Raw genomic sequence first — 72089 nt, 5'->3', positions numbered from 1 at the left:
CATTGTCCTTAAGCCATTGAAGGTGAAGTGAAATTAAAAATATGTAAATAAAGCGCACATTTTGAATTCAAATTTTCACTGCCAAATGCATAATTTGGGGGGTTTCCGGGTGTCCTGGCAGTCTGTAGTGACGTAGCCTATATATGGGTCAATGACAGTCAATGAGTTCATGGGTTAAGTGTTCAATAACGTTTCTGAGGAACACAACTATCTTTCCCTCTGTTGTTGTTTTTTCGCATCCAGGAATGTGATATAGTGAACTGTACAAGCATCTGTCTTTTTAATGCCTTTCCCAACTCCCTCATATGCACTCAGTGCCACTCACCCACCCACCACACACACGTACTCCAGACTAATGGAGTTTAGAGTTTCGTAGGCTAAGCTAGCTACAGGGGGCCTCCTAGTCCTCGGGGCACGGGGGCCACAGTAAAGGGCTGCCGGGGTACAGGCAGAGGAAGCCCCCTGTTTGTTTTGCCTGGCCTGCTCCGAGGCTGTTCCCTCCTCTGGGACTGGCCCACGTCTCAACATATTTATGCATGGAAGTCAACTTTCCCCGCGCTTTTCAGTAATGTTGTGTTGCCTCAGTTCAGGTCCAGCAAAAGACAAAGAGGGCGGTCAGGTATTTGGTCGTTTTACTACCGACACACTGCTGTAGGTTGTCCGTTTAGTTATCCAGTGGAAGGATTTGACGGATACATTTGTAAACCTATGCCATGTCAAATACTTCCTTTAGGCTGACTACTAAGCTCAAAAGAGTTATCACCTACTAGCAACTTAAACATTTTTAAATTAGATTGCTTATCACTACAACCACTTGTCATACCTGACCTGGTCTGAAAAGAACACAGTACCTCTGAATAAAGAAACAAGCACTCCTCTCTAAAGGTTTTCCCAACTGGACGTCCTTTTTACAGCATGTCTTTGTAGGAGGCAAGCATCTAGTCTGCATGTTTGTCTTTCTGTTTTCACATTTTATATTTACTGAAATAAATGTTATAATTGAAGTGAATGGCGGTCGGATCAGGCTAAAAGCCAACCATATTGTTGGCTAAAGCAAACAATCTGGAATCATTCAGATACGTTATGGATGACCGACATCTTGGACTGGCCATGCATAAAGTCAAGCCTGTCTGATAGCGGCATATTACTAAGTTGGGCTACAACTATCCATTACTTTTTGGATCAATCAAATAATCGAGAAGCTTGCTTTTTATGTAATATACTGTATACTGTGTACACACACACACACACACACACACACACACACACACGATTAACCTTTTATTTTATACTTTGTCGCTCAATTGTATTATATCATTGTGAGCTTGAACACCTGCTATTTTTTAACCATTTTATTTTATTCTGTTCATCTTTTTACCTAGAATTACATGTCCAAAATAGGGATAGACTATTAATCAATTATTTGTATTAAATTAACGATCAACATGGGCTTTTTTTTTTTCAATCGATTAAATCGATTTCCTCGATTAACTGCTGCACCGCTATAAGTCAGACAAAGTGACTTAGTGAAGGGACAGCTGTTTATCTCTGAGCTCTAAAGTTTCCAAACAGACCATAGTCTGGAACCGAGAACTGAAAGAGGCCCAGACTGCACTGAATCATGTTTACAATCAAGTCAAGAGAGATCTGGACTCGACTGGTAAATGGGCTGCATGGATACAGGGTCTGACCTATCTGCCCTAAGCGTGTGCGCGTGTGTGTGTGCGTGTGTGCGTGTGCGTGTGTGTGTGCGTGTGCGTGCGTGTGTGTGCGGAGGAGATAAAGAGGGGATGGGGTGGAGCGGGGCACTGACCCCATGGTCTCTAAACCAAGGGGAGAGGGTTTAGGGTCTGCAGGATTTGGGTTGATCAGGGGATTTAGGAAGGACAGGTCAAGGACCTAATGCGCTGGATCACTGGCTAATAATAAGGATGCGGTCATGACCCGACAGATGAGGGTCTATCCTGCGAGAGAGAAGTGGTAGTGGAGGTGTCTTATAAAGGACTCTAGGCCTTATCAACTAAACACACATTCAGTCCCCTGGCTTAACGGGGTGTTCAAAATCCAATGAAGCATTTCATATTCGAAATAAGGTTTTTGTTTTGCAATGTCCATGTGATAGACCATGTGATACACAACATACTGTACCACTGGGGCTTTTGTTCACACATTCAGCTGTATTAGAGTTTCAGTCATCACCATGCCTACATCTCTGCTTCGATTCCACGCGGTTTATACAGACATTTCCCCCGAAAAACAAATTCCAGCCCGTTCCCAAGGAGCCATCGTAAAGCATTCCGTGGAGAGAGAATAATCACTGCGCGCTCCACGCGCAGCACACAGCAGCTCCACAACGTCATATTTCACATACCTCGAGACGCTATATGCTCGACATGTGGTAGCTATGTCAGTTAGCACATACTCAAACATAAACAAATAGATAAATTCATTTTGTCATGACTGGGAAGGGGGGGGGGGATTCATCGCTCCACTTACTTTTATTATCACTCGTGGACTCCTTTGGCTGTCTGAAGCACCATGTCCCTCCGTAAAAATACACGCCAGTGCATTTTTCCCCCTCAACTTGCTGTAGGGCGTCACTTGACAGAGCTAGAATAAACACCAGGAAAAGAGAGAAGCGTTAAAATACACAAAGATATACAGCGAGTCGGCGGTATTTAGTCTGTATATGAACCTCCTAATAATCAACACTGCCAGTCTCAGTGTCAGAATACTAATAATTACAGCAGAGTAACAAGTTAGCACCAGCAGCAATCCAAAATTTGTGACAAAGTCCAAATCATGGTTGGTTTAGTTCACCCAACCTCTAAAGAAAATGTATAGAGATAGGAGACCCTGGAACTGCACCTGAGAGAGTTAAATCTAAGGAAATATACCACCATTTGGAAAGCATCACCTCACCGACCCCTTACAAAAGGCACGTAGAACATTTTGGGGGGAAAAACGTTTTTAATGGATTAAAAGGATTTACTCTTGGCTGGACAAAATGCTGTTTTCTTTTAGGGCGATCATTCCGGTCAAGTGGTGCAGGGGTTAGGTTCCTGCCCACCACCACGGAGACAGGGGTTTGATTCCTCCATGGAACCTCTTAATTTGCTTGGAGCTCCTATGAATAGAACTGGAGCATGTTCGCAGGAAGGACGCCCAGGGGGTTGGTGTTTTCTGTCGGTTGATTGGGACGCCTGTTCAGTGGGGAGTGAACAGGCTCTATCTATCTATCTATCTATCTATCTATCTATCTATCTATCTATAAATTCACCAAGTGTCTGTGTGTACGATGTCTGGAATCCACAGAACTCCTGTGTCAAATTTGACACACACGTTCCACACCCCCACAGGGAGTGCAGTGCCCGGTGTCGAGTCTGTTAGACCCACGGTCGTCCAGAACTGACACAATTTTTTTGTCATGCCTAACAAAGAACTCAATATATGGGCATACAGTACAAGGCGACAAAGTTGACATCACAAGGCCTCTGCCCGGGGCCAGACTCCATATTTAGACATGCCTAACAAAAACTCCATATATGGGCAATTTGGGCATATAAAGGGACTACACAGCTGACCTCACTTCTGAGCTGGCCTGTTCTGACATCATAGTGACGTCTGCATAGACTCCATATTTGGCCATGCCTGACAAAGAACTCCATATATGGGCATAAAAGGGACACAGACATAATATCTGGGTGGGGCATTCATTTATAACTTGCATCGTTCCTTGTATCGTTCCAACGGGCACCGATCTAGTATAATAAATGCGCCACGTCTCTGTATGTCTGTAATCCACGTAACTCGAGAACTGTTCGCCCCACCGACTTCAAATTTGACATACGCGTTCCACACCACCACAATGATGCATGACCTCGCCCTTTATTAGCCAATTGATCACACCTGATCTAGTCTGTGCCATCATGAACTAGGTGTTGTTTTAGAGACTATAGCCTGTAACTTCCTAAATTGTGGTTGGTGGTTTTGCGAATGGGGACGTGTAAGAGAGACAGGGGCTTCTCTGCTTTCAGGCCAGTAATCCCTGGGATCTACTACTCACAATGAAGACACATCAGAGACCCAAGGCCTCATATACCGCTCAAGGTGTGCATCCCTGCTAGGTGGAAGCCTGGCCATCTGCCAAGAGGAATCCATTATTATCATGCACGCAACCTTGTCCCACACAGTACTCTTCTTCTTCCTAGTCTTGTCTACTGAATAGCTGCACATTATACTCTGAACTTAAAATACACTGCCAGTAAAGTAGCAATTAACTAGTGGCTCGTTGCCAACGACATCCAGTTATATTGTCATAAATATGTTGACAAATGTCTCTTTTAAACTAACCTGTTTGACAAGACAACCCACTTTTCAGGCCCCATGTATGGAGTATTGCCAACTCAATCAAGTTGCCTCCTTTCAAAGACATAGCCTACTATGATGCTTCATTGTTAAAACCATGATTATAATGACACACAAAAAACAGTTGTGTCCTTTGCACGGGTTGAGTTGCTACAGTACATGTATAATAGTAGCACTGTTGTACAAAGATTCTGTTGAGTCCCTGTTTGGTTGATTTTTGAGTGGTGCAACCACTCCAAGGAACAGCAATGTCCGTGTGTCCGCCTATGTGACGTTACCAGTATGCCCTATTAGTACCAGTAGGGGCGCTGCCAGAAACAGAGAGAGATAGTGCTGCACTGTTGCCTGCTAATGGGGTTGCACCACTCAGTTCACACGGGTGTGATTTTTCTTTTTAGACTGGTCCTTCAGCTTAATTTAGACACATCTAATCTTGGTTCTAGAGATAGAGCACCATTTGACATAATGTAGTACCTCCTAAAAGTTAGCATGGGGTAAATACAGAAGACAGGACAGTTTTCACATATGAGTAAGACGCGCAAACACGGGAAGCGAACGCAGATCGTAAATTGCAATAACAATTCACCATGACTCAGCCATAACTATATAAGGAGTCCCCAAAGCAGCTATACGTCCAAATATGGAGTGTGTTGCATCAATGACAAACAAATCACTCAGCTCCATATATGGGCACAAAGGGGGGACACACACACGGACACACAGACAGACATGATCTGCTAGGTCTCATAGTAAGTGCTTACTGCGTTCGCAACCAGTAAGACGCGCAAACGCAGGAAGCGAACGCAGCTGAGACCCTGCAGATCATGTCTGTCTGTCTGTCTGTCTGTGTGTCTGTCCCGCTGTTACTGTATATGTGGACCTGGCCCCTTTTGTGCCCATATATGGAGCTGAGTGATTGCTGATGCAACACACTCCATATTTGGACGTATAGCGGGACAGACACACACACAGACAGACACACAGACAGACAGACATGATCTGCTAGGTCTCATAGTAAGTGCTCACTGCATTCGCAATTATGTGGAAATGTACAGTGACAAAAATATATATATAAATATAAGAATAAATAATAAATTAACGACGTGACTAGACAATTAGTCAGAGGATATTAATAAAATCTGGGAATAAATTTCTTACCACCCTAGGGAAATTTGACAGCTGCTGAAAGTTGGGGTACCATACAACCATTATAAGGCAAACTGTTCTAAATTCCATCCCGCGTTTGCGCGTCTTACTGGTTTAAGTAGCATGTGACATGTCAAACTAGGGTGTTTCCATGATTCTGAATCCATTCAAAGCATTAGTTTTGCACGAAAAACACTCCTTGGGCTAAAAATGGCCTTTACAAACACATTGGTGAAAACAATTCTTGGTATTGGTAAGAAATGTATTCCCAGATTTGACATTATACTAATAATATTCCATGACTAAATGCAATGGATCACGCGAACTTTCCACTCATCCACTGGCAGATTTCCTCACCTCTGAATTCCACGGTTTAAAATCCGGAACACATACAGCTACTATCCATGTTGTTTCGAAGTGTGAGGTTTCTTAACAGTCCACAGCACACCTCTGACTGAGGGAGACAAAACCGGTACCATTTATGAGCATAATTAGTGAGGAACTGTGAGAGGAGTAAGGACCATTGATATGAAGAACAGTGGAAAATGGGTGAAGCCGTCCTTGGCTTTAAGCAAGGGTGGCATATAAGAATAGCTCTGGTGACTGGTCCATGGCATAAGAATAACATGCACTATCTTGTCTACCTATTGGTTTTATACCTGTGTATATACTGTATGTTGTGTGTATTGTTTTGTACTCAACCTATTGGTTTTATACCTGTGTTTATATGTTGTTTGTATGTCTGGCCTCGTGGGGAAAGATGGTGGGTGGGTGGGGATGACTGGGAAAGGAGTTGTGGGAGAAAATGTAAAAGAAACAAAGAGTCATATTCTCTATCTGTGAAAATTGCATAATGTCATACTCTTTGAATAAAATTTACTTAAAAAAAAGGTCTCATAGTAAGTGCTCACTGTATATGTGGACCTGGCCCCTTTTGTGCCCATATATGGAGCTGAGTGATTGCTGATGCAACACACTCCATATTTGGACGTATAGCGGGACAGACACACACACAGACACACAGACATGATCTGCTAGGTCTCATAGTAAGTGCTCACTGCGTTCGCAATTATGTGGAAATGTACAGTGACAAAAAAAAAATATATATATATAAGAATAAATAATAAATTAACGACGTGACTAGACAATTAGTCAGAGGATATTAATAAAATCTGGGAATAAATTTCTTACCACCCTAGGGAAATTTGACAGCTGCTGAAAGTTGGGGTACCATACAACCATTATAAGGCAAACTGTTCTAAATTCTAGTGATGCACCGAATATTCGGCCGCAGAAAATATTCGGCAGAAAATGGCTAAAAAAGCATTTTCGGCCTATTCGGTTTCGGCCTGAATAGGCAGAAAATATATCACCGAATAGTGTATGCAATTAATGCATTCAAATGAGCTGAATACATGTTTTATGGACCCATAACAGTGATTATTATTGAAGTTAAGTTTTGCCATAACCATAAATCAGGTAGCTTTAATGACAGCAATGGTAGGCAAAAAATATATAATATTAAATATATTCGGATATTCGGTATTCGGTTTTCGGCCAACTGTTTCTTATATTCGGTATTCGGTTTCGGCCAAGAATTTCCCTTTCGGTGCATCCCTACTAAATTCCATCCCGCGTTTGCGCGTCTTACTGGTTTAAGTAGCATGTGACATGTAAAACTAGGGTGTTTCCGTGATTCTGAATCCATTCCAAGCATTAGTTTTGCACGAAAAACACTCCTGTCCTTGGGCTAAAAATGGCCTTTACAAACACATTGGTGAAAACAATTCTTGGTATTGGTAAGAAATGTATTCCCAGATTTGACATTATACTAATAATATTCCATGACTAAATGCAATGGATCACGCGAACTTTCCACTCATCCACTGGCAGATTTCCTCACCTCTGAATTCCACGGTTTAAAATCCGGAACACATACAGCTACTATCCATGTTGTTTCGAAGTGTGAGGTTTCTTAACAGTCCACAGCACACCTCTGACTGAGGGAGACAAAACTGGTACCATTTATGAGCATAATTAGTGAGGAACTGTGAGAGGAGTAAGGACCATTGATATGAAGAACAGTGGAAAATGGGTGAAGCCATCCTTGGCTTTAAGCAAGGGTGGCATATAAGAATAGCTCTGGTGACTGGTCCATGGCATAAGAATAACATGCACTATCTTGTCTACCTATTGGTTTTATACCTGTGTATATACTGTATGTTGTGTGTATTGTTTTGTACTCAACCTATTGGTTTTATACCTGTGTTTATATGTTGTTTGTATGTCTGGCCTCGTGGGGAAAGATGGTGGGTGGGTGGGGATGACTGGGAAAGGAGTTGTGGGAGAAAATGTAAAAAAAACAGGGTCATATTCTCTATCTGTGAAAATTGCATAATGTCATACTCTTTGAATAAAATGTACTTGAAAAAGAAAATAATAATAATAACATGCACTCTTGAAACTAAGTCAGACCAGTCACTTAATTAAAAGGTTTGGTTCATACAAGTGTGTGCTTGAGGTGTAATGCATGCAGATGTAAACATACACTTACACATGGCAATGATGGCAGTCGAATTTATCTTCTCCCCAACAGCAGACCTCTTCTCAAGTTCCTTTTTGTTTGTTTGTTTTGTTTGTTTTGTTTTGTTACGTCGGGGACCGACGGACGCACACGCACGCACACACACTCGACCGTTGCGTCAAAGTCAAACCATGTATCTGTAGTAGTAGGTAGACATCATCATGTTAGCTCGCTGTCATGATACACTTTACAGTTTTACAGCGCTGCGGTCTTAAAATGCGTGCAAAGGAAGACGGGCGCTATTTCACACTCACAAAACGACCTCTTCAGTCATAATAATAATGCGCCACGCCACAGTTCCTAATTTCTTGACTGACCCGCTGTGATTGGCCAGTCGCCCAGGAAGTTTGGAACTAGAGAGCCAATCTGAGCCAACTGCGTGTCTGCGTCACAGGTCAGGTGGAGATGTACGGTTGTTGATGGTGGTTGATTTGTGTATGTTTTCTCATGCCAATAAAGCTCATTTGAATAGAATTGTTCGTGTGGTCCAAAAAGCACATTGGGTGCATTTAAGTTTCTTGCAACGTTCCAATTTGCATCATTCCAGAGTATAGGGCCGGGCACAGAATCCTTTTCAGATGGGGGGTCTGCGGCCAAATACATTTGAGGGTAGGCCTACTTGACGTGAAAAGGTTTGAGAACCACTGATGTAGGCCTACAGTATATGATCCTCTTCATGTCGTGTGTGAGTGGATGAGTGGTTGGAAAGAACGTAAGCCTCTTGGGGCAGGGCAGACATTGTTCTGCCATCTGTCTCTAGGGGCCCGGGCCCTCGACTGACAGAGAGGGGCCTGTTAGTGCCCTCGGCTCCACAGCTAGGCTGATGAGTGTCACCACGTCATCCACAGCGCTGCACAGAAAGGGGACCAATACCTGCTGGGGACAGCTCATCTGTGTGTGTGTGTGTGTGTGTGTGTGTGTGTGTGTGTGTGTGTGTGCGTGCGTGCGTGTTCACCTGCACATGCATGTATGTGTGTATGCAAGTGGACATGCACGTTTGTGTGTGAACAGAGACTAGAGTGTGTAAGTGCGCATTTGTATGTAAGATGATACCTGAAGCTTCAATGAGATCTACTCTCTAGTCCCCACACACACACACACACACGCACATGCACACACACGCAACATCAATCACAAATAAGACTTTTTTTCCAGAACCTCCCGAGTCCCATCCTGTATGAACTGTTTTGTTTGTGCTAACAGCTAACATGTCGGAATTCACTGCGAGGTTCCTCTTTTTGGAACATAACAAAACTACTTTTGCTATTTACAGACAGTGACATTTAGCTTGAAGAGGCCTGTGGCCGGTCCGATAAACATTCCCAACATTATTATTTTTTCTTTTAGGGCAGATTTATATCTAAATGTTAACACAATGTGCTGGGGTAAATGTTTGAATGGGTAAATGGGGGTGGAGAAGGTAGATGAGGACAGGGAACTATGAAGCCATCTCTTAATCCAGTGGAAGGAAATGAATTGGCTAAATATTTAGATTGCATCTTATTCCAGCGGATGTCTATCACCACCAGAGAGAATAAAGATGTGTCTGGTAACATGGAAATGTATCAAAAAATTGCCATCTCTTGGTGTTTGTGTTCTAAAATGATTGAATTGGGTTTGTTGTTTTTGGAATGTCTATTTGTTTGTAGCTAAGGGTTCATAAACAGCCTTCAAGGATTGTTGATATTACATGGATAACTACTCTTTACTCAAGGGAGTTGACCAGCAAGTGAGGCTCCATGTTGAATGCGCCTTCAGAGCACACTTAATTTGTATACACATGCTGATGATATACACTGGGACGAATCATACGTACCCTAGCAAATCATAGACCAAACATTAATTGCAACTATTTAGGCTCACGTTTACATGCCTAGACGGACGCATACCCAGGTTCAGGCCTTCAAGAGCAGTGAACAGGCCGGGGAGAGGAGGAGCAAGGGAAAAAAAGGTTATAAAAACGTCCTGTTAATGCCCTAGGAGTTGTGCATCTATTGCTGAGTGCAGGTGTTAACTGGTCCCATGTGTGTTTACACTTCATATATTGTTTCACACGGCCTCAGCCACAGTTGTGCAAAAGGCCTCGCACCCGCTGTAGATGTGTGGGAGCTTTGTTGTCTGAGCAGAGGGGTGATAGGTGGGGGACGGACGGACGGAGCAGTGCATCTCTGATTAAAATAACAGGTGTTAACCACTTATTATGCCTATAGTACATTGTACAACAAATAGCTAAAATAGTCAATCTACCAGCTTGCTATTTTCACTATTTTTGTAAATTTTTCATTTTTAAGTTTTATGAAAATTGATTAATAAATAATAATAATAATAATGATGAGTCCGACAGTCATTAGTCCGTCACCCTACCCAAACACTAACCTAACCCTAACCACACGCAGACGCAACGCATGTCGTGGACCCCAATGATAAACCAAAGGTTAAAAGTTGTTAGCCATGTGCGTTTTTAAATTGCAAAAATGCTTGCTTGCCTAAGAATATGACACATTTGTGCCCGCTCTGGAATGCTGCACGGCGGCAGAGGGGACGTTGCAACACATTGGCACGGAAGGGAGTCAGACTCGCATGGCCACGTGGGGAGATTCGCCTGGCAAACGAGAGGAGGGTCAGTTTGAAGTCACTTCAAAAGAAATTGGGGCTCTTTTGGTGGAGGCCAATCTGACTCCCTCATTAAATTTGCATGTCAATGCCACAAGCTGCTTGGCCACCACGTCTAGTACTTCACAAAAACGGCCAGTGCTAATGATCCTGTTGCTACTGTTGTGGAACCGCACTGTGACTGCTGGCTCCTCCTCAGGCCAGAGGAGGCCTGCTTTGTGTGGATAACTACTTGGAACAGTGGAGCTCATAAGGGGTCATTCAGGTCGCTGCCATTTTTTATCCATAATGGGGTCTATGGGGTCTTCAATGTTTTTTCAGGCCAATAATCCCTTAGCTGAAAGAGAGATGAGGGATGCTATAGGGTTCAAGTGGTTAATGTTTGTTTTTTTAAGAAAGAAAAAAAGTTCCTATCACACAAATATTTGTCACTCTGAGGACCCCCTGTTGAAGAACCTAATGCATAATTTATTTATGCTCAGTCAGTCACATGGCAGAAAATATCAGAAAGCTGACAACGTGCTGGGTGTATGTGTGCGTGCGTGTGTAAATGCACTCCCCTGAGCACTCATCATAAACATCTGAGCAGCCATCAGCTGGGTGAAGCTGAAACATAATTTACCCCGTGGGTAACGGTCCTTCCATTCCCTTTGTACAATGTACATCATAGCCCTATCCCCACTGTCATCATGTGTTTGGTATCAGCAGGTGAGCCAATGGAGCAGAGCGGGCCTAAAGAAAACAGCAGGCACATTAGGAGGGCCAGGCAGAGGACCTTGTTATTATTACAAGGGTAATAGTCCTGAGGGAGGCCCAGAGCGAGGGCTCAGCCTAGCTAATGCAAGCTGCCATAAGTGGTTAGCTGCTAATAGTGTTTTCCTGTCCTCCTAATGGAAAGAAACAAGGGTCAACTTCAGCATAGTAGGGAGACAAACTCTCAGCAATGTTGTCCTCTCTGCTTCAAACACCAGACCAAGCAACCATGCAGTTGCCATGAAGGGTAAACTTGTCCTTGAATTAACTCTCGGAGTGACACTGAACACTGAACAGTTACACTGAGGATTTTACTATGTACAGCAGCCCATAGTGAAAACAATATTATTTTGTTTCTGCAGTCTTTCGCCAGTAATTATTTTTCCTCTTTGTGGCTTTGAAATATGTGTCTTGAGTGTGTATAGGCCATGCTATTGGTTTTCATATTTTAAGGTATGACCTACATATGACATGACATCACTCAAGACAACAAATGTAAACTCATTAACACTTAAACCATATGAAATGGTGGAAGACAGTATTGGAATGTGTTACATTTTGTGTTAAAATGTTTTTAGCTAAATGTCCTGCATTGGGTTGCGTTTGAGCTTGTAGATCAGCTATTTTTGGCAAAGAGATTTGGCATAAAGGGAAAAAAGGAGGGTACTGAGCCCAGGAGGTGCATAAAAAGCCTAAAAAACAAAGAGACTACCAAATCACAAATTGGTACATAAATTATAAGGACTGCATATGCTAAACCAGTGGATGGGCAATGTTGGGCAAGTCAAAATCTCATGGCACAACTGTATTCATATCCATGGAAAATAGCATATAACACATATCAGTCTTATCACTCTGTAAATGTTTACTAATGGCAAAAATATATATATTTTGTAGTGTATATCATTTACCGTGTTGTGGAATGAGTGCTCACAGAGTACTGGAGACGTCAATTTAAAAAAAATTAATAACTTTTTGTATACAGACTGTTTGTCACAAAATCCCATGGTACACCTGGACATCTCTCACGGCATAAGATTGTGTAACTTGTAACTCGGGAAAGCATCTGCCATTTTAGATTTTATATATATCGTGGAGTGGAATAGATGCATCTAACTGGCCCACTTTTAACATCTACATTTTAAAGTTATATGAGTAGTAAAATGTGGCATCACAGCTCACCTGGCAGTAGAGGCCCCCTCTTTACCAACACACTCCTGGATATAGGAGGGAAGTGTGCTTGCTGTTACATCCAGAGAGGCTGACTGGGGGTGGGGCTTACTGGCATTAGAGTGGGTATCTATAAAATAAATAGCACTACTACTTCCAGAATAAATCCAGAGGGGGAGGAGGGAGAGTTGTTTGAAGCTGAAAATCTGACCTCTGGAGAGGGCTCAAGAATGACTGAGTCAGATGTACAGCATTACTGTAAAACAAGGCCTTTACTGTCAGCTCTGCAGCCGCACACGCGCACTCGCACATGCACACACACACACAAACAAACAAGTGTGCCAATCCCACACTCCTGCCTGGCTTTGAAACTCCACGCTACCAAAGCAGCATGGTTCTGTTACTCATTAGAAGCTCTCTCTCTCTCTCTCACACACACACACACACACACACACACACACACACACACACTAGCACACCTCTAGCTGCGTGACATGAATGTGGGAATTTTCATACACGGCTAAAATAGCTGTTTGGCTACGTGCCGAACGCTTCTCTCTGTGTGTGTGTGTGTGTGTTTGAGAGAGAGAGAGAGGGAGAGAGAAAACACCATCGGGTCTCATTTCTCAAGAGTCCTGTGGTTCATTGCAAAAGAAAAGGAGTAGGCCCTGAACTAAATAAAAAGTCACCTTTAATGGATGTTTTGTTTCATTCACACTCACAATCAAGCTTATAGTCTGATCACAAAGAGAGATGTTGGACATTCACCCAAAGCAAGACACACACTGGTCAGTTCAGACAAAAATATAATATATATATATATTTAAAATCTTTACAATAAGCTTGAATCACGGAACGTACACAGAGGAGTGTGCACACTCTACAGTCAAAACACTGAAATCTTAATTTTTTCTAGTTTTTTTAAAAACTCCTCAGACAAGTCCTTTTTGTACCCTGGTGTCAGTGTAAAATTCTTCTTCTATTAAGCAAAGACAACTTGGATGTTCATTTCTCTTTTGCTTTCTGTATCTTTACAAATGTGCAAATAAGACAGATTTAGAATCCTTCAACGGTCAGTGTTTAATGTCCAGGATCCTCAAGAGCAACGAACAGAACTGTCTCTCTTTCTGTCCGTCTGTCTCTCCACAGCCCTCTCAAGTTGAAACTCAGCTCCTCATTGGCTCGCCTTTCATTTTCAAGTAAAGTGCTCCTTTATAGCAATAACCACACAGTGTGAGAGTCAGTCTAGTCTTTTTTTCCGCCATTGAAAAAAAGACAACAACATGTGCCCGCTGGCACAATGGACGAAAAAAAATGTGGAAATGTCTCTTTTTTTCCATTTAAGTAATGAAAGAAAGGGAGACCAAATGAGTGAGGTGTTTTTTTTTCTGGCCAGAACAGGGAGTGGAGAGGAGAGTCACATATAGTCCCAGCAGGAAGTCATACGAACTCCAGCTTGCCGTGGCCACTGTACATCCCCCAGTGGACAAGAGACATGATCTTGTCATTGCCCAGGTCTGCCTGCCGCATCTTGTCGCAGGTCAGACAGCAGTTCTCGTGGCCCGTGACGGGCACCATGCACTCCAGGTCCAGCTTGGCTACGTGGCCCTTCTTGGCGTGGTGGCCGTGGAAGCTGTAATGGAGCCGAGACAGCATCTGCTGCCTCTGGTCCTGCAGCCTCTTGTTCTCGCTGCGGAGCATGCGCAGGGCCAGCATGATGAGAAGCACCAAGATGAGGCCGCCGGCAATGGGCACGGCGATCACCGCCGCGCGGAACCATACCTCCTTGGCCGAGGCTAGCTCCTGGACCCGAGTCACCAGGTTCCTGTTGCTGCTCTCTGGCTGGTACCGACTATGATCTAGAGAGAGAGAACGAAAGAGAGAGGGCAGAAAAGAATGAGTCACCTTATCCCGGCTGAGAGCCAGAAATTAATTTCAGCTAATAAACTATAGGCCACACTGGACAGAAATCCCCACAGGAGAGTTCCCCTTCCTTAGTCTATGCACCTTTTCATAACTCAACGAGCCTGTATTTATGCCCAACATGCAGTCTTGTCAAGGAATATTCATTCTACAAGGCACATTCCTAACCCGGTGGGGAAATTACATGGTGCACATGCTGTAAAATAAAATATCTGATCTATGTCCAAGTGCTTAAAAGTATAAGAAAAAAAGGAGGAGGGGTGCGTGTCTATAAAGACTAACGGTGTCTGAAAAACCTTAAAGCTCACACTAAAGAGGCAAATGTTTAAGGTTTACTGAGACATCCTAAAAACTATAAGAATAGTTGCCGTTTCAACAAGGGTTGGGATCGGGAACCGGATGAATCAGAGGAACCGGATCCAACATTGAGGAAACGGAAGTCTCCACAACATTTAGAACCATTTTACCGCAGTTCCGATACTATTATTGGTTCGAGTGTCATTAGATCGACAAGACAACCTACATCAAACCCTAACCGCAAGCACGGGAGCAGTGTCCGTTGGGTGTGTCTAATCTGCGTGTGCCTCCCATTTACTACACTGTCAGTGGTTCTCAAACCTTTTCATTTCAAGGACTACTATAACTCTGAGAGTGTACAAATGTTACGGGATCCATTCGGAATCCCACCCTCCACCCTCAAGTAACCCAGAGGGTCCCTGGACCTCACTTTGAGAACCACTACAATAATATGTATATGCAATACCGTATGTTATGATTGAATTTGTCTTTATCAAAAAATAAAAGAAATAATACAAAATAAATAATAATAATACATATTCTTCAATATACAGTATAGGCACTGTTAAAGGGAACCGGCAAAGAAGAATCAGAACCAGATTCCTGAATCGTCAAAATCCTAATGGATCCCAATCCTAATGTTTCAACAGATGCTGGTGCACCAGCACCAGAGTCTTGGGTGAATTAACTTCTCTCTTACCTGTTGAGTCTCTAGTGTGTGCCAGGTCGTGCAGTCCTCTGTAGTTGCACATGTCGTCGTGACAGCACTCTAGTGTTGTGACCCCGGCGACGAGGAAGTCTGTGCTCTTGGAGGAGCCGCTGCACATGTCCGCAGCGTTGGCTATGGGGTCTAAACACCCATGTGTAAGTGGAGAGTTGGCGTTGTGGGGGTCCAGGACCTTGGTGAAGCAGTGGTTTAGCTCCGATTTGCACATGTATCCTGTTGCTACGCAGTGCGGCGCATCACAGTAACACCGTATCTCTCCTGGAAAGGCATCGGGAGAGAAGTGAGACTGTTAATATTGCATCTTTGCCCCAAGGCATAAAATTGTAAGTATCACTAGTACACACAAGAAAGTCACCAAATTGAGTTAAGACATAGGCTCTTACTGTTATAGCATCGGCATGCAGTGCAAGTTGAAGCAATAAACATTTCTAACTTTTGGTTTTATCAGTAGACTACTACAGCATTTTTATTTTTCATGTTAAGTCCACATTAGTAACTATAATATTAACAGCATAGGCCTTCATTTCAGAAGCAACCGTCAGAATTCTAGCCGACTAGCCTAGTAAAAGACCAGGTATAGCTGAGAGACTTCAACAAACAACGTTATTCTAACATAGATTCTGCAATTGAGCGCCTTTCGTGCAAAATTGCCCTTTTTTCTGTATTATAAAACAGGAACCGTGTAGCTTATAATTAGTGGTTTGTTTGCCAAAGTAAATTTCTTTCAACCCAAATGGAAACTCGTAAAGGGGGGCGAGAGCTCCAGAAGAGAGCGCAGAAGTCTCCTTTTTCAGTTTGCACGCAAGCTTACTTGTGGTCAGGACCGCTTGGGGGGCGGGGTGGACCCATGGGCTCATCTAAAAAGCCTCCAGCAACCTTATCATTAAGACTCTTCCACGGGGCCACTTATTTGTGTGTATGTAGGGTAGGATATATATATATATAATAAACTATAAGTATAATGTATTTGCTTTATTTCAAAGCTATTACAGTATAGGCTATGGATTACTAGGCCAGCCCAGACGTTAGTATTGTTTGGAGTTTAAGTTAAAAGTATAGCCTAGTTGTAGTGTTTTAAATTAAGACGAATTGATTGTTAGCTTCTTAATTGTTTCTGGCCAAATTAAGTTTTAAATCAGCCCTATATTTGAAGCGTTTGTTTGTGGATGAAACTTTAGGGGGTTCACCGTGGTCGCTTAATTGTTTGTGAGTGATTAGAGCAAAGACACCGTATACGACGTTACGTTATTACGGGTATATTTCATTGGACTAGAAAGCACAAACAGTAGGCAAAGGACGACCACAAAAAAGTTAAAAGGATGCGCGCTGGAGCGTACAATGAAAACAACTAACGTTACTCTCCGCTGCACGTTACATCCGATCTATAACTGGGGCTCAGTGTTCTTTATGGCTTTGTGATATGACACTGAACTTGACCAGGAACGTTTATTACACTGGCACTGCGTCTAGTTGTTCTCCGGTAGCCAACAATGCACCCGTCGGATAGGAGAGCCATGCCATGGCCCCTTTACGTTTGAAAGTTCAAGCCCGTTCCAAATATGCCGTTTTAACTGGATTCGAAGACGCAAACAATTAGCCCACTAAACTTAAATCTGTGCTCGCCAATACGACGTTGTGCTCATACCTTTAGTAAGAAGAACAGCCATGGCACAGAGTTCCAATTGAAGCCAAATGGAAATGAAACTGGAATGGCGATCCATTTACAGCAAATTACGCTCGGCTCCTCTTATCCAGTAGCAGATCCCGGTGGCCAGAGCTCGATAAAACAAAACGTTACATGAAGCTATCAAAGAAACGGATGCATTCCCGAGCCGACTGTAGTGGACTCACAATCCCTTGGAAGAAACGCAACAAAAAATATATATCACTCCAAAAAAAATCTTCCTTTGGGTCTATAAATTGGTGCGCATTTCTCTAAAAGCCGTCCGGCATTCTCGAGAACGGGAAACAGAACGCCTTTTCCACGCAAAAATGGAAAAATATATTCCCAGTAGAGAGCAACACTGGATCAGGGTTGTCACCGCCGGTCCTCCTGTGTTCCTTCGGACAGCAGGCGACACGGGTTCATCAGTTTAGTATTCCTATAACAGAGTTAAATGTAAAGAAAGGTTGTCAACTCCGGACTCAGGCTCTTCAGAGTTGGAATAGAGGTTCTTTTAGTTGAAGAAATAGCTATGGCCCGAAGCTCTACGTAACACAGCTCCACCCCCGAGCTCCCATTGGCTGGGCCGGCCCCTCATTCATTGTCTACATTTCCATAATACCATATTCCATATGTCATTCGATTGGGTCAGGCGCCAGTCACTCCATCTGTCCATCAGGTTAAACACATTTGTTTTTTGTTTTAGAGGGGGGGGGGGGGGGGGGAGCATACAAAACAAGACAAAGACACACAACCAAGCTCTGTTAACTTTTTGCGTTGTTAAATTATATTGTAATTTGTATATGCATTGTCTTGTTAATATTGAAACAAAACTGAACAGGAAATGGCATAATATAACTTTGCTAGTCATAATATACGTCTTAACATTTGCGTGAACATCTAAATGTACCTAAAGTATAATTTAATTTGGCAGGCAGTCAGTTTGACGCCGTGTGTGTGTGTGTGTGTGTGTGTGAGTGAGCAGCAGAAGCAGATACACACAGAAGACAGAACACTTCCCCAGGCTGTTGCAGGGAGCCTGCTCTCTGCCTACTACTGGGCGGAGCGGACACTAGGCGGTTAGGGAAATTAGCAATCCAAAAAGACACACGGCGCCACTGAGACGACACACAGACACTGACACTCAATTGCCCTCTAAACAATTCCATGCAAAACACAGGCTTGCGATCGATATCAGCCCAGTGAATGAATGCACGTTAGTATAAAAGTGCACATTGCTTGGTAGCATTGGTTAATACAACGTATAGCCTACAAATGAATAGGCTATAACCATAAGGTATTTACCACCATTCATTAGAGGATATGAAATACCCGCATAATCAGCATAGTTTAATATCTACAGTTGACTTAAAAATGCCTTCATTATGTTTTTAATGAATTGAAAATTGTGGGCCTATTTGTAAACAAGTGTAATGCTTTATGGTGTCATCCACTCACAGTTAACAGTTTTTGTATTGAGTTGTAGGCCTACTTGTACCTGAAATGTACTGTAATTCTGCAAACTGTCAATAAATACCTACTTCAATCAATCATGTCCCTGACGCCGGCCTGACCATAACCTTGGTGAGGTCTCATATTAGAAAATAATTAAAGCATAAATTGCGAGTTATTTAATTTTATTAACATACAGTAGAGTAGATAGGGGCCAGATTGCAAATTTGCTGACATCAATTAAATCAAGCAAAATTGGTGAAATTGCACGCCTTATGTGATGTCTAATATAGACCTATAGGGGGAATGGGGGATCATCTAAATGAGATAAAAGCAACTGTGTCATAGAAGAAGCGTTGTCGAAAGTAGGCCTAAAGTCAAAATCCGCTCCAGGGGACATGCAGAAATAACTACCGACGCCAATTACCGTAATTATCAGTCAGTAATTCCTGAGAGGCGCCAGCTGACCTGTTGCTGCATCATCTGCTTTCTGAAATGTAGGCCCAAATGAGACACTGAAAGACGCCGCCAAAACCGAAGCCCAAAAAAGGAATTTAGCCTACCTGTAGGAGGCTGTTGTGTTCATAAAGACCTTGAACGGCCCTTATAGCTACGGCCGAGTTCAATGACAGCCTGACAGGTGAATACATTGAGAATGACTACATTTTATAGCGTAACATCAGCTATAAGTACAATGTTGTCAATGTATTTGGTGGTACAATTGTGGTACAATATATAATAATGATTCACTTTTGATGATGCAAAGGTGTGATAGAGGTAGAGGGCAGACATAATATTATAGAGCTCAACTTCATGGGAACAACAGCGCTCAAAACATGATTACCCTGTTTTTGTTGCTGGTGTGTCCAGCCAGTTTAAAGTGAAGCACCCCCCTCTCTTGTGCGATTAAACACTGCCACCTACTGGTTACAATTGGTAAAACAGGTATTTGGAATCCAGTTAAATAATATCGCAAAATATGTTGTTTTCCCCTGGTGTTTCATGTTTGTGTTCAGTCAGTCAGCGCAATATATTCTATAAACACACAGAACTTAAATATGCAGTAGAAATACAGTTCTATTATATTTTAAGAGGGACATTACTGCCAAAGATTAAATCCATTAAATAATTATCAGCTAGCTGCTCCCTTTCTGGCTAGAAGTATAACGGGTCTAAGCAACCTTGATACAGGTAAATTCTATTTAACATTGTATCCCTTGTCCCCACTAATGGGGGTAGGTATGTATAGACATATTGAATCCTGAGAAATTCAGGCGTCATCACAAACAGAGCCAACAGTAAGCAAGCATGTACAGCATGTAAGAGTAATGGGATTACAACTAAAATGAAAAGAGAGAGTGTTTTCGTTATGTGTTTGCATCATGCTGAGAGATCAAGCATTTCACACTGGTTGTGGCTCCCTTCACACACTACGAACTGTAGCCTAATGTGTGAAGAGACCCAGTGTTGACACTCTAGGTGTGACATTGTAGAGATCAGTAGGGGTTGAAAGAAAAAGAGAGAGCAAATCCATGATTCTCTGCATCCAACATCAAACACCAAATACATGAAGAGAAGAATTAGATACCCATGAGCATTTACATTTTACAGTCACCAAAAGAAGGTGACCCAGACATGCTCCGTAATAACAAAGTCTTCACCCACACCCAGAGAGATGCCCCTGAACCAATTGGCCCTAAACAGGAAGGAACAGAATACCTGAGCAGCACTGTGACTGACCCCAAAATAAGGAAAGCCTCGGTGTGCAGTAATCATGATCAATGAAGGCCACCACAGGCAGACCCGACTCCTACAGAGAAGACATGGGTGCACACAAAACGTGGTGGAAAAAATGTACTAACACATTCTAACCACATGCCCACTGTACCAAGACTAAATACACCAGAGACATACTTCCCACAGATACAATCTCCCAAAGAGTTTGATAACAAAAAACAAACTGCTGAGTGATGTACAGCAATTTGTCAAACACAGCTGTTGTCCAGTGGAATACAACCACTAACTCAACTACACATCACATGTTTAGTCATAAGAAAAAGTGGGAGAAATTTATCTCCCACCTTGTATTAAAGACTACTAATCAATATGTATGTTGTATGTGGTACATACTACATACAGGTGTAGAACTACTGCACATAGTGTGTCCTATGCTGGGTGTTGTGGAAGGGAAGGGTGACTTCACGGACACATGATGAACCCATGTGAATGGCACATGGTGGTTTCAGTCATGTATGGGAGTGGGTATGTAGTCTTCCTGTGAGATACCAACCATGGTGAAACACTCGTGCACATAATTATGCATGCATGCAATCACATACTGCCACTAAATCTGACAAGGTCTACTGGTGAAACAGGACTTGCGTGTTTACTTAAAAAGCGGTCACTGGCTGTTTATCAGCCTGTTGTCTCAGTCACTGGCTGCTATATAACTACAGTATATCACTTAATTCACTTTAGAAAATAGTATGGCTACCGTAGAAACTAGTCTACATTACAGCAGGGGTCTTTAGTTAAATGTAATTAGGGCATACTTTATCAGCTGAAGCTCTATAATTCAACATTATGTAAATGTCTCAACAAATGACACCTTTTATTTAAATTAATGTTACTTTTTACCTGAAGTGATGTAATTAAGCATCCAAGACTTATCCATGAGTGGGAAAGGGTTGGCAACTGGAAAGATGCAAAGAGTTATGCAAACAAAGTAAATTAAATAGCCCCAAATTACGGTACAGTAGTGCGTCCATGGGACCCCCAGAAAGGTCCACTATCAATAATCTGAGTTTTGGGATGCAAAATGCACCCTATTGGCATCACTGAGGAGGCAGTCAATAGTCAAAAGGGGCAGTATCTATGTGTTCGAGATGGGGGGTTGGGTGAATGGTATATGGCTGCTGTAGTTTGGCCTACCCGCCCTGGTAGGACAAAAGAGCTGGAATCCAGAGTAGATCATTCGAGTCACTGTTAAGTGGCTTGTGGTTGTGGTTAGCTTGCCGCCCATCATCACGAGAATCATACTCATCACACATGGGTCTGTTGAAAAACCTGGAATGTATATAACAAAGTCCAAATTAATCTCTTGCTAAATAAAATGCAAAATGATAATCAACTTAACAAAACAGCTTAGTTTATCTACTAGCATTACATTTTAAATACATCATTTACATTTCAAACAAAAGTAAACATTTAAATCAGAATAAACATTTCAAACAAACAACATTTCCACCTCATGTTCACTCACCAATTCAGCAATCTAATTTCAGTCAGTTATCAATTTCAAAGCAATGGGTGTAAAAGCCACTAAATCCAATGTATCCAAGTTGGCAAATTCTTAATGTTTGGTACAAGCAGCTCCTGTGTTGTCAACACCATTCACCTCACTAACACCTGCAGTCTGACAAAAGTTATTCTAACGTTATATGGACCAGAGCTAACAGAAACCCTATTGACACCCCTAAACTAACGGAGGATGACTTCATGTCCCAAGCTAAGGTTATGGAAAGCATAAACAGCATTGACACATAAACCTGGGTTACACATGGAGCAGAGCTCAGCAGACAGACTTCCTTTCACGCCTCTCGTGTCTTTCATGCGAGCTGTCCAGGTGGAGCCTCACAGGACACTGGCTGGCTCCATTCTCTTGATGAGCTGTCATCTGTCATGTCACTTTAAATTTCCAGCTCAATATTACTAATTTTGTGGAAAAAAATAATCTTAATGTTGTATATTATGTATGTTGTATAATGTATATGATGTATTTGAATGCAACAAGTTTTAAACATAACATTTTAAAACAGACGGTGGCTTTATAGAGATATTTGGCTAGTGTCAGCTTCACTTGCTTGTGTGTGTGTGCGCGTGTACGTGAGAGTAATTTGAATTTAATGGGGTAATTTGAGGAGACACCGCTCAAGTCTGTCCATCCCACTCCCTTCCCTAAAACACCTGGGGCACAAGGCAACTGCTTGCCAATGACCATGATAGGTGGAGGAACATTATCGATGCCTTATGCCCCATAGGGGCGAAGAGTACAAAATACTGGACAGTACTGCACTCCCCACTTTCCACCAAACTGAAAACTCTGTTCTTCAGACTAGTTACTCAATTGTTATTTGAACCATCAATTGACTAGGGATGTTTTCAATACCTTATGATTAACGGATATTAATGGATATTAATCCAACTGGACACAGGTATTTCAATCAAGTAAGGAGCAAGCAAAATGAGAAAACATGGTAGTCAAAAGCCCATGAAAGCACAACATGGCGTACTTTATTTATTTTGTCAATATACTTCAGGAAACAATATACAAAGCAATGACGTGGTCACCATTCTTCCTGATGTGTGGTGCAGTTCTACTCAGTACAAGTATGGTGGCCGCTACAGCTTAGGACACTGCTCTTCAATAGTGGGGAACAAACATAACGGATACAGCGTGCTAGGACAAAATAAAATAAGATAACCCTCTGCATGACATGCTTGACAAGAACCTTTCAATAAACTATGTGGTATATTCATGTAAATTATATGATTTAAGACTTCCAACAAGGCACTAGTGTATAAACCAAATCTAACTTATAGTACTCCAATAAAATAATACCCAGTGCTCGCTTTAGTTTAGCATGTTTATTACAATACATACATTTCACATTTGACCTTGTGACCTCTCCATTGCCCTGCTTCGTCTCAGGTTTGCATGATTAGTGATCAGCATTGTCCTTCCACCTTTCAGCAGTGCCCAATACTGCTGCATGGTTGCCGTTGGCAGCAATACCACTCCGTTCCAACTGGATGCGAATAACAAAAATAGTGATATTCATGATTACAACCTATTTGGACATAGTCATCACTGCAACTTTTAATAAAAACAATTTCTTTCCTCTTCATCATTCTCTTCATTAACTCCACTGACTACAGTTGAACCATTTCTTTCCTCTTCATTCTCTTCATAAACTCCGCTGACTACAGCAAATTGTAAAAAGGAATGAACTCGTGACTGGCATGATGTGCCACATCACCTTTTAAAAGTACAGTTCTCCACCATAAACAAACCCAATGACACAGGAAAAAATATTCTTGAAACAAAATGACTAGGAGAGGTTTAAAGTGACTGCAGTTGATGTCATTCCCTCAGGAGGAGATGTGTCAGTTGGGCTGCCAAGCGGGCAGAGCCAAGACCAGGGTAGGGGCTATAGCAGTGGGAATGGTCCAAAGCGGCACGCCATCACATAAGTCTTTCTTTTTCTCTTTAATCAAACACTCACTCCACCACACCACCAGGCACTGTTATTCTCAGTTGGGAAATGCAGGGCAACTGGAAACTGCAAACAGATCATTGAACCTTTGTGAACAGTCATGATGACCCTTACAGTTCAAGTAAATAGTAGACTCTGGACTAATCAGTTTGCAATAATTCCAATAAAGAACTAAATTAGAGGCCAGTGTTCCAAACTTTACGCTGTGCTCCTTTTGCATGTTGTTAAGGGCTTAAAATATCTTGCTCCATGCAGGTCACATGACATGCTCAAGGCAACGGTTCAAGGGCCCATCAACAAAAATGAAGCTTTAAGTCTGCAGACAAGTTAACATGACGGAAAGGCTAGCTAATGAATATAGCTGGCCTCTGTGTTGATTAGTTTGGATGTCAAAAGCTTTGATAGGCATGGCTTTCCATGGCTTCAATCTACAAAACATATTTACAACATAGATAACATCTACAAGAAATCTACATTTCTCCCACCGGGTTTCTTTTTTTTCTTTTTTACAAACCAGCGTTTGTAAATCAACCCCCACCTGCTCCCCTACCATATCAACAACTCTTCCACGTCTCCCCCTTATGCGCGCCCAGCCCAACGGTCCAAAGCCAACCCAACTGTAGCTCCTATGTGTTAAGACTGGGGGCAACAAGAACTGAACAAGGGTTCTCCCTCCGGCTTCCAACTACGGTTATGTGCAATGGGGTGTTTCCCAGCTCTCACTTGGACTCTCAACCAGAAGTTCTCAGACCATGAAAGAATTCTGATTCTTCAGTTTTTCAAGTTCTTTGATTTGCTGTCTCAAGAATAGTATCCTGTGGGAAAGAGTGGGGGTGAGAGAGGGCAAGAGTTAGTTGATGCATTCATACTAAGCAAGATTAACCACTTAAATATACTTTTACTCCAGGAGTCTATACAAGGCCCCCTACTTTTTCCGCTCTGTACCAAATCTTTCCCAAAAATACCCAATCTACAAGATGAAAATGCATCGCAACTGCAACACGCTGTCAGCTTGTAGATTAACATTTATGTCAGCAAGTATGTGGTCCTCTCCCATGATTTCTCACCTCTGCTCACGCAATGTTGCTTGGATTTCACAGACTCTGACCAAGGATCGTAGATTCTTTAGCTCGGTGCAATTGTCAGACATGCAGATGCTCCCCATGGTGTGGGCCTCCTCACGTAGTCTTGATGCCTTGAGGAGGATCGGTTTGAACAAAAAGTGTTCCAATTATGACAAATATCACACTATTTGACCAATGACCTAGAATCATCATACTGTGACTGCCGTAGCTCCTCACTGCCTGCACCAAATCACCCCCACTTTTCACACATAATTGACCATAATAATATGGAGGTCTTAACGAAGCCCCTTTTCCCCATTTAACAAATTACAAATTAATAATTACTTTATTAGTGAATTAAAACGCCGACTTAAACGCGCAACCTCGCACCCTCGCACACCTCCGCCCCTTAGCGACACCTGCAACACAGGCCACCGTTCTCACTGTTACCCCACGGGCATGCTTCCTCTAGCTACCGCCGCAACACAACAAACAGTGGCCTATACAATTTGGCGGCCACAACAAACAGTGGCCTATACAATTTGGCGGCGCACACACACAACGCCGCAACACAACAGTGGCATACAGTACACAGCACAACACACTTTCTTTCACCCGACGAATTTCGCAACGCACGCGTGTGTGGGTCACACACTGACGGAGCCGTGGGTCACACACACTGACGGAGCCACGGCTTCACACGTTGCCTGGTAAACAATTCCTTCCAGGCAGCTACTTTTGCACACACTTTTTGTGTGTGTCTCGCTACTTTCGCAACGTGTGTGTGTGTGTGTGTGTGTGCAATTGTAAATCATAGTTTAGGGGTCCTGCAAGGGGGAGTTCCCCCATGTCCCCAGCTAAATGATAGTTTAGAACCAAATGGAACCACACCAAATGAACACCTTTACACTCTCAGAGTTCAATTAACATTTAGCATTTATACTTTCATGTTATAGTACTGTTTTTATTCATTACAAAAAACACAAAAATATTATATATTATACAAGTTAAAATGACTGGTAATTAATATTTCTGGGGGGCAATATCTCACAACGGTTAAGGACTAGTATATATCAATTTGTGAAAATATATATTGCCGCTCATTTTGTTTTCTTCTTCCAAAAGTAGCAGGGAAAAAAATGTACAAGCTCAATGCATTAAGCAGTCAGCTTGTAGATATGCTATTTTGTGAATATTTTGGAAAGTACACCAAGTAACCAGTAGACGAAAACACTTCTACAACATGCAAAATATTATAACCAAAATCGCAGATAATATCTACTATCTAGTCACAATATCAATAAACATAACATGGCCATCTTTCCCATCCCTAGTTCCAATATTACAAAGTATAGAAATAACAGCAAATGGCAGTACGTACGTACCTGTTTCTCCGCATGGTCGGCAGGCCAGCCCTGGACATGTTTGATAAGATCCTCTCTGAAATAAGAGGCGAGGGTGGGAGTGAAGGAGCAGGACGGCCGAGACGCTGCGGCACTAGAGGGAGCGGAGTTGGGGGCGTGGCTACTGCCGGGGGCGACGTGGTTGGAACCGGGGGAGGGACTCCTGTGACTTCTGGAGAGAAAACACAGACGTAGTGGGTGGTCGTTAAAATTGACATTTTCAAGCTTTACTTCATTTGCTTATTTACGGGACCAGTGCACGTTCTATTGAACATTCAATACATGTACAAGAATTCAATCAGTTGAACATGATCTCATATTAACATGTCCGTCCTCAATTGATTACTGTAGATGAGGCTGGGACACACTCTTTTGTGAGCAAGAGTTTTCAGATGTGCACCTGAACGTCCAGACTTGTGCGTGTCAATGCACGCTGCAGTGAATGTTGTATCAACAACTTCCAATTGGCTTGTTCAAATCTAATAAACGTAATTAATCTGAAGAGTATTTAACACTTACAGCGCTAGCATTTATTGACAAATGATAATTCACGCCAGCATTTTTCCAGCTCTTATTTTGAAAAGCCACATTTCCAGACTTTCGGAACTGATCATGAACCAAGGACTATTTAAATAGGACAGGAAGCTAAAACCGTACGGTGGTCTCCATGTTGCTCCCTGGAAGGAATGAAACATGCAATAATAATAAAACTTTATTTGTATAGCACCTTTCATGACATGAAATGCAGCTCAAAGTGCTTTACAGAAAAATGGAGAATAAAAGAAAAGCAAGGCAACAACATTAAAAACAAGCAGTAATGCAATACAGTGAGGACATGAACAACAAAAATAAAAAATAAAAGATCAATTAAAAGCAATGTTGTAGAAGTGGGTCTTGAGCTGAGCTTTAAAAATGTCTACAGAGGCTGCCTGACGAAGGTACAGTGGGAGCTTGTTCCATGCCGACGGCAATTGAGACCAAGGAAGCTGAACGCGGAAGTGTTGGCTGCATATAGCCCATTGCGCATGTTTTTTTTCCTTCCAGAGAGCAACATTGAGTCCACCATACGGTCTTTGCTTCCTAACCTTATTTAATTAACCTTGTCATAAACTAGGAAGTTGGACAATGCGTGATTAGGTCCTGTGTACCAAACGGAGCGAACAGAGTGCAGTGGAGGGCTTCACAGCGTCGGCTCTGTGCCGTGGAATAAACATGACTTGATCGATCAATTGCGCAATTGCCATTAATCTATGGCAATGGCGTTGAGGGTTTTATTAAATAATGAGCTTTAATAGTAGATCTAGGCAAATGGCGCTGTAAGTGTTAACATCTATCCGAAATGAATGAACAGGCCCTCAAGTTGTCCTACCATTGCATCAAATGGCTAGTGGTTATTTAGCATGTTATTCCAGCAGTCGCCAGTAGATGGAGTCACAACACTACAGTTGACGCATGTACATTGTCAGGAACAACTTTCTCCAAGGAGGGTTAAATCTCCCTCTTTCAATGGCAGATCATAGCAATTCAATTAGGCAGAATCCTCATCTAGCCCAGTGGTCCTCTACATTTTCAAGGCCGTGCCCATGCAAAATAATCATTTGAAATGGGGACCAAATTCCAAATACGTTGACAAGGCATTGGAATTGTAGGAGTTGAGTTGACATTGTGTTTGACTCTGTTCCACAGATAAATATTGTGAAAATAGCTGATCTGCCACATCACAGCTGTATTCTCAAAATGTTTGCCTCCTTGTTATATTATTTGACAATTTGGCCAATGTTTGACAAGTTTTTATAAGTTTTTCATGCAGTAATGAATTATTCTAATGAAACTTAGTTTAGACATTAAAAAGGCCTCGAAAGTCCTTAAATTGTCACTTCACTGTCATCTGGGGACCCCTCAAAATCACATGGGGACCCCCATGAGGGTCCTTAGTCCTTACACCCAGTTTGGGAATCACTGAACTTGCCTAGCCTATGGAACAGCAGCAGTGAAGCGTGCACACAGGGTAGATACAATTTACATGTGTATCAAGGATCTTTCCTGCATTTACTTGAATTGGACACCAATATATTATTCTCAAAAGGAAAACTCTCATCGTCATTAACGAATACTACTTATTACTTAAATTGATATTACGTAGCTTTATTAGGAAATGCTTGACAGATTATGTTTACAAGTGCAAAAGCATACTACCGCACACTACAAAACTGCCTGCTCTGGCCTGACGGCACAGATGATATCAGTACTATGGTCTCCGTAATTACAGCGACATCGACAGCAAGAGCGCTGGGGTCACTAGTGTAGTGTTTGCAAGACAAATACAGAACTACAATGTGAAGTTGCAAACGGCATTCTTCAAGAGTAAACCTGGGGCCCGTTTCCCAAAAGTAGAATTAATCAATCAAGGACATAAGACAAATCCAGGTTTGTCTACAGTGCATCTCTGTTCAACAAATACGCACATAAGCACAACAGAAATTGCATGTAGCACTAGCAATAGAGGCATTTCCAGACAATGTCACTCTGATAAGAACCAGTATGCGCATGCAGACAGGCACCAATTAAAGAAGACCACTCATTAGATGTAGAGTCCGTGGGGGCCACGGGGCCTCTGCCCCCATGAGGAATTAGACCTTATGCCTCGGCCCCCATGAGGGAGCCGAGGCATAAGGCTGCGCCCGTTCGCGCAATTCTCGTCTTTGTATGTAATCGTGCCGCTCTAACCAAACTAACCATCCAAGTCTGAACGCAACTTTAACAGCTCTTTTGTCCTGGCCCGGGGGCGGGGGGTGGTGGACCGCGTTGCCTGTCCCCTTGTACACATGCAGATCAGGCATTAATGTAATCTGGTGGCTTGTTTTCACCTGCCAGGTAGGGTACGTATGCATACAGTAATGTACTCTGCTTAGGCTAGACAATGAAACCACCACCACCAAGAACAATGACAACAGCGATGCCAGCCTGCTGTTGAAACCTGCTGCCGACCCAGCGACAGAACACAGAACTTGCCGAGGCGGACAGAACTAGTGTCTGTTTACATTCACCACACATGTCCTGAATTTAGTCCTGAATTTTAGTTTAGATGTTGTCCACACCATCAAAGAGTGTCAGGATTTCATGGTAGTTGTTCGTGCCATATAATAATACTGATCAGAAATTCAACAAAGCGACTAGCCTGGTTTAAGGAGTACCAGATGACTCCGTGCAATCATGGCATTTAAACATGCTCTTCTGTTTATAATCCAAACACTGACACGTTTAAAAAGTGTTACAAATGTACAAGTGTTTAGAAGCTTTTTGTGGGGAGAAAAAACAACCATTTAGTCTCTGCATTAGATGCAAAGAAAAGGACAAGGAAGGTAGAGGTCAACAGTCAAACACCAGACGTGGATTGTTGTATTCCTATCCTACGGTCAAAGGTCAACCTCTGAATGCTCAGTCTAAAGCAGAAAAGAAGTTAAAAAGCTCAATGCAGTAACAAACGTTTTCCTCACAGTGTGGAGGAATACGGTTTAGGATGTTTACTGTGATCGCTCGCTCTTGAAATATATAAAACTTAGTTTCTGGTTTTCTGCTGTGTGTAAACAATAATAACGATTCTCAGCGCAGTTGTCCTCCAAACACCACCACCAGTCGCTGTCACTACATCACGGCACCAGACCCTGGTTGCTTGCACAGCTGTATCCCCTCAATCCTAATGAATGCTCTGTTGCGCGCAGAGAACGGCCGAGAATAGCAGACCTCTAAGCTCACAGCAGTTGCATCCACAACGTGATGCGAGCTTGTATGTCAGCTGTTCTCGATACCATTGCAGGGTGAAGTATATACTGTATGTGTTGCTAGGAGCGCCTCACCAGCCAACACACAAGGTTGAATAAACAGAAACCAACGCTCCACAAAACAACATGTTTGGGGATTGTTGGGAATTGATTACATGAAACCGGCACCCGTGCGTATGCGTACAGTTTAACTGTTTGCAAGAAACCTACTGTATAGACAAATCTGTGCAGGCTGCCCTGGGCACAATCATAGCTGCAGTGTCACATTAAAAGTGCAGCTCGACACCGCAGCATTGATTGCATACAAGTGGCCTACAGGGCACGGCTCTGCAGATTAATTTATAAGGAACAATGAAAAATCTTAATATCCCCAATATGCCTATGTGTTTAGTACCAAATGTTAAATATACAATAGTACCTTTATCCAAAGCCATTTACAATGTGCATTACATTTACCATTTCACCCACCAACGGCTGAGGAAACCATGCAAGGCACCAACCTGCCCCTCGGAAGCAATTAGGGGGTCAGTGTCTTGCTCAAGGACACTACTATATCAACTCAGGGGGAACCTGGGATCGAACTAAGAACCTTCCGTTTCCGAAACGGCCACTCTACCTCCTGAGCAACTCAATTTGTCATATGTCTATTGTTTACACAACACAAGTTTAATTAAATGTAAAAAAATGAAATCGATATGTTCTTTTCCATTTCTAGAGTCTTATAGTCTGGTGAGACATAGGAGGACCCTAGGCAGGACGCAAACCACAGTCCTAGAGACCTCCAAGTGCCTGAAATCCCCCAAGAACAGGTGTACCTCCTGTTGGCTCTGGCATAGACAAAGGACAATAGCTGGACAATGTTGTGGTTAAGAGTCGAAACACTCTAAGAACCATATAAAGCGATCTAAGGGTCTCCATGTCGTCACGAGATGTCACAAGGTCAGATCCATATATAGAGATCTAAGTGTCTCCATGATGTCATGAGGCACGATGGATTGGCAACCATATATGGAGGCGTGGGTGACTAACGAACAGACAGACGGACGGGAGATACAGATTTTCATAGTAAATGCAACCTACAGTATGGTCGCAATGAACAAATCGCCACTTTGGCAACGCCCTCATTTCAGAAAACTATTGCACTGAGAAGCCTTTCAGACTGAATAATGGAGTGAAAACGAAATGATCTTCAGGCTATGACCGTCGTGCATTGACAATCTCTCTTCAAAGCTAAACAGTACATTCAAATGTCTCCGTTTAGGAGAGAAATGGGCAACTGCTTTGTTAAATTTGCAGCCAGACATGACTTGGTACTCTGCAACCCGAAAAAGAGTTACTCATAGCCAGGTAAAACATGTGCATCTAGCCCGTGACTGGAGACTGGAAGCTACTGTGCGCTTCGACCCTACCCCCATTGGTTGAGACTTGTGCAGCTCCTGTTTCACTTGGAAATGAGTCACAATATGGATATTAAATACTCTCAATACAATTTCATGTCACTTTTAAGGTCAGAGTGTGGGAGGCCAACGTACCCTTGGCGCTGGATGGTGGTGCGTGGCGATGCGGTCGTGGTGTCGTGGCCATGGTGTTTATCAGCTGGATGGGGCTGCTGAGGTGTGGACTGGGAATGAGCAGAGTGCTTTACCACTGGTGTGCTCACCTGAAACAAAATATTAAGAGCAGGGATGAGACTTGAGAGCTCCTACTGAGAAATAGGACATTTTGCCTCAAACTCCCAGAGCCAGCCTCATTTATTCATTCAAAACAGACCGCAAATGTGGACTATGCTAGCATTCAAATTCCTTCCATCATAAAATATTCAGAGCGAGTGCCAGAGGGCTGTGGTCCTACTTTTGGATGCGAGATGACGGGAGGTGTGCTGTGGAGGGTTTTAGCATTGGTCTGTGGTGTGCTGATCCTGGGTGAGACGTAGGACCTGGGCGATGACGCGTCCGACGTTAACGACATCGGCGACTGGTTTGACTGTTGGGCTGCTGGGGTCAACACACACACACACACACACACAAACTATGCATCATTGTCAATTCTATATTCTGGCAAGTTCCCTTGAAGGAAAACAAAGCAGACGGAAGCCCAGTTGGTTCTGCCATATACAGATAAACATGAATGTAACAGTGCCACCAACTGTATATTATACAGCAATACTACAGTTTTAAACTTGAAGCTGATGAAGCGCTATTAATACTGCATGCGGAACCTTTCCTTTTCTAAAGGGCTTGGTTGCTTACCTTGGCTGGAGAGCTGAGCAGCTTGAGAAAGGAGAGTAGTGATGTTGAAAGCAGACGGCCCCGCAGTGAGGATCTTGTGCAGCATCGACTGTAATGAAGCTTGTGTGACTGCAGCGGTGAGAACTAAGGAGAGGGAAACGGACAAGAAATAGTTACGTCTTACACTGACCAAATTGCTTTGGTTTCTGGCTGCGTCACAGCGATGTGGTTGTTGGTGATCAAATTGCAAAACCTCTCCCCTAAAACACTGACAGGCCAATTATATCAGCATTGCTTACCCTCGAGTCTTGACATTCGATTCAGACATGCATTTTTAGTCTGGATTTTTGTGACATTTGGGGGGCGACATTTGTCTCGCCGTTTCCTCCCTCCACAGTGTGATGACTAGTACAGACTACTGAGCGAGGCTGGTTACTGTGTGTGTCTGCCATGTGAAGTCTGTGTTTACAGCAAGGCAGCTGATTCATCCTTAATTGTATGACAGTGTCGCATGGCAAACACAGCTAATCTATTAGCCCATAATGTGTTGTATCATGGATGCGTTGTAGACTTGTAGATCGGCTTGTGTTCATTCGCAATACTGGCATACGATGAAGTAAAGCCTTGAGGGTAGACTTCTCGACTTCCTTTTCAAATGTAGGAACGCCTACCAAAATGTTATACAAGGAGCACCAATGTTATCAATGTGCACTTATATCCCAAGTCCAGGATATAAAATGCATAGTCCGGTCTGTCCCTCATTCATCCATCTATCTCGTAAAAGAAACATCTCCAGATGAGAAGCCTCTACACCAGGGGTTTTCAACTGATTGTGAACCGGGGACCACCACGTTGATTAAGAATCAACGTGGCAATCCGTGGAAACCGAATATAGGAAATAGTTGGCCGAAAACCGAATAGCTGAATGTGAATAATATTATACATCTTTTTCCATTGCTGTCATGGCAGTACCTTAAAGCTACCCGATTATGGCAAAAGTTAACTTAAGTAATAATCACTATTATGGGTCCATAAAACATTTATTCAGCACTGTTGAATGCATTAATTGCATACGCAAAAAAAAAGCAGATGAACTGGACTGAGTGCCGATAATGGGGGCACACACACACACACACACACACACACACACACACACACACACACACACACACACACACACACACACACAGTGTTTCATGGTGTGGAGAGAGACTTTGTTTTCTTTTAAATAGCTTTAAAAAAAATTGAATTATTTTACTAGTACTTTGCTGGGTGTTTTATTGTATACGGTAATTATTTGTATTGTCCTGACTGTATGCATGCAAAAAAAATTCCCTTGTGGATAATAAAGACATCTAATCTAATCTAATTCCAGACTGACTGCTGAAACATTATAACAATATCTCTGATGTTTGTAAATATTTCCAAGCCGCAGAAGACTGACATGTGTATATCAACCTACAAGGTGGTTGATATGTTGAAACGTGTTTTGCTAGCCAGGCATGTGTGCGGGGCACGCCGTGCTTGTAGCCGCATTTTGATCACGTCATCACCACAAAACATTATGTTACGTAGGTACCCCGTGTTTTGACTATTCAGTGATATTTTTCCGGCCTATTCGAGCCGAAACCGAATAGCCATTTTCGTCCGAATATTTTCTGCAGTCGAATAATCGGTGTATCACTAGTTGGGATGGGATATGGGCTAAGATTAGTGCTTTCGTAACACCTATGTCTATACATAGATGCCACTCTTTCTCAACTGATGATCCACAGACTACTAGTAGTCTATGGCATAAAAGGCCATAGACCAAAAGGTTTGTGTGGGAGTGGGACACATGTGGGGTTGCGTCGCACGTGTGAATAATTTGTACACAAAAACAAAAACATTTCTATTCCTCAATTAGACATTTCTATCCCGCCCCAGCTGATAGCACATAATAGGACTCACTGTGATGATAATCTATCTAATAATTCTAACAATGTCTGTCTGAATGTCACTGACAGCGCGTTCTCATCACACTGCACAAATCACTCCCACTTTTCACACAGGCATGGACCATAATTATATGGAGGGCGTAACGGACCCCTTTTCCCCATTTGACACATTAATGATTAATAATGAATTTATTAGTGAATTAACCTCGCACCTCCGTCCCTTAGAGACACCTGCATCACAGGCCACCGTTATCACCGTTACCCCACTGGCATGCTTCCTCTAGCTACCGCTGCAACACAACAAAATGTGCCCTATACAATTTGGCGCCGCGTGTGTGTGTGTGTGTCTCCTAATAGACAGCACAGCCGTTGTGGTCTATCTCCGACCGAGCCACACTTCTCTCCATGGCAAAAAAAATCTGCACGATCCCACAATCCAGCTAGGCTACATTTTACCGATGTATTTCACTGTACAAATATAGTTTTTACATCACTCCAACCCCCTCAGGCCAGGAGGCGGTGTGTGTGTGTGTGTGTGTGTGTGGGGACGGTAAACACTCAGCAACACGTTAAATTTCTACTTCTACTAAAGAAAGAGCCAGCGATGGAGCCATAAGTCCATATCCATACATTCGGGGACATAAATTGCGCACAATACTTTTAAACATGACGCCAGCAGGCTGCTACATCGTCCTAGCTGTTGTGTGCTAAGCTACATCATCAACATGACCAGGGTTGCCACATTGTCTGAGAGGGAAACAAGCAACCAGGTCTATGAAAATGTTAACAGGCCAGATAAAGTCAGAAAATCCGAAAATACATCTAGAATAAGCAACAATATTGCTGACTGTCAAACATCATTTTCATGTCATGGACCACTAATATTATATATATATATATATTTGCTGTTCATATATTCAGAACGGGTAAGGACTAGTAACTATAATAGAACGAACATGCAAATTAAAAGAAAAACTTTAACTGCATTTAAATGAATCATTTACTGGACAATACAACCAACTAACCAATACAAGTGGACAATACACCAACAACTGGACAATACACCAACGAACCAACCAATAAAACTGGACAATTCACCAAACCACCAACAAAGAGGCTTTGATTTGATTGTGAAGACATGAATTACAACCTATAGAGCGTCGCAGTCCCTCCCCCTTTCAGAAAAACGAGTGGCCCAGGAAATGAAAACCCAATGCATTCTCCCATAGGCATTTCTTATTTAATTTTATTGAATACCTTTTAAGCGCCGTACGAAGCCAACTCTTGTCGTGACAAATCATGACAACACACAAAATTTTTCGGGCCAAACAAAGAATTAGAAAGTAGAAAAAAACTTTTTGTTGTTTTTCTTCTTTGTAATTATTTGTTTGGCCCGAAAAATTGTGTGTGTTGTCATGATTTGTCACGACAAGAGTTGGCTTCGTACGGCACTTACAGTAAAAGGTCTTTAAATAAATTAAATAAGAAATGCCTATGGGAGAATGCATTGGGTTTTCATTTCCTGGGCCACTCGTTTTTCTGAAAGGGGGAGGGACTGCGACGCTCTATAAGGAGTAAAGGAACCAATAAAGAATCAAAGCATCCTCCTCCTAACAAAGCCAAGTACTGCAACTGAAAAGAATGGAGTGGGCAGTTGTGTCACTTTGGAGTTCTTGAACCACTGGTGTTTTTAAACGCTCTCAAAAGCAACTCTCAGGTGTCAGGTGCAAGCACATCTGTAACTATAGATGCTTCCTTGGTACAACCACATGTCATTTTCTTTGCAATATCAGAGTCTGGAAACATGACTGATGAGAGCTTATTGCCACAGTCTTCTGATCTGTATGACTGGGACTCGGGAGTGTTGCACTGTGTGGTATAAAAATTAATTTCAGCTGCTGTTACCTTATCCGTGTTGAAATCTTGTTTTGGTTTTATTACGAACGTATCCATACACACTTACACAGTGACCCCTCCTTTTGAGCACTGCATGGCTTCACCCATAGATAAATACTTTCCCCAGCCCTTGTTGTAACTGCATTTCCTTTTCTTTGCCGTGGTCTTAGTGTCTTCCTACCTACAAACCAATCATCAAAAAGTCCCACAAAACACCCACAAACGTTGACAGAGAATTACACAGTCTTGGGGGGAAATTAATTTCCTGTTTTCACCCTGCACATGGCTTGCTTGGTGAGCACTTGGTAGGGAGCTCAGTCAGTGGTCAAACCAGCGATTACCAGACAGTCTCTCTACCCACTGCTACAACTGCTCTACGATCGGCTATGATTACAGAGCAATATTATTTTACAAAGGGAATTAACTTAAACTGCTTAATCATTCACTGCCATTGACTGAATATTCCGTCATTTAAGGATTTGTATTGATTAAAGGACAATTTTAGTTTTTTTCAACCAAGGTTCATGTTTTAGGTTGTTATTAGAGAAAGTAAAAGGTGAGTGTATATATTTTTTCATTTGCTGCTTTCTTTCGTTTTAGGGATTTTAGCTGTTTTTGATAGGGGAGCGGGGGCATTCGAGCATGGGGATAAATATGTATTTCTTTACAAAATGTTATAGCAATCTCTTTTATTTTTTACTAGTCCTACTACACCAAGAAATTACATCTGGACACAAAAGATCACAGGATCTACTGAATGTGTCAAACTGACAAATTGAGCCTATGACACACAGTGTGGCTTCCCCCCAGTAGGCTACCTTCACATTCAGTAGATCCTGTGATCTTTTGTGGCCAGATGTAATTTGTAAAATAATTTAAAAAAAAAGTTTTGTAAAAAAGAAAATCCCTAAAAACGAAAGAAAGCAGCAAACGAAAATGTTTTACTCATCTTTTACTTTCTCCAATAACAACCTAAAACATGAACCTTGGTTGAAAAAAAACTAAAGTTGTCCTTTAAGTTAGCGTTCAGATGATTTTTATATAATGATACATTTGCGCGACAAAACGGAAGTGGGGTGTAGGCTTCATATCCACTTTATATTTTACTCATGATCAGAGTAAAATACTGTAACTTCTGCCATCTTTAAAATAAATATGAAATAAATGTGCATTCAATTTAAAAAAAAGTAGTGCATTCAGTAGCCTAATATCAGTGGTAGTGACTCAAGTTTTAGAAAACTCAAACTCGTCGTGTGTGCAGCTTAAAAAGTCTGTGAAATAACGACAGCAAGAGCAGAGAAACACTGACCCACATCTTTACACAACCACTATACCTCAGCAGCACAGGTGCTCCGTCAACTTCACTGACGAACAAACGGAAGCTTAAATGAGCGAACACAAAATGCATCTACAGTGTTGCAAATAGACAATACATTGAGAAAGGACGCAATGATGTCACCCCCCGGGGTCCTGGTATGCAATCTCCCCACATTTGCGTCACGATAGATTTTCCGCCATTTAGAATTTTCTTCAAAACACAATTTTCTTCCACCTACAGATTTTGTCCACAACTCGCAAAAATCGGTACACATCGCCTCTGGACCCAACCGATAAAAACACCAGCCAGAATTTTGATAGTCTGTATCGTTCGGCCGTAATCGGCTTCCAAATTTAGTGCCATAAATGGTTGAATCAACAGAGCCAAAAACAATTACATTTTCATCCAAGAAAATGCTAATTAAAAATAACGTTGCATAAACATGATTTTTGGGGGATACATCCCCCCCCTAATTACTTATACGTGATCACAGGGGTGACTTGACATTGTAATTGGCTAGCAAAAACACCTTTCCTTAGGCCTTCGAGCCAACCACACAGCCAATTTCCCCAGAATTGCACCTTTCCTGTACTACTTGTCTGATGGGCAAGTGCCTCTGACACCAGACCAGTGGAGTCATGCTCGTAACAGTACCACGGTGTGGTACCATTAAAATACCATTAAAACGCACTCGCAGGTACGGCACAGTGCAGTGCACGCTAGAATGCATCCCCAATCCCAGCGTCTGTTGGGAAAATCGGGTCCATTACAAACCCGGTTCGGCATTTATCGAGACCCGAGTATCAATAAGCTTTTGGCTTGTCGAGCATGTTATCGGGTATAGCCAGCAGCAGCTGACGTCATGGGCCACTTGCTATATAATAAGGGCAGGCACGTAGCGTGGATTAAATGATTGATGGGGGCCATTGGGGGTGGCAGTGCATCTCCGACCGAGGTGTGAACGGTTTTGTCGACGTGCGAATGGGGGACAATTTAAAACAAAGGCGGCCTACATGCTGTAGTTTGCTACAAACAGAAATTGCATGAACGAGGTCTGTCTGTTAGAAAAGAACTGTATTTCAAGTCAAGGCCCTAGTAAAATGTAGTGCAAGGGTTGGTTAAAATAAAGAGAAGATTATAGAAAAGGTGTATGTGCGCGTGTGTGTGTGCGTGCGTCATGGCATGCAAACAAATAAATAAAAATAAGGTTCTGTTCAGAATGTATTGTCTCCCAGCTTTCCACAAAATAATAGCAAATGCTCGATAGTGGGCTCGATAAGGACCCGGCTCGATAAGCCTGCTCGATAAGGTGGACATTATCAATAAAAATTAACGAGCTGTATCCCTAGACATAAGCTATTGTGTGTCGACACGTCGGAACGAGTAGATTATCAACACAGCATTATGGTGCTATACAACAGTAACACACTCTACAGTAGTGGTCACTGGTTACTGTAGTTTTATAGTTTGAATGAATACATCTGTCACGAGTTGACTCTCATACACCATGGCTGGTCTGTGTACATTAGGGCTGTCAGTTCACCTCTATAATCCAATTCGAATTTCATTGCTTAATTATTTGTAATTTTCGAAAATATTCGAATATTTACATTGTTTATTTTAGCTCATATTTAGCCTATAATAATACACGTGGCTGGCATGTCTTGTGAGTTTTGGGAAGTGCATAGTTTTGACAGGTCTGCCTTCTGTGGACAGTGAAATCCTGACCATTAAACACGGGCAGAGGCAACGATAAAATCTATCATTCATTGTGAAGCCAGCAACATGTTGATGCAAACAGACGTGTACAGTAGCTGCTCGGCCTGCTCCAAATGATATTAGCATTCGTCTGTGTCTGCCCGTGTAAACGCAGCATCGAGTGTGTTATTAAGGAGGACTCCTTGGCTTCTAACGATATGGACCAGAGTTAAACTGTTAGCTCCCATGCTAACTAGTTGCTACCCTCGTCAGAAACAACAGATCGGGTGGAAGATGCTGATATCACTTTGCTTGTGCCCGTGGATGGGAAATGAGATTTAAAAGGCTATAGAAGCGTGGATGAAAGGCAAGCACAGATGTGCAATAAAGTTGCGTCGTGAGACTGTATTATGATTTTCGTTCTACCGGCGATTTCTGTCTGCGTAGTATACTAGTGTCTATGTATGTGTTACAAGGGTTTGTGTGTCTGTGATTAAATGTGCTACAGCCAGTAAGCCCGCCCACCCTGTAGACTGTCTCTGATTGGCTTACCCTGAAATCTGGCCCTACTTTAGCCAATCAATGACCTCTTCTGCGACGTGACCGGCGTGCACCTTTTCACATGCAGTGGAAGCGGCCGGGGAGATTTCACAGCGGTAGATGCGTTACTCAATACATTTAGTGAGCGGATAAAATAACATAAAACTAAATAAAAATATTAAATAGAATTAATAAATTATAAAAGCTCCATTCGAATGGCAATTTTAGCTTTCGAATATATATATATTTTTTAATATTCGAATTTCTTTCATATTATGAAATTCGTTCTGACAGCCCTAGTGTACATGGATCAAAAAGAATACACATTCCACATATTTACAACTAAATATTATAAGTAGTTTACAAACAAGCCATCAGATTAGAATCCGGGGTTGAATTTTCTCCTCCCGTGCTCAGCTCGCCTTTTCGGCTATGACTGCTGTCTTTCATCCAGTGGAATCCTGGAGGCTGCCTGTAGCACAACCTACTACGAGCGTGTCTTCATTTCAGCGTGACTTCGATACAGTCTCTAAAACACTACATTTGAAGAAACCACTTGTAAAACACTACATTTTACTTGGAAAAACTGCTATAGACGAGCGAGCGAGAAGTGTCTCTCTCTCATCAACAATCATGTTGAAGAGACCGGCTACGACGAGCAGAGAGACGACATGCTCGTAGGAGGAGATTGTGCTCCAGGCTCATACATCCAGTCACATCTCCTGGTGACTGGGAAGGTGAAAAATCCACCACCTCAACTGATGTTTGGGTTCATTCCAACTGAGGCTTCGGTTCCGGCAGATTCAGTGTCACTGTCCATCCGCAGCACTGTGCAGTCACACTGTGCACATACGAGCAGACACATGACGACACATTTCCTAATAATGATGACTCAATCAGGCAACCTTTTCTGTGGCATTCCTTAACCTCAGAATTCCCTGTAACTGACATCAACGCACTTCCACGGAAGAGTGCACAAAAGTTCCACAGGTTGAGAACCACTGTATGATTTAGCAATTAGGGATGCCCGTTAGATCAGACAAGCAATAGGAATAGGTAAATGTAAAAAAAACGAATTACAGATTTTTATCCCACAATGTTGTGACACTCTTCACCCGGTGCCTAAACTGTAATCCTGGGCGCTACTCTCTCTGCCAACCTGTAGAGAGCCCTGAACTAAGCTCATGCTTCCTTCAATGCATGGCTGCCGTATCTCATCACCTTACATGGAATGGAGTTTCCCGCGTAGAATGTAGACAAGAACATGTCATTCCAACTACTGACAAATTATAGTGCGTGAAAATAAAAGGAACCGAACAACATACCAACACGTCCCCCTGGCCTATGCTCACGAGTCACAACACAATCTTGTATCTTCAGTGCATACAGTCGTTTGACGAAGTACAAGTCAGGCTACTCTCAAGAATACTCACATCGAGCCCCTCTGCCACACCCCCAACAAGGAAGGATCGCATTCCTGCCCTAGCCTCTATCACAGGATGCTGCTCTCTGTACCCTGCACAATTGTTGGGAGTGCGCGCTTGGCCGCTTGCTAGTTCAGCAGGGAATATTTCTTTATTCACATACCTCATCCTGCAGTACTGCAGACCACACACACTCTCAATTACACCCGTCATACATTGCATCACCACAACTGTCAAGTTCTCAAAGCAGGCACAAAGAGATTACAAAAGCCATCACCCATCACTTGGCTAAGACATTGCCTGCTCTACACACATTTCGAACAGTCGAGACAACTGAATAAAGCAAGATGTATTCCCTGAATCCCTGTCATACAATCAACCTCACTGAATTTAGTAGATCTAAACATTCTAAACATAGATCTAAACATTCACAATGTGTTGCGAGTTGCGACAACAAGCCACAACATTTTTATACTTTCACGTTTCACATTTGATCAAGAACCATGCAGCCCCAATAGGGAAACTTGGGGGCAAAGGTGATAAATAGGACTGGCAAGTAAAAAGTAGTGAGCAGCATGTAGTCATGGGCCAACAAGATGAACATGCCCCACTCTGGGCAGTTCCATCTGCTAGGCTAGCCAGTAAGTCCAGACTGTCCCAACAACACTCAATACTAGTGGGCAAGCTGTCAAGGGTACACTGAGCAACAGCATGCAACTGCAGAGATGTAGACACATGATGATCGGCAAACATGTTTGAACTTTGATTAGCAACACTGCTAAGCTAACTAGTGCCACATGCGGTCTGTGCCAAATCCCTTCGATGGTATGTCCTTCAGTGAATCCACATTCAGTCAAACTTATTCAACCTCTACCACCACTATGTTGTACATTGTTAGCAGTCTGGCAGCATCTGCCACACATACATTTGTACAGTACAGCTTGATTTAGAATCTAGAGAAATTAGTTCTACTGTAAAAAAATGTTGATCCAAGACCCAAAACATTCTAGTTCCACTTGCTCATAGCACCTGTGGAGATCCAAGATAACTCAACTTCAAGAAAAACAACACACCGACACCCTGGTAGTGCCAAGGGTGAATATAAATAGGTCATCATGCAGGTGCGTGTTCTGAACAAGTCCTCACCTTCATTGATCTTGGCCATGTCCACACTGGCGTTGTTGAGTTGCAGAGCGGTCTGCAGTGCCGGGAGGAGCTGTCGAAGCAGGGTGGGGTCCTGGAGAAGCGGGGGGATCGAGGACTGCAGCACCGGAGAGACGGGCACCGTGGAGGCCGAGGAGCCCGGAGTCCCCGACGAATGGTTCAGGCTGCCTGAGCCCGAGGATGACGAATGAGAGTGGGTGGAGTGGGCTGCTGTGGGCTTCTCCACATGGGCTGTTTCTGTGAAGTCAGTAGACACATAGGTTAGCTTCAGCATTATCACACAAACACACAGTGCGACTGGCACTGTAGGACTGAAACATTTTACTTTTCCCCCACAGATATACAAGTTAACAACACCTAGCAGCACGATGCATTATTAGCATGTTGTCGCCTGTTTTTGGCACGCGACACCAACTACAAAGTATAACATAGTAACATACTGAGTCTGACCGGCGTATGACAGTTGGTTGTCATTTTCAAACTACTTGACAGCAGCACTAAGTACTGTAAGTAGTGCTGCTGTCAAGTTAAACTTTAATAAACTTTCAAGTGACGTTCATGGGCGGAGGGAGGAGTCTTGCCTGCTGCGCTAAACCAGCGGTCTGTCTCATTGCAGACAGCGTCACACACACACACACACACACAGTGTTGCATGTGCACAACAGACTCATTGGCTGGCACCACCAAAGTTACAAACTATATTGTCGATCTCGCATCACATGATAAAACCATTCAGTGAAAGCAAACTTTACTACTTTTAAGCACAAAAAGCACTCACATTCACTCCCTGAATGCCACGTGCTGGGCCGAGATTAGAATAAGAGAAAACATATTTACACTGAAATACACACAAAAGCACCTACATATACATGTTGTGCTGTGTCAGCTGACCAGGGACCCAGCTGGCACCCATAATACCATCACTCAAATATGAAGCATACCAGTATGCCCATCATGATTTTGACAGAAAAGACCCAGTAATAACAGAATCATATATGAAAAACAAGTGATCATCATCCATGTTTAAAATAATATTGTTCAAATGTTCATACAAACAACTGGTACACATGACGCAGGACATCAGGCTTACACCATCATAGAAGTCAAGTGAACAAGAAGAAAAGACTATACAAGACTACTATCATTTAGAGGCGCTACTCTAAAATTGGTGGAACTCCCATTGACGAGATACATGAGTTAATTGATACATGATTGTACAACAGCTTCCCTCCCGTTCACGATTTACACAAGTTATGTTTTCATTGTATAATTCGCGTTTTTATACGTTTAAAGACAGGATTTCCATCAGACAGTGTGATAGGTGAAGCGTTCGGATGACATCACCGGAAAATGTTGCACTGGCTTGCAAAGGCTTCTGGGAAATTGAGGCCCAGTGCATTCGAATGGCAATGGTGGCGTGCAATGGGTAGCTCTGTCCTACGCTCTTTGTTATTGATCGGCAGTTTGGATTATTCTTCAACACGACGACAAAGGATCACACCATTGTAAGGCGGATTTCATTAAAGGGAAAAATGATGTTGGCGCGGTGGTTCTTCAAAAAGGTTAGTGAAAAACTAGGCAGTCAAATGGGGATTGCAATGTTTTATACCACAGTCAAACTGTTAATATAAGAATGAAACCTACATGGACTAGTTTGATATAAAAATCTATTTAAAAAGGCACATGCGTCCACAGTACTGAACAGGAGCCCTTAGGAAATCTTATAACCAATTTGCTTACACATTGGTACCAGCTCAGTGGCCTTGTGGTTAGAGTGTCCGCCCTGAGACTGGGAGTTGAGTGATGTATCCCCAGCCAGGTTATGCCAAAGACAAAAATTGGACCCAGTGCCTCCCTGCTTGGCACTTGGCACTGGAATGGGGGTAAGTTTCAGCGACATACTAGCATCATGTCCAGGGGGAGCACTTCAAGCTCCCTCACACTACAGAAATCAGACTTGTTTTCATAGATCTGGTCACTCACAGAATGATATGGACGGTAAGCGACGGGAGCTTGTTGTCGGGAGTCTCCTACAGACAAGCTGTCAACGCAAAATCGTGAACGAATCTGTGCAATGTGGAGTTGGCTTTAGTCTCAGTCTTTTGGTAAGCAGCTCTTTAGCATGCATCAGCAACAGATCAGCTTAACAAGAGTCATCACAGACAAACCAGTTTTTTTTGGATGAAAACTAAAACGAAATATGTTCGTCAACAAAAACTAGACTAGAGTCTATGCTAGACAAAACCCCACGTGTATAAACAAACACTAACACGTTAGCCTAGCATGTAGCAACACATGAACGTGGCACGCATGTGCATGCATGCAGCCTACTGCTGTAGCAATGATAGTAACATTAGCCTATCGTGTGGCAACACACATAGGCGACGGCCTGTGTGTGTCTTTTCACCCAACTATGGTTCTAACCAGGTGTTTAGTAATGTTAGGTTGCACTGGGTTCAGTGTGGTTGAACTGGATGGTTCTATAACCAGGTATTGTCTTGTTGTACTGTACTGGCATCAGTTGGTTAAACTAGTGAACATTGGTTCTATAAGTGTTGTCTTGTACTGTACTGTGCTGGCATCAGTTTGTTGAATTCAGTTGGTTGAATTGATTAATTTAAATTTGATTTATTTTTATGCAAGCATTGACGTCTGTGACTCGTTATGGTTCCAAATAAATATGCAAATTTAATCAAAACATGTTCTATTTCTAGTTGTATTCCTTACAATTGTGTTTTTCATCAAAAGAATGAGAGAACCAGCCAGCCAGCCAGCCAGCCAGCCAGGGACCCAGGGACACACACAGCTGTCTATAAGAGTGGTTGCACCACTCAAAAGTAGCAGACAAAAACACTGCGCAGCACAGGTTTGTCTGACTAATGACTGTAGGGCTGTTGGTATGTCAAACCAACAGAGCTTTAGGTAAATCGTTCAGGCAAATGTGTAGTTCTGCCCAAGACTTAACATGCTGAATGCTCATTCACAATTTAAATTAACGAGGTCTGGCCTTAGAGTTAACAAACATCTGCAGTACAGACGCAGAAAAGGAGCATCTGAGATTGGGTGTGGGCAGTCGAGAGCAGTCTCCCACCATTTCTGTCTAGTATCATGTGACGGTATACTTACTAGCAGCAGTAAAGCCAGTGGCTGCCGATGCTTGCATGGCTTCCCTTCTGTAGTCCCTGTCTTTGGGAAAACTGTTCACGATGGCGGTCTTAGTGGTCTCTTTCTGTCTGTGCTCTCTGTGGGATAAACGTATATCAAATTATTGAATAAGTTTTACCACAAGTTTGTAAATCAACACCAATAATCCAGATGCAGTTTGTATTATAATAGCCTTTATTCGTCAAGGCTTTGAGTAAAAGTAAATTGGTTACCGTTCCAGCCACTCTTTGGGTTTCTCCCACTGGGAGACCTCTGTCCTGCAATTGTAATAGTACTTCTTCCCAGAAGAGCTGATATGTTCTGACCAGTCATCCCCTGGCTGGGCCTAAGAAGACAAAGAGCAAATATTTTGAAATTACCGACAGATATTAAAATGAATGCACTGATTTATGCAAATTCTCTCTTAAAATAATTTTAACAAAACAAACCCCATTTGCACATATAAATATACATTTATTTTGTACAGAAATAGCAACATCTGTTCATAGCAGAAATATGTTGAAATAAGATTTTCTATTTGGTCAAAATCATGCAGCGCTACAGTCGGGAAAAATGAGAGCAACTCGATGCAATAGTCAAGGTGAGTATGAAAAAGGGGGCTGCAGAGAGAAAGAATGCATGAGGTATTATTTCTGATGCAACGGTCTGCAATGTAAGACGCACAGACAATATCCCTGTCAGGGAAGCTAGCTATTCATCTGCCCATGCTTGGCTGTTATCAGAGACGCTTTCCGAGTGGAGGAATAGCCCTATCGACCGATGTCTGGAATGGCTTTTCAAGGTTACCAAAATGTACGCTAGCTCAGTGATTACACTGTATGAAATATGACAACGTCAAGGAGGCATCACCGAGAAATATGTTTGGTTTGAGGGAACATGCAGCAGGACTCAGCAGTGAATTTGTCAACAACACAGCAAAGAACATTTCAGTTTGACAAACAGTGCACACCATCCTCAAAAGATCTATTGAACTTCCCTAACTACCCAGGGAGTTTGCAAATCATACATACTGAGTGAATACAGTACACACAGTCACACACACATCAGCCAAGCCCACATGGCCATTCATAGCTTTGGCGCTGAATCGGCTATTGCATCAAACCATATACCTGCACACGAAACGCATAACGAGACTCGAATACACTTACTGTGTCAGATGTCTTGCTTGGGTTAGAATGTGAGTTGGAGCTATGAAGGGAACTGTGGTTGTGGGAGTTTTCTTGTGGAGAAAAACTGGACCCTGCAAGACAACACAAATAAGGGGAAAGGCAAAACAGAACTTAGTTGCATGATCAGATTTAAGGACATAACAGGAAAAAACTAAAGATACTTGTTAACCCATTTAGACCTGGCAGGGCCCTGATAGGGCCCTTTAATGGGAAACTTCATTCATTATATAGCACTGACCATGTGAAGAATGTAAGCGAACAAGATGCAAGTCAATTTTGCATGATAAATTAGTCATTATTACAAGCGACATTGACGTGTCATGAGACCATCTATTGTATCTACAGTATTACATCCATTAACAGTCCCTACATGAAAGGCCTATTCTATTAATTGTTTCAATCCAGTTTTAGAAACAGAGGCTAGCCGCTAGGGGTTTCCACCAGTGTCTAGTTGACCAAAAGGCTTGCTGAAATTATAGCATCACATGTCTGGGATGCATTCTTCATTGTTGTACTGACATGAATCTTCAGTCACCATACCATAGCGGACCAGTAGGGCTTAAAACAGTCAGTAACCAGCTGGCAAGATAGATGCTGGAATAGTCACAGCTCTACATGAGTAGCACCAATCCGATTCAAGTGCCACATAATTTTAAATTATTATTATTTTTATACATCTATGGCAGAATCAAGTAAGAGTCCCCATTGGACAGAAGCAGGGACTGAATAGAAGGCTGTACCCTCTTCTGACAAGGCATTCTGACACAGGAGAGACAGAGAGAGCATGAATGCAGAAACAGTGCTAGCACGAGTCAAGGTTTAAGAGTGGCAAAGAAGGACCAGAGCACCGTTACCCAAACATTGGATCGTGACCAATTCTGCGGGTCACGGACCAATTTTTATGGGTGACAACTCAAGTAAACATCCCATTGTCTTTTCCTACACAAAAAAGTTTTCCTACATAGAAAATAGCTGATCTACAAGCTCAGAACGCTGGGCAAAGCAAAGCATTCTGCACTTTGGGCAAACGTCCATTCTCTCTTTTGGGTCTCAAACTGAAAGGTTTGGAAGCCACTGGCCTACAGCACATGGTTATGCCTGCATATGGGATTAACAAGTCTGACTAGACAAATGGTGAAAAACCAAATAACCCATACTAAAGAAGAGAATATTTACCAAAATAAATATTCAGTGAATGTCGAGTCATTTACAGTTCATGAACAATCTTATCCGACAATTATGGAGCTATAATAACGGAAAGCACTTGTCTGACAAGAGTGAATGCAAAGGGATCTCAGCACACCCCAATGTTAACAGCTTTATTTGTTTTTGTTTCGAATTAAACAGAAATTGTCTGGTCTTATGTAAACTGTCTGCAAGTAATGATTTCCTTCTAGTTTTGTCTTCTAAACATAATTAGTCTTAACAATTCACAATTCAGTTAGTCATGAAAATCTTGTTTTAAAGTTACAAAACTGAGGAAGGTCGCAAGACCGAAACGTTGCTCAATAAAATGCTCTGAACCAGAAAGTGGCAGTGTGCGGATGTCCCTCCTTTCACATGATCATACTCTCTGTCATCATCGCACCTGCTCCAAATTGCCTACCAGGTGTGCCGAAGTCTTCCCTCTACAAAGTTACAAAACTAACTTCATAACCTAATTCTCCTCTCTCGTTCACTTTATCAATCTCCCTCTCCCCCACATGCACACAAATTGAGATGACAGCTGTCAAAAGACAGAATTGATGGATAATTTATGGTAGCCTACATAAACACAAAATACAGGCTCAAAAGATTGATTTGTTTAGACTAGGTCCATCATTTAGGATATATTTAAATCTGTTGTCACTGGAAGGTCAGGATTGTCTCACAAAAAAAAACTATTTAAAATGTTCCATTGAAAATAGGTGTGGGTGGTGTATACATGTTGGGAGGAGAAACCGATAGGAAGCACGGAGTGGTTTGAGGCTAAAAGGTGTGCGGATCTGTGTCACACCCATCATGCCCTGCCAGCTGTCCCTTTTACAGAAAGCCCCCTGGGGCTTTTTATGTTATCCTTTTATCATAAGTGTTCAAAAGCTAAAAACAGAAATCAGTACATTCTGAGCCAGTTCAAAGGCTGCACAACAATACTAAATCCATTCCATGTCTGTACCTTTTGTAGATAATGGTGAAGCAGAACAACGGCACAACATTCTCGCCTTTAAGATTTCTAAAAGTAAAAGGGGCTTAAAAGGCAAGACCACTTTGGTAGAGGTTTGAGTTCTAGTTACCTTGCCATGATGCAACTCCAAATGTGGACAAGAAATAAAGAATTGCTCCAGTGATAATTGATAATTCAAAACTCATCGACTTACATTGTATGCTGAATCAGCTGTCAAAGTCTATTAGTCAGTAAACAAAGTTGATTCAGACAATATAGAGCATCGCCAAAGCCAGTAGTTTTTGGGGTTTTTTTAATATATAAAAGTGTTACCTTCCTGTTGATTTTGGTAAGAAACCCCGGACTGGATCCATGGATCCTGATTTTCAAATCAACAGGAAATTAACATTTTTATATATATATTTAAAAAAAGGACTGGGTTTGGTGATGCTCTATATTGTCTGAATCAACTTTGTGTTAATTTGTGCTAAGAGTGACTTTGAGAGCTGTTTCAGCATATACTGTAAAGGTCCTTCCCCACTAAACAGACTTGTTCAAAGACTTGTCCAAACATCCATCAACACTACTTAGACTGTCACAGAGTGCGACAGACAGCATGATTTAGTTCAGCACAAACCAGTTGGCTGATGAAACTTGTTTTTGCGCATGCAAAGTAGGCTGCAGCACTGGTTTGCAGTGTTGCCAATTCTGCCTATTATAAGCGACTTTGGGATCGTTTTCCTGTAAAATACCTTATATATTCATAGTTGTGCGTTGCTTTAGTTTGAGCTTGTTTCTGAAGTGTAGTTGCTTATTTGGGCTCTCCTTCACGATTTAAAAGAAAATAGCTCATGTAATAGGGTTCAAGTGGTCTTTTGAGCTCAAGACCTGATCGATTGTTTCACTCACTGAATCGGAGTGTCTGCACCCCGCAAAACAAAAACAACACACACAGGCAGCATGTTTGCGCTAGCTTTGCTTTGGAGTTGAGTATAGGTCAGGAACTGAGTCTAGTTCATATGCCTATATGGTATGGAATATGGTTGGTAACAGCTCTGAAACATGACGAGCAGACTAAAGATGCATTCTACAGTGGAGTATAAAACTACTTCTATCTCTGGGCAACATCTCAGTCTTTGCAATATTGGTTCTAACTTTGTGAAAACTTCTGCGCTTTGATCAGACTATCAAAGTACATTACCAAATTTGATGGAAGATGCTAGACTCAATTGTGGCACAAAGAATCAAGACTTCTACACTATCGTTACTTGGAAAAGAATAACTACATTGAGCAGCGCTCAACTAGTAAATGTTCTTGCAGACATTGTCCATGTTACCAAGGTACATCCTGACATCTGTGCCCTAATGTCTTGCCAAGCTGTGACATAAGTTAGCAAGAGTCAAAATCGCAGTCATTTAACCTGACACGTCACCCATCCATCACTGCTTGTCCAATATAACTGTAGGACAGTAAGATTAAGTGACAGATATTGCTGCTCATTATGATGGTTAATGATGTGAAAATGTTAATGCTTTCACCTGGTTTAACTTTTCAACTTCACCTCAGCCCTTTTATCTCACACAAGCAAAAGCAGTGAATAAAATAATCTATGAGGGCCGAGGGTAACTCAAACCATAATAAAAAAGTTTACTGAGCACAGATTGTTTTTCTTAGCACACCTGGTTTCAACGTAGCTGCACTACAGCAGCACACAAGGCTTACACAAAGGACCAACAAGCACACATTTCAAATTGACAGCATTGTAAATCACGGTACTGAAGATATTAAGGACTTTAGAATGCTGTGATTTCATTCAGCAATGATCTTGGCCAGAAAGAAAACATTTGGGCACCAACTGAATCAATGAACTTCATAAAAATAAATACGACAATTTTGTCACTCTTTGCAATGCGCATCCATCATGGTTTATCTGTGACTGAACCAATGGAGCATGCAGTATATCATATAAACTGACAGAATTAGACTGACTCTGTATCTATTCCATAACACTGGATTTTCAAAGCAAAATACTAACTAGATTTGTAATAAACTAGATGATATTGCGATGACACTCAAGAGGCAATAAAACAAATATTGAATAGTACAATTTAGGTGTGACTCAACTGTCCGTACCGATAGCAGATTCGAATAAAAATCAACTGATAAACACCAGTAGGTTATTTATAACTCGAAGGCTCACCTGAGCCTGGTAGCCTACTGGCTGCGATTAGGAAACATGAAGATGTCAGACGTTGGTTACTCCAGGCGAGCCTGCTGGCTCGATTGCATTTGAGTGATAAGTAACCTACTGGTGATTATCGTTTGATAACGTTTGAAACGGGTGCCAAAGTTTGCCAACGTTGTCGCTTGTGACAGCCTGCTATGATGCGTGTACAGCGTTACTTCTCAGTTACTTGTCACACAATGCAGGTGGTCATTGGCATAGTTTATGTCATGACTAATCTCTGCAGACATTTCCATACTCTGCAACTGAAATATTGGTCCCAGTGTCCCACTCCTTCTCATTTGTGATTGGTTGGTTGTTCTAAACCTGTCACAGATGAGCACTGCTGCTGTGCAATTTTACCTTTGTTGTCTTATCCCATATCTGTAACTACACATGATCATATCTGCTCTGAGCAGGCAACACTGGTCAACAATTTAAAACCAGCAATCCAGCATGCCGACAATTTACATTTGGTCTGTCATTTGCATTTCAGGTTTCGAAGTAAGTCTCATATTTCTATTTTCTAATATGATCTGCTGCGATGGCCAATATTCTATTGGGAAAGACAACAAAAACTTTAACGTTTCCTAGATTGTAGGTTATATGTTAAACTAATCATGAAAATGTATTTTGCTTCTAGTAAGAAAGACAATTTTGCGTCGAGTGTATCAAATCAAGATAGCAACTAATGTCAGGAAAACAGCCTAAAATTTTGATTCGTTTTCTGTCTGAATGTTGACATTTTCAGCATTAGCTAAGAACTTTCAAAGTGGCCGATATTAGGCATTGAACGAATTATTTGCTGTGGACAGTCTTTGTGTCAGTGGTGTGCATGAAATATACAAGCTTAAATATAAAATCCCTGAATTCGCTCCCATTTAACTACTACTACTACTGCAAGACAACAAACTACCTTTCCAGTGATTTCAGAATTCAAAGCATGTTATACTTTGAACAATGCACCAAACAGATATCTGGTATTGTTATTAGATAACAATACCCTTTACTTACTGTAGTAAAATAGATGTTAGCACTAGAAAACAATGGTGATCTACATGCATGGATTGCATGCACAGTACAACAAACCCAGATAAGCCTAAACCAAGAGTAGATTCCCTCCACCACTGACAGAAAGCATGCTATCCATATGTAGCTGTTCAGACATTCAATTATGTTATGTATACACCTTATTCAAGTGCTGTAGCCATATAAACATTTTGCAGAAAAGCATTGAGTATAGTCAATTCAGACAGGCAAGCAGAGTTGACTTAGTTAAATATCATTCAAGTAAACAGGAACCTTTCATCAGTTTAGCGAATAGTTCACTGTTCACTCACTTTTAGTGTTCTATTGTAAACGTCAGTGATCACTAGGTACTCGGTTTCTCACCTCCTTCCCTGTCCCTGGCCCGGTGTGTGTGGACAGCCTTCGCTCTACTGTGGCCCGTGCTGTCAATGTGTTTGTTTTCAGGGCTGTCAGACCGCCTGAGCACTTTGCAGGGTGGAGTGGGATCTGAGGAGTCTCGCATCTTCTCATGGCGGTGGTCCCCTCCTGGATGGCTCTTGGATGAGTATTTGAGAGTCTGTAAAAACACGTATCAATGATGCTGAATTAGTTAGACATTTACTACCATAACAATATTATTATGATCAAGACAATGTGCTGGGTATCATGTGTAGCTATACAACTGCCGTGTCTAAAGTTGTCTTAAATCAATGTTCAATTTTAACTATGGATTTTGAGCAGTGATCCTTATGTATAGCCTTGTTTTGTTGAAAACGTGATTATAGTAAGGAAGCTGTCAAATCTACATACTGCAACATAATAACATATGTGTACATTATTGTTAGTTATACTGATCAGATGTGGGGAATGTCAACGCTGTTCCTTATTGCACATAATCCGTGCGAGCAAACGTCAAGTGGTTGTTTTCGCTCATCTAGCCGTACCTACCGAAGTATTTTAGGCCAGCAAATCAATTCCGATTGTTAGAATTGTGGATTTGTGGTGTTGAAATAGCAAGTCTCGCGTGCGTTAAAATAAAGCAAAAGTGTGTAGTTGTATTTTTTTTTAGCGAGATTGTGTGTATAAACACTGCTGTTCCATTGCGGACAGGCCTTATCAGACTGGCTAAACGAGTAAGCTACCATTAGCCAGAGGAGCTCTGATAAAAGTCGCCAGTGCAGAATCCTAAAAATAAATGTTGGATTCGACGCTAAAGTTGATTTCTCAGCGTATTTCTTAACTAAGCGTTTCTGAAACTTGACATCTGCAGAGTTTGTTGGTCAAATTCCAATGCCAACACCCCCTACTTTTGGATTTATTTTGCGCACTGGATGGGGCCTGTTGTGCTCTGTGGAAGCCCGAAACGGAGTGTCCATTTTAATCTTATTTTGACGCTAGCATCGCTAGCAAGCTAAGCTAACAAGTACCTGATAGGGCTGAGAATCTCTTCGGTCACACCTGGATAATAGAAACAGAAAAACAGCGGTGAATGAGAATGTTTCACTGAATGTCAACGTTGCAAAGCAGTCCAAAGTGCCGCAACAGCTGAATGGTGCAAGTTTTCTACAGCCACTTATTTTGGTTTCAATAAAAATGGCGGCCTGTCAGAGCGCAGCTAGAGAAGAGGAAAGGAAGGAGGAAATTCTTAGAGTAAATAAAACGTAAAATAAGTGTTATTTACCCATCGCCGAGTCTCGGTTGTTTCCTTGCATACATTACCATCAATGCCGTGTTAGTGTGTTTAGAGTGGGGGGTGTGAAAGACTAGACAGCGCTAACTGGCTTCTCTGGTTGATGCAGCAGCGACCTCAAATCGTCAATTATTTCAACCTACTAGCTGAGCTGTGTGCTGGCTTGTTTCTGTGCTTTCAGCTGGGCTATAGCTTAGACAGTGCAAGGAGCGCCATCTAGCTGCGAGTTGTGTCCGTGCTTTCAGTTCATAGTCGATCGTATTTTTGAGCTATCTGTTTTTGAGATGTGCTACAGTGGAAGACCGCCATCTAGCTGCGCCCCCTACTCGGCCCAACTACAGTAGTAGTCCTAATAATGCTAATATATCATATTTATTATGATAATTTGTTTTTTAAAAGCAAAACTTAAAAAGACAGAGTTGATATGAATACCAGATCCATCTGGTAGTTTCGCATGCTGTCTCCCTGCTCAATGTGCTCATGTCAAAGGGCATGCCTCACAGACACAGGATGGTGAAGATTAAATTTATCTCCTGAGCAATATATATATTTTAATGGTAAAAAAAGATAAGTTCCAGAGTAGCTGGGTAGAAGAGGAATGTTGCATAGTGCAGCTTTTAAATTGTAGTAGGCCTAAATTAAGGGGCAGCCAGGAATTGAACCTAGGACTAAACGAAGCTAGGACTAAAGTCATTAGGTTTCATTTCCAGGAAGTGTGTGTGTGTGTGTGTGTGTGTGTGTGTGTGTGTGTGTGTGTGTGTGTGTGTGTGTGTGCGTGCGCGCGTGTGTGCGTGCGTGTGTGGGTGTGTGTGTGTGTGTGGGTGTGTGTGTGTGTGTGTGTGTGTGTGTGTGTGTGTGTGTGTGTGTACAACATTGAAATATATAACCATCCATTTCATTTTATCCGTAGCTAGATCAAGTGCTACAGGCTCAGGTGGAGTTTGAAAAAGTGAGTCTCCAGTCCAGATTACATAATCTATGACGCATCTGATGATCAGATGCGTCATAGATTATGTAATATTATGCAAGGTTATACTCACGTCACATCACATCATGCAGAAGAACCCAACCATGATTTTACAGGCCAACTGTTGTGCAAAGTTAGGTAGACATTGCCACCTAGTGGACCAATGTACTTGTAGTGAGTGCTGGCACTACAAGTGTGTGACTACATACTTGTGACTTGTAGTGCCAGCAGCTACACTGGACTGGCTTCAAGAGGGACCTTGACCTTACTCGTTTCTGCTTTTGGTCTCATTGCAGTCCCCTCCAACGCACCTTCTCAGGAGTCAGGACCAATCTTTTTTCTCTGCCATGACCATGTGGAAATCTAGCTATACTATGTTATATTGCTTACATTAATGAACAGTATGCTTCTATGGTATCACATTTGTCAAGCATCTAAAAAAGGAAAAAAAGAAAAGAAAAAGAAGCCTACTACTGTATTCAGACAGTGGAATACTACAATTACTTGGTCAGACACTGTTCCGAATGACTCTGACCCATAGACTGTAAAAGCTCTGACCCAATATTTTAGTTTCCAATTCCCACCCAAATTAATAAAAATAATAATCCTCAGTGATCATTTTGTAGGAGTCCTCACACATTAGGACAATATCAGTCACCAGAACCAAGGACGGGTGTTTTCAATGATTCAAACAGGGTTAAAATGGAGATTGTCGTTACAATGGGTTTGTAGGTATGTTTGTAGGGTAGGGTTTGTAGGCTTTGTAGGTATGTTTTCAAAAAACATGGGCTATAACCCATCGTTTTTTTTAATTTTTTTCAAACCTCAAAAATGATGAAAAACGGCGTACTATAGTATGCCGTACCATATGGGCTATAGCCCATGGTCCAAAATGATGAGAAACGAGGATAACCTTTTTTTCAAAATTTCAAAAAACATGGGCTACAATTTCCGCAATTTCCAATTCCCGCAATTTCCAATTTCCGCAATTCCCGCAATTCCCGCAATTTCCAATTCCCGCAATTTCCGCAATGTGTCTGTTAAAATGAATATCAAATAACTACATACATATCCGTTTGAGTCCCTTTTAATATAAAAATACAGCATTTAGTCAACCCAACATTTGGATAACGCATGTGAAACTTCATGAAATTTGTTAGATAGACACCAAAGCTATAGAGTGAACACAGTCAGCAGGTATCTTTAATACACATTATTATTCACTATATGTCATGCGGTGTTATCACCTTGACAGGCAGCAACCATCAATTGTTTTCTTTGTATTCTATCCATTGCTCTTTTGATTAACTGAATAATTGAGAAGCTAATTTATATCAATAAATTGATTAACCACATTAGCATTATTTTATACTTCGGACAATGGTGTAATGAAAAACAATAGTTAAAATAGAAGATATCACAAACACATCACAAAGTATTGTGCACTTGTAGATTGCTCATTTTCTATATGTCCAATGTACATGCCCAAAATAGGGATCAATTACAAATAAATTATTTTATTAGATTATAGTCTGTATGAGAAACAGACAACATCAAAAGACCTTTTTAATAAATTCTTGATCACAGCCCATGGGTCTCACATATATAACACAGTATAATGATCGACACAATATTGCACAGTACAACAGTCATTATGTATTGGATGGAGCCCGCACACCACAGGTATAAGAAATACGTTCTTTATTGAAATACTGACAACTTTTCGATCTATTTGATCTTCATCAGGTCATCCATCCAATACCTACTGAAGTTTACTTAGTCCAGCACCCAGCCTGTCGATGTGCGTATTCTACGTCTGCTCACAGTACAACAGTCAAACAAACAAAAAACACAAAAACCTGTTGTTGTTTTCTCTGCCAAACTATGTACAATCTACAAACTGTTATAGATATGCTATTTTTGGCCAATGTTCCCCCCAGAATAGGGATGCTAGGGTTCAAGTGTTTAAAGCACTGAATGGTAAACTAGCTGTCATGAATCATAACTCCAGTCTGAGATGCATGTCAATGATGTCATCTCTACAAAAGGCTCACATTGTCCAGCCAGAGGGTAATTTGTTTGCCACTTTTAGGAAAGGAACAACCACTTGGTGTTTGCAACAATAATGCAAAGTTTAAAACAAGTTACAGAAATTAGAATTAGAATTATAAACATTACCATTTTTAACAAAGACATTTTTAATAGACAAAACGTAATATAGAAATATGACTACAAACTACAAAATCAAATATAAAACACATGATAAAAGATATAAACTAAGTAAAAGTATGATAATGGAAAAAGTAATAAAAAGACGCTGATGAACATATGGAATAAGAATTTGTGTTAAAGTCGGCATAAAGAGAGCAAATGTCTGTGGCAGCTTGTTTGCAAATGAAAATAAAGAAAAAAAGACAACCCGACATTTTTACATGATGGTGACTCTCTCTGGTGATAAGTGCATGACGGAGCCCACTGGGTCAAGGCGTTGGAAGCGGCCACGGATGTTCTCCCCACCCCGGCGGATGCGGTGCAGCTTGCCGGCCACACAGGGGAGCAGCAGGAGTACCTTGCCCAGGATGACGAACACAGGCAAGGCCAGGGCCACCACGAAGCTGGGGGGCAAGTAGAAACGGTACGCGTCTTCCTCAAAGGCTCGCTTCCAGCCAAAGAGCAGGGCGTGGAAGGTAGCTATGAGCAGGGCGATGTAACCCAGAGTGGACTAACAGGGAGACAGGAGCAATGTTTAGGCTGTTTGTTTTATACCGCACAGTCATTTTTAGTCATCAACAATTCCATGTGTACTGTCTGCAACCTTACCCACTGTTTAATCTATTGACCTCCCCCCCTTGACGGTGCTGGTGTTTACCTGTATGAAGCTGAATTCCCTCCAGTTGAGGGCACTGTGGATGGAGGGGATGGAGGTCACGGCCAGGAGGGAGAGTAGCCCCAGACTCATGACGCCAAAGGAGACGTACATCTCCACACGCCAAACTTCTTCCTCATTCCACGAGTTCTCCACATTAGCATGGACCTGCCAGCACACAAGCATTAGGTAGAGTCAGGCCTGAGATGAGCACACACACACACACACACACACACACACACACACACACAGGAGAGATCGCCAACAGACCCGGAATAATAATTACACTGAGTCATAAGACCCAGTTTCCATCTAAATTTAGCAGTGTGTTAATTCTTAAAGTAAACATGTACCTTGCAGTCGACTGGAGTCGACTGCCGGCTGGGAGCCAGCTCAGTAGCAGAGACGGGAAGAAAGCTCACATCGTTTCTCTCTGAGACTGTGTCTCAGTCCTTTAAGCTTGTACAACCATATGTATAAATATGTTGGACACTCTTTCGTTTGTTTTCTATGTATAATTATTTAAGGGTCTTTTGGTCTTGTTTTCTTGGAAACAACAAATACGACGGAAAGTGGCAGGAAAAAAACCCAAATTGCATCTACTGTTGTATACCTGTAAACCTGTGATGTAAAAATAAAGATGATTCTGCGATTCTGATATTAACTAATGAATATTTAAAAACTATAATAACTCACAATTTGTAATGGGTAATTCATTACAGATGATATAATCACTATTGTCAACAGAATGTGGAGGGGTGTTGTCCATTGTTTTATTTTTTGACTGCTAGTGTTTTGTTTTGTTAGTCTTTTTCTTTTGTCATGTGTATTTTGTATGCTTTATTGTAAAATAATTTAAAAAAACTCAGGATGCAAGCTAACCTAATTACTGAAGGCATGGACCGGCACCAACCCCAAGATTAACCCCAAAGCAACCACTGCAAGGTAATTATGCTTGATGTTACTACAAATAGAAGCTAAAAGCTAGACGCTTAAATTACAAGGGGGAAAGCACATGCACAGCCACTATTATGGAGATACAGTATGTTATCAAAAAAGATCAACACGAACGGCACACACACACACACACACACACACACACACACACACACACACACACACACACACACACACACACACACACACACACACACACACACACACACACACACACACACACAATTATTGAGTCTAGTCTAGTGTCTGTGTGACCTCCCTCAACAGTTTATGGCCATGCCTTAAGGACCACATTGAAAATAGATGAGTCACTCTCTGGGGACCAACGTCACATCAGATCACATCACATCACCTTCAACTCAGTCACTCTGGAGAGAGTAACATGACGCACAGTGGGCTAAAGCAGAGGTTCTCAAAGTAGGGTCCATGCTTCCCCAGGGGTCCTTGAGGGGGTTATAGGAGGTCCTCAGCAAAATGTGTTAATATAGCATTAACCCTTTTTTAATTTAAAAATAAATAAAATTGATATCATTTTTATAAGATCTTTTCGCTATTAAATCTTCTCTTATGAGGGTCCCTGGCACAAAATCGTTCCGTAGCCAAATACATATACATTTGGGAGTCCTTGACATGAAAATGTTCGTATACAGCAATCCAACAGGCCGCTGGGAAGGTATTTGGTGAGATAACTTATAAAGAATGGGAGCCGCACATTATTATATATTCATATTCAGCATCCTTATGTAAAAAAATTCCAGTGTGCCTTTACTACTCAGTTAGGAACTAAAACCGTTCATGTAAACCGAGTTATCTGTTGATACCACAATATATAGCCTATAGCATGCAAGCTTGTGAGCACACACGCACGCACGCACGCAGCCAGTCGCTCCGTGCCTCGCTATACCTGTTGGTAGGCCATGTTGAGGAGCAGGTACCTCTCAGACCTCCTCATGGGCAGACAGAGGCTGTAGAGGACGTGAACGCAGGCCAGGAAGAAGCTGAGCAGTCCCAGCTGCTTGCGGCTCTGCAGCCAGTCCTCCAGCCAGCGGGGGAAGCGTCTGTACTTGGTGCCGTAGTACAGCTGGTGGGCGGCCGCCAGCTGGCCCGCCAGGTACACCAGGGCCAGCAGCGTGATGGCCACCGTGGGCAGCGTCCGGTTCGCCATCTCGATCGGGATCTTGTAGAAGTCGCTCTGCTTGTGCTTCACGTACGGGTGGATGACGTCGCGCACGAAGCTGTAGGCGAAGAAGAAGATGGACAGGGCCACGGCAGCCAGAACGGGGCCCCTCCATGCGGGGAAGAGGCGCACAGGCATGTTCTCGATGACCCGTGACGCCGACAGGGCGCCCATGTCCACAGGCTGGAAGTTGAGCTTTCGCGCCAGCTCCATGATCTGTTGCCGAGCCTCCACAGAGTTGCTGCAGATGTACACCTGCAACGGGACGAAGGTTAGCCACATGACACCTGCCAGGAGACAAGTCCAGGTCAGACATTCACTATAGACAAAAATAAATGTATTTACCGTTTTAATGCTATTTCGTTTTTATTGTCAGTGCATGATCATGGTCAGCAGTATCATATTAGTATCATGTCCTTATTTTGGTCAGTATCATGTCAGTATCACACCAGTATCATGGTCAGTGTCATGTTTTTTATTGGATTATTAGTACAGTTAGAACGAAAATACATCGCATGGATGCAACTGGGACGTATCCTCATTGATGTATCCCAAGGTCATCGGGTTTCGGGTCTCGCGAACATCATACCCCTCACTCGGGTGACCCAGCCGGGGTGATCAAGTCCCGACTTACGTCCCAGTAGCTACCCTCGATCAGACCCACTAGGCCACTAGGGCAAGACCAGGGCCACACAATCCGTTGGAACCACTCCGGAACTACTATGCCGGGACTGAGAGGTACTATTCTGGCATGTGGAGGGACTACTAGGCTCTATGGGTTGACTCCTGTCCGGGCCCCTCCTACGTCTCACCAGGTCCACTCCTGCTCTCACCAGGAGTACAGCTAGGACCTATATGCGTTGCACCAGACTCCCAGCACAAGACACTTCATTCAGGAGTGGTGGATTCTTGAGCCGCAATGGTTCTGCAGGCTCCACTTGCGGCTCGAATGGCCCTCCTAAAGGCCTCACCGAAGGTTTTTGGGCTTCCTCCTCACGGAGGATGCAGGCTGGGGCGCTAACCCATACTGCTCCCGGGGTGCCGTCTACATTCTGGCTGTCACCCGTCTCTCCGGTGGTCACCAGACTATACCTGGGTGTCACATAGTTATGATAAGAGAATAGCACAAAAATCCCCTCAAGGATGAGCATTTAATCCATCTTGTTTGGCCCAGTGTTGGAGTGCTCTACTGAATGCTCATCCACATGCATCAAATCTGAAGGCAAACGAGCATCTCTCAGACAGGCACAGCAGTGACAGAGACCCCTACTGTCTAAAGCAGGGATGTCAAACTCACTTTGGGGTGGGGGCCGCATTGGACGAAATGTGACTTCATGAGGGCCGGAGCAGTCGCGGACTGCAAGCATGCTCACGCATGTTTACCTACTGTTACTTGGCTTTGTTTTTCTTCCTGTTGTCCCAGTCACTGCTATAGCTACACTACATCACACAATTTATATAAGAATAGCTACTTACATTATTGTCTTTCATTATTATTATTATTATTATTATTTCATTACCTGTAGCCTAGAAGACATTTTCTATGAGAGATGCTATTTCTTATGGAGCGCCAATAAACCATTTGAAAATAAAATATTTAAATTTAAAATACTGTCTCAGCAGAAATGTGTAAATGGCTACACAACCCCTTGGTTTTATTCAGGCTTCTTTTTTATTGAAGTGATGAACAATGGAACATTAAAAAAATATTTATTTTTAATTAATTAATTGTTATTTTTCAAAAATAGCCAAAGTGGGGGGGAGAGAAATTAAAACCATGTCATTTCATCTCTGTCATGTTTTCACTTGCTGCTTCCTTAATATCAGGGACCAGTTTCTGATAAGTTATTTTCATAGCATCATTAAATAATAATATCTTTTTTGTCAGCTGTGATCTGAATGGCCCCTCGGTTATAGACCCTTGTACTGGAGAAGTATAGTATAGAGAAAGGGCAGCTGGTAGTGCTGATAGAAAGCTTCTATCAACACTACCAGCTGCCATTTCTCTCAATATGAGGTGACTAAGGAAGGACGAACACCGAGAGGGAGAGGATGAGTGAGACAGAGAGGGGTAGAAAGAGAGGAGACAGAGAAATAGAAGGACAGACAAAGATCATTTGGAGCCTGAGAGAAAGACAGAGTGGAGTGAGTGAGATTGAAGAGAGAACATGATGCATTGCGTGCAGTCTATTACGGTATATATGTCTACAACGATCATCACCGGGCTGAAGCCAGCTGCAGCTTTATGCAAGAGAATGCAAGAACGTGTCCTTCACATGTGGCCAAATTAGATGACTGTGTGCAATCATATCGACCACCAGACTAAGCGATTGACGTTGAATGACAGCAGACACACGGCATCAACATTTTGTTTCAACAGGTTGTTTGTAGAAACCACTATTCAAATTAAAATGTGTACAGTTCATAAAGCAAAGCATATGAGAACTATTTGCTTCAACTATCAATTGTTTTTCATGCCTTTGTATTGCTGTATACGACAGTACTTTCCTTATACTCTGTATACCTGTAACTGCTGTGCTGCCTCTGGACGACTGAAATTCCCTGGTGGGATCTTGATATAATTTACCTCTGATTCACAGAAACAAGTTATATTCCTCTTCTCATAATCACAACAACAATGTCAGTGTCATTTAACATGTACAGACTCCAGCTCACTACAGTGTTAGCCTACCTCAGAATAGAATAGAATAGAATAGAGAAATATAGAGTTATCTGACATGTATAAGTACCTGTCTGCTGGCATCCTTAGGGCTGGCCTGCTGCATGGCCCAGGCAGAGATGACGTTGAAGCCTTTGACCACCAAAGACGCAGGCAGCAGCGAGGCCAGGTACTCTGCGTTAGACTCTGGGTACTGGTTGACCCGCCGGTTATTGCTCACATCCACCAGGATCTTTCCTGGAGGAAACACAGGAGGAATCAGCTTAGCCAGGCCACAGGTTGATTTTTACAGCAGTGTAAAGTAGTACATTTACTACTATTTAAGTACTGTACTTCAGTACAATTTTACATATCATATAGGACTGTGCTGGGATTGCTAGTAAATAAATAAAAGCTGAATAAATACATATACAGCTAAACAGATACAGGAGGAAAGGTTGTGCTGTCGGGTGCTGGAGTTTACACATCAAGCATCAAGTAGGTTGACATGACATGACAAGAGCATTGCTGTGGAAATGGTCTCAGCTCATCACCTTGATGATCAGTTTCAGATTGTTGCAATTGCAAACCACAGATTGACCAATTTTGTTGCAAGTGGTTGCAAGTTTCAACTTGGCTTGCCGTGAATCTTTGGTCTGAACTAGGCTTAGGACATCTTTGCCTTTTTATTGTCTTACGATTTTGCTGTATTTAGGTTGGACAGCATGAGAGACAGGGGAAACTGAGAGGAATTGACCAGTTCTCCCCCCTTTGTTTAAAGCCACAATCCATAACCCTTTTAAGTCCTACCCAGTGTTCAAAACCGGGTCTCCCGCATGAACCCCCCCAAGCCCTTTACCTTTTTAGTTATAATACAATAACTAAAAACAAATCTCACTTGAATTGGATTGCAATACTTTACAATTTCATAATTATTTATATTGTTTTAGGGATCCCCATGGCCCCTGGGCTGCAGCCCACCCTTACCCAGTGGTAAATCCAGCCCTGCGCATGCAGGAATACCAACAACTCGCCCCTTTACCAACTCGCCGCGGGCGTACAGCCGGCCGAACTGCGCTGCCTGGTATTTCTAAAGTAACCTATAAGTAAATGATGCTTAAACAGTTAAACCTAACCTTACTTCTAACCGTAACCTCAGTAAAACTATGCCTAAACCTAATCCTAAAAGTGGGGGCGAGATGGAATAGGGGCAACCGTACCCGTTACCCATGAGAGACCTTATACTCCTGAGCTGCTTGGGTGGGAGTGTAAGCTACCTTCTAGGAGGTGTTTGAGGTCCCACAGGAAGGGGTAGTGCTCGCGCCGTATGGCCAGGAAGACGACAGTGGCCTTCCCCACGGCGTCCTCGTGGTGTGTCACGTCCACCACATGCGGGAAGAACTGGGCGGCGCGCTTGGGTTGCCTGCTGCCCACCGCCACGTGGAAGCCGCAGCGCAGCAGTCGGATGGCCAGGCACTTGGAGAAGTCCCCTGAGCCCAAGATGGCCACCGCGGGCTTGGCTTCGGCAGAGGGCGAGGGCGGGATCATGGAAGACGTGGAGTAGGTGCAGGCGCCACCCGCGGGGATGCCCAAGTCGCTGGAACCGTTCTTCAGCCCGTTGTGCGGGAGGAAGGTGACTTCCTGCTGGTGCTGGAAGTTGGGGTGGGAGGCCGAGGACGAAGAGGAGGTTGTGGTGAAGACCGGGCTGCCGCCGCCAGCACCAGTCATGGAGATGGAATCCATCTTTGTGCCCTTCCCTTCCTCTGTTCCTCACCTGTACACCGTTTTTCCGTTTAGGAGGATGCGAGCAGAGCAGGCCTGTGATGTGATAGGACAGGAGACAGAGATAGAGGGAGAAAAAATGACAAGGGGAAAGGGGAAGGTACGGAGCCCCTGAATGGCCATGCATTCGAAATATATTTTATCTTGTACGTACAAGATAATATCTCGTCCGTACAAGATATTATCTCGTACGTACAAGATAATAATTATGTATGCCCCTGGCATTAACAGTCTCATTAAAACAGGTTGATCTAAAAAATAGTGAATATAAAAATAGTGAATGAGACATGTTATTCATATTTGCCCACAGACAACAGCATGCTGCACATATTAATCTTTTATTTTAGTCCCGGGACTCTGAAGCGGTCTGAATCTAAAGCTCAGTAGAAACGGTTTAGCTTTTATTGACTAATTGGCTTTATTGACTGACTATATTGACTAATTGAAATGTAGCCTACTGTAATTCTGCAAAATGTTAATCAATCAATCAATCAATCAATCAATCAATGATACTTGAACTCAGTGCTTGTCTGATCACTCGTCACTCGTCGATCACTTTAATTAGCATCTGCGTATCCACTATTGGGATGAATAATAATAATACGATAATAGTCTACTAATAATACAATGAATAATAGGAATAATAATAATAATTCATCATATTTATAATAGTAATAGCAAGCAATGTATAAAGACAATGATGATTCTATTTAGCAAATTTACATAAAAAATAATCACGATGCCGATGATATATGCAATAACGAGATTATCGAGATATATGTAGGCTAAAATTAGGCTATACTCAATGTCATTTGAAGCATGCTTGGAACGCGAATTTGAAGGGCAAAGGCGTATGAATCTCAAAGCTTGTATTAGCTGCACCTGTAGCGCTGCAACAGACAACACGTCGTAAAGTCCCTGATAACCTTGACAAACTGAGGAGAACAGAGATGGGCAGCCCAATAATCCACCACGTTTCTGACAGGATTTATGCAGAATACTGATTTACCATGTCCATGCCGGTGCGTGTGGACAAATAACATGTATTGCCAACATCCGAAAGCAACATTCTTTTAAAGCCCATTAAAGATGAGTCGTCATATAATATTACATGTGTACGTGTATAGGCTACCAACCACCAACCTTACATGGACCTTTACGTATCGCTATCGCATGGGAATGAAAAGAGCGCGTCGATCATCACTGGGCTCATGGTTGAATCCGTCCGACGTTCAGCCAGCGCACGGCTGAAGATGATGAGTCTAACATCGCATCCCACCAGAGCCTCTATGGCTCTGCAGTCTGCATCCCACACCTCGGAGGCGCGATCGGTCGCGCTGTGATTGGCTACAGTTGGTTGCTAGGCAACCACGTGGTTGTACTACTTTCTACTTTCACAGGTCGTATATTTGTAACGAAGGCTGGAGGTAACAGGTGCGGTGCCTCTTCACTGTTCACAGATCTCACATATAGGGAATCTACACACAAGGAAAAAACGGTGCTGTATACAACCAAAAGTGCTTTTTTGGCTCATAGGGGAACCATTTTTGGTGCTATATAGCACCAATTTTTAAAGGTGCCGTGCATGCCTATTCCCACTATAGGCTGAGGAAGAAATGCCACTTGACAGTTTTCAAATCAGCCTCATGGTGGCGCTACAACAGGCCAAGTTGCGTCTCTCACACACACACACACACACACACACACACAGCTGTGTGTCCTTCCAGTTCCAACACAATCTGGGATTTCCTTTAGAATAAGCAAAAACTGAGGAGACAAGCAAATGAAATAATTTGACACATGCATTTCTCCCTCAGACAAAAGGTTGTTTTGTATTCAACAGCCACATGGGAAAATGGTCACATTTAAACTATGTGATTGTACAAGCACAAATAATCAGATTGTTTGTTCAATCAGTAGTTGGCAGCAGTACAGTCATTCTTTTCTCTCCCTAAAACACACTGTCACAATAAGAATATTACGAGAGCAACATTGTAATCTACAGCCTATGATTGTAATGTAACAGTGAATAAAATACAGTATCTGCTGTCAGGCAGAAACCTTGTATTTCTCTGAATGCCCTGCTTCATCATACAAGAGTGTCGCGCAAAAGTAGTGAAATTGCTCACAACGCCCATTTTGAGCTTGTAGATCTGCTATTTTCACCACTTTTGTGCTACTTTGGGTTTTAAAATAACAATAAAAAAGGAAAGGTTTTGGACACAATATAAAAAATCGTTATATATACACAGTGTGAATCAAAGGTTTGTTAGTGTCATGAATCTGAAGACTGAACACATGTGGAAGCACAATTAAGTCTGCACACTGGTTACCAAGTCTTTTTTTATTGCTACTCCATCCATGTATAATCAGCTATTCCTGATGAAGATCTACAAAAAGTTCTAGCAGCAAATCAAGTATCTCATAGACACTCATCACCTTGAGCTTTTTAAAAGCATCTCTCCTTACAGGTAACAGACATAGGTTCGGTATAAGATCCCCTCATGACTCCCCAAGATTCAAGCTGGGATATTGCAAAGTGGACAAGCTTTCAAATGAGACAAATGAGATCAGAGTCTACTTTGAATAATGTTAAATGGTGGCGCAGTGGTTCCTGCCTAGCACCATGGAGGTTGTTGGTTCGAATCCACCGTGTTGCAACCGGCTTTGTCATGCGTCTGCGTGAACACAATTGGCCCCGGGTTTGGGGGACGGAAGCCGGGCAGAGAGGGTGATATTGGTCACAGCACGTACTCCTACGGGCGGGGGTGGCACCCGTCAATGGTCCAGCAAGAGCGAAATGGAAATAGCGGCCGACTATGTCCGTCGCTAGGTCCCGTCCGTTGCTCCGGTCCGCTGGTCGCTAAGTCCGACCGCCCGTCGCTGGATTCGGAACGCCGGTCGGAGTAGGACCACCGTTCACTCGAGTTACTTCCGCTGGTCGCTAAGTCCGACCGCCCGTCGCTGGATTCGGAACGCCGGTCGGAGTAGGACCACCGTTCACTCGAGTTACTTCCGCTGGTCGCTAAGTCCGACCGCCCGTCGCTGGATTCGGAACGCCGGTCGGAGTAGGACCACCGGTCACTCGAGTTACTACCGCCGGTCGCCTGTGAGTGTTGGGCGGGAGGAGTAGGACGAAGGCACTACTTTCTCCCGGTGGGGGCTCCTCACTGGCAGGTCAGTCAGTCAGTAGGATACAAAAGCAGTGACAACATAGAAATGTGTGGGAAGGAATGAATTGGCATAACTAAATTGGGGAGAAAAGGGGTAAAGAAAATGTTAAAAAAGAAAATCCTGTCAAGCATTGTTTTTGTCTTTCTGTTTCTATAGAGGTCCAGCAAAGATTTTGGACTACAGTATGATGAAGAAAAATAAATCTTTAGCTATAGACTGGATTAGATGAGGACTGCAATAAAATGTATTCAACCGTTGTTGCCTATTTTGTGATATCCACAATGCTAGTTATACTGTGCAGATGTATGTTGGTTCAGTGTTTACATAATATGTTATTTACATAGACATATACTGTTTGCTTGACCTGACCGCAAATGCTAAGAGTTTTATTTAGAATGCATATACCATTTAGTTTACCCTGTCCTTTGTTGACTGGTTAATGCAACTCTGATCTTGCACTTTGTAAGCACTTTGTAAGTTGCTCTAGATAAGAGTGAAAATACCTAATTTGTAAAATGTTGCTCAACAGCATCTGTTGGAAAAGGAAGAAAAGAAAAATATAGTAGAGTAACTTGTAACAAAACAGACATGTTAACATTGATTGCTTGTCTTCCTTTCCAAGCTGATGAGAACATCTACTTTGTAGGATAGGCATCATGTCTTTCACAAAAAAAGAAGAAGAAAAAAAACATTTCTGCAAGAAGAATAAATCCACTAGAATAAGAAAAAAAGAAAATGAATAACCTAAACTGTTACAGCTGCTCTGTATTTGCACTCTGCTGTCATCTCAGTCGGACTGTCTCGGGTCTTGCAGGTGGTGGGCGCACCGCGACAGGAGGAGTAGGGGCCTCCCAGCCGCGGCGAATCAGCTCCAACCTCCTGCTCCAGCAGGGCAGCAGCAGCACAGCTTTGACGGACAGAACGCTCAGTGGGAGGAGAGAGGCCAGGATGAACGACGGGGGTGTGTACCACACGTACTGCTTCACGTCCACCCATTTCCTCCAGCCGAAGACCAGAGCGTGGGCCGCGCACAGCAGCAACGCAGCGTAGCCCAGAGACCGCTGAGAGATGGACAGGAACAGAGAGAGAGATGACACACAGCATCCGAGCGTCTTAAGAGGCAAAAACGGACATGGACATGTGCAGAAAAACAGCAAGACAGTAGAAAGGCCCAGGACACATGCTGTAGAACAGCGGTTCCCAACCTGTGGGTCCATTTCATTTAACCTTGTAATACCCTTTTAATGCTTAAAAAAGAAAAGAAAGACAAATGTAAAAACGGGTGAAACATTGGCCAAATTGTCAAGTAATATAAGAAAGAGACAAATATTTGTGCAGATAGCAGATCTACAAGCTCACAGCATTTGTGAGGCGTTGTGGGCATGTAAGATCTGATATTTTCACAATATTTATCTGTGGCACCGAGTCAACATTCAAGGTCTCAACTCCTACAATTCCAAGTGCTTGTCAGGATGGGAGGTCCCCCGTTCAAAAATGATTATTTTGGGGGGGTCGCTGCATGCCTAAACAAGTTGAGAACCACTCACTGCCACTCATGACCAACGTGCCGTCGGAATAATAATGCTGACCCGAAATAGCCGATCGACAAGCTCACAATGCGTTGCAGACCCGTTGTGTCACTGACAATACCTGGACATAGGTGAACTCTCTCCAGTTGAGTGTGTTGGAGACAGACGGCAGGGAGGAGATGGCTAGCAGGGCCAACAAGCCCAGAGCCATGATGCCAAGAGAAATGTAGATTTCCATACGCCAGACGTCGTCAGACACCCAAGCGTCCTCCCTGTTCTGCTGGACCTGAAGGGTACCATAATTATTATTAAACTGTTATGTTAAAATTGTTGTAATGCTACAATGCTGTAAAAAAGAAAGGTGTGTGTGTGTGTGTGTGTGTGTGTGTGTTAATATCAAAATGTTTTATGTTGTTGAATAGAGGAAGGGAGCGCTGCCGTGGTCCTTTGTTTGTTGAACTGAATACAAGTGAGGTTAAACCATGAAAATAAAGAAGAGGATCCAGATCTGGATCGTCACCCTGAAAGCCACAAACTTCCCAGGTCTCAATGACAAAATAGATTTTTTCCCCATTTCGCTAAAGAGGTTTCCTCCTCCTCACACACTGTTCACAGTTTTTTTTTTCACAGGGGGGGGGGGGGGGGGGATTCTGTCTTTTTATTTTGTATTTATTTTCTTACAAAACTCCCAGTCGTTTTTATACCCTTGTATTTGAAACTGTATGGACTTAACTGTTATGATGTAGAACGTGCGGATGTTCTGACATTTATTGTGCTGACATGTATTAGACTGACAGTGACACTGATTGCTGTCAAGTGTTTTCAATCATGATGGTCGCTATATAATGAGGTCCTCCCTTTTTGTGTAATGATCTTTGCCATGCCTTAACTTACAATAAAGGCTTTTTTCACCTCACGGGAACAGAGTGCCTTGGATCCTCTTCTTTATTTTCATGTTTTATGTTGTATTGGATTGTATGATCGTCTACTCTAAAATAATGAGCTGCGTAATTATTTTGAGGAAAATTATATTTTTTCCTAAATCAGCTCTTCATGACACTGGCCACCTCTGGTAAAAGTCAAAGACAATGTGACAAAATAAATTGCCTAAGTCTGGAGTAAGTCACGTCACTTACTCCAGAAAGACTTCAGGTTTACAATTTTTAAGTTAAAACACAACACATTGGCCTATCGTAAGTAATTTCATCGTCTTATTTTAAATAACTGACAGACAGTGTTATTTGTGTGTCAATAGTCATATTGTTATAAACGTTTTTGGTGAAATTATTAAGTAATCCTGACAACACAAGGAGGTTTTTAGTGCATGTTTTATTTTTGGTGTCAAGAAAAGCTGTTAAGAATACATAAATATTTCTGGTTAATAAAAAAGAGAGGGGACTATACTGGTGAATGAATGGGTGATTGTGACACACTGTGACTAAGAATTTTGCCAAAGTCAATAATCACACTTAAAATATGCTGCAGAATGCCTCCTTTAGCCAACACAAACTGCAGTACAACACAGACATTGTGAAAAAGATTAAGTCATTTGGCCAAGAATTTATTTACTGTACTCTACTGTAGGCATATTATATATATATATATATATATATATATATATATATATATATATATATATATATATATATATATATATATAAATAATTATATGTATTGTCATGACATATCAATTATCTATGCTATGTTGATGAATTGAATACATAGGGCCACAATGGAAACAAGTCCCCAGGACCTTTTTGTGTTATCCTTTTTATTTAGCCTTAATGTCTTTCTGTACCACATGCTGTTTACATGTCTGACTAATAAAGTAATCAATCAATCAATCAATCAATCAAATGATGTGTCAGATGCTAATGTCCTACCTGTTGATATGCCCAGTTGAGCAATTTGTACCGGTAGGATCTCCTCATAGGATAGGAGAGGCTGTAGATAGCATGGAGACAGGCCAGATAAAATGACATTAGTCCCAGCTGCTTCCTCATGCACAGCCACCTGTCCAGCCACGCTGGGAAGAGGCTATACTTTGTACCTGGAAAGATGAGATTGAGTAAGATTAGTCCCGACTGATCATTGTTTTGAATAACCAATATTAACTAACCAGTCTCATGGTGAAATAGCACGGAATTGCAATTCCGTACACACACGCCTAGAAAACCTAAACGAAAATCCGTATATATGACACTGAAATCCTCCCCATGACGGAGGGGTGCCGTCTTGCTGTGTCGAGCGTTGGGGTAGAGCCGACTCAAGCCCTTTCGAGTTGTAACCCGATATGGACAGAATAATATCATATCAAACCATAGAGTATTAAAAGGATGGAGACTGAACTGGCGCGAAGCTCCGCCCCCTCCGCTATTCATGTCAGTGGAAGTTGCTCAGTGGCGTTTTGAAGCACCCGGAAGGCTGCCGGAAGTACAGTCTATTTCGCTGATTCAGCATTTCAGGAAGTGAATGCGGAAGTGAAAAGGCTTTAACATTGAGCGCTCGGTTGCACGGGGTTTCCTCGTCAAGAATCCACGGGTCCGCCTGCAGTCCTTCCTCTTACCACTAGGGCCCAGCGCTTCAACATTGGAGTGCTTAGCTGGCCCCTTGTATCAAACCCGAACTCACCCAGCCAGACCCAGCCACAGTGAAATAGCACTTCCGTACTAGTGAAAGACACAACTCCGTCATGGTCAAAAAATCATGTAATATTGGTATGTACGGATTTTGGGGTTTTCTAGGCGACGGTGTGTATGTACGCGGAATTGCAATTCCGTGCTATTTCGCCGTATTTCTGTGAGATGGGGTTGGTTCTTCTGAGCCATGTTGTTTCCCGACAATCAACGTGTTGTGCAACCTTGTTTTCAAGGGAATTTGATTAACTGACTGCAAATTATCTAACACCATTAGTTCCACTGCTGATTCTATTTCTAGAAAAACATAGAATTTTAGCACTAGCTTCATCAGTGTTATGTATGCATGTACAAAACTGCTGTATAGGAACAGGCATTGAATAAATATAAATTTAGGAAGATAAAAGAAGATAAACATGAAATGATTGATATTTGTCAGGTGAAAGAAGCTCTGTCTCCGTCATGTCCGCCCCCATATTAGTATGATTATTATTTTAGTAACGTGTATGTTTGTGT

At 42.4% G+C, this 72089-nt stretch overlaps 4 protein-coding genes across 9 annotated transcripts in view; all 4 read right to left on the bottom strand.

The window, feature by feature from the left end:
* Nucleotides 1–13308: 13308 nt before the first annotated feature.
* Nucleotides 13309–17745, bottom strand: bambia (BMP and activin membrane-bound inhibitor homolog a). The gene is made up of 3 exons (XM_080794272.1): nt 17227–17745; nt 15555–15839; nt 13309–14493 (listed from the first exon to the last, which is right to left on the bottom strand). The coding sequence occupies exons 1-3, from the start codon at nt 17300–17302 to the stop codon at nt 14075–14077; spliced, it is 780 nt and encodes a 259-aa protein (XP_080650398.1). The 5' UTR covers nt 17303–17745; the 3' UTR covers nt 13309–14074.
* A 5217-nt stretch (nt 17746–22962) lies between these two features.
* On the bottom strand, nt 22963–53984 carry waca (WW domain containing adaptor with coiled-coil a). 4 transcript variants are annotated; one of them, XM_080794262.1, is made up of 13 exons: nt 53818–53984; nt 53564–53594; nt 52509–52713; nt 46740–46831; nt 45804–45916; nt 45553–45668; nt 42409–42663; nt 32471–32593; nt 32073–32215; nt 31754–31881; nt 26422–26611; nt 25040–25167; nt 22963–24787 (listed from the first exon to the last, which is right to left on the bottom strand). In XM_080794262.1, the coding sequence occupies exons 1-13, from the start codon at nt 53856–53858 to the stop codon at nt 24718–24720; spliced, it is 1635 nt and encodes a 544-aa protein (XP_080650388.1). In that variant the 5' UTR covers nt 53859–53984; the 3' UTR covers nt 22963–24717. The 4 variants fall into 4 exon arrangements, with proteins under 4 accessions (XP_080650388.1, XP_080650389.1, XP_080650390.1 ...); XM_080794263.1 differs by having other exon boundaries at nt 32073–32212; XM_080794264.1 differs by having other exon boundaries at nt 52521–52713.
* Nucleotides 53985–57150: 3166 nt separating this feature from the next.
* Nucleotides 57151–64195, bottom strand: steap2 (STEAP family member 2, metalloreductase; the record flags this gene model as incomplete). Its single annotated transcript, XM_080794266.1, has 5 exons — nt 57151–57515; nt 57663–57827; nt 59521–60048; nt 62544–62710; nt 63730–64195. The coding sequence occupies 5 exons, from the start codon at nt 64193–64195 to the stop codon at nt 57222–57224; spliced, it is 1620 nt and encodes a 539-aa protein (XP_080650392.1). The 3' UTR covers nt 57151–57221.
* A 2268-nt stretch (nt 64196–66463) lies between these two features.
* The window catches only part of LOC308336743 (STEAP family member 1B-like), an 11140-nt gene continuing 5514 nt past the window's right edge, over nt 66464–72089 (bottom strand). For all 3 annotated transcript variants that reach the window (XM_080794267.1, XM_080794269.1, XM_080794268.1), the window contains 3 exons: nt 70821–70987; nt 69059–69223; nt 66464–68469 (listed from right to left, as the gene is read on the bottom strand). In XM_080794267.1, the coding sequence (XP_080650393.1) occupies nt 68191–68469; nt 69059–69223; nt 70821–70987 (611 nt within the window). In that variant the 3' untranslated portion in view covers nt 66464–68190. The remainder of the gene's footprint in view (nt 68470–69058; nt 69224–70820; nt 70988–72089) is intronic.

The sequence above is a fragment of the Protomyctophum bolini genome, assembly GCF_963924005.1.
Source record: "Protomyctophum bolini genome assembly, chromosome: 21".
NCBI lineage: Eukaryota > Metazoa > Chordata > Actinopteri > Myctophiformes > Myctophidae > Protomyctophum > Protomyctophum bolini.
This window is presented reverse-complemented; position numbering and strand designations above follow the sequence as displayed.

Bases quoted from the DNA above. Each gene is read 5' to 3' on its own strand.
- bambia (XM_080794272.1), bottom strand. From the start codon at position 17,302: ATGGATCGCCATTCCAGTTTCATTTCCATTTGGCTTCAATTGGAACTC. The intron at 15,840-17,226 runs GTATGAGCACAA...ATGCCTTTCCAG, and splicing joins GGCTGTTCTTCTTACTAAAG to GAGAGATACGGTGTTACTGT. The intron at 14,494-15,554 runs GTAAGAGAGAAG...CTCTCTCTCTAG, and splicing joins ACACACTAGAGACTCAACAG to ATCATAGTCGGTACCAGCCA.
- waca (XM_080794262.1), bottom strand. From the start codon at position 53,858: ATGGTAATGTATGCAAGGAAACAACCGAGACTCGGCGATGG. The intron at 32,594-42,408 runs GTGAGGACTTGT...CCCTCTCCTTAG, and splicing joins CATGGCCAAGATCAATGAAG to TTCTCACCGCTGCAGTCACA. The intron at 24,788-25,039 runs GTGAGAAATCAT...TCTTTCCCACAG, and splicing joins GCAACATTGCGTGAGCAGAG to GATACTATTCTTGAGACAGC.